Source organism: Zingiber officinale, chromosome 6A (genome assembly GCF_018446385.1).
Source record: "Zingiber officinale cultivar Zhangliang chromosome 6A, Zo_v1.1, whole genome shotgun sequence".
Classification (NCBI taxonomy): Eukaryota; Viridiplantae; Streptophyta; class Magnoliopsida; order Zingiberales; family Zingiberaceae; genus Zingiber; species Zingiber officinale.
The window spans coordinates 85942030-86014118 of record NC_055997.1 but is presented as its reverse complement, the minus strand read 5'-3'; the positions used below and the strand labels follow the sequence as shown (position 1 = coordinate 86014118).

Genomic DNA, 72089 nt, shown 5'->3' with positions numbered 1-72089 from the left:
TTTGTAACGACTCGCCTTCTATAAACTAGGTTGTAAGGCTGATCGTCACATTAATCTGTGCTAACTATTCCCTGACCATCACTAAATCTAGATGCGGAAGCTGTACTAATTAAAATTTTGCTAAGCTGTTATCATTTCTTGGTTCTATACATGCTAAGGTAGGTAAACTAACTATTCATGACATGTTTTACCTTCCGCATGGTCAAGGAACTGAACTTAAACATTTTCCCGCTGATATCAGACCTCCCAATCGATCCATTAATCGATTGGAACGTCGGATCGATCCAGTGATAGATCCAGCACGCTACTGTGCTCGGGACAATAATTTGGATCGATCGGCTGATCGATCCAGGCTGGTCAATTGATCCATTGATCAATCCCAGAGCTCTCTGTTCACGACGGAATTGGCTGGATCGATCGTCTGATCGATCCAGAAGCCTACTGTTCGCGGAACAGATTGACCAATCGATCAGCTGATCGATTGGGAACCCCCAATCGATCCACCGATCGATTGAAGTTTCTGATTTTGCAGCTAAACTCTGATTTCAGCACTGTTTCGTACCTCAATCACATTACAAGTTCTAAAAATGACGAAAAACACTCTAACAATAACAACTAACATTCTAAAATCATGAAATAGGTGTTCTAGGCATGATAGAGTGCATAGTTAATGAACTTATACCAAGTAACATACTATAGTGCAAAATAGTAAACACGGAAAAGTTCTAATGCTTAAAACAATGTGCTAAGTCCCTAAGATCTCCTTTCCAAGTTCCATCCACACACATCTTCACCGCATTGTTCCCCAGCCTCCGCTAGTCCATCTTTCCTTTACCTTTATCTGCAGTATAAGGAAAAGAAAGTATCTATAAGCTTTCGCTTAGTAAGAAACCATCTACCTCACTAAAACATGCATACGATGCACTTATGATTTTTAAAACATGCTAATAAACATATGTCAAACTTGCTAAACATGGCATACTGAAATCACTGAACATGAACACTAAAGCATGGCATACAAAGCTAATCATAAACTATCATATACAACAATGAGGAAAACTGAGTGAACATAAACTGAGCTAAACTAGAGCTGAATTCAAACTCATCTAACATAACTGATCTTTGTGAGTTTTGAAAAGCTAATAAGGTAATAGATTAAAATACATAATCATACTGCTAATGGGCTCGGCAACTGTACATGCTATGCGCGCATCCTTAACTAGACCCGGGGTTACAAGTCCCGAATTTAGTAAGGTTTACTAGGTTATCTAAACCTAGGGACCGACTATGGGAGCCCAGCCCAATGGATATCTAATCCTGTACAGTGCCCCTACTGAAAGTAAAATACTGGATCATAGCTAACTAATTTATCTTGCTTTTACTAGGTTATCTGAACCTAGAGGCGACTATGGGTGCCCATCCATTGGACCGTAGTCCCATATATGCTGTAGCAAGACTAACTAAGCTATTTTAAATGCTTCTATTGCATTTACTGAGCTATTAAAAAAAATGCCTACTGTAGCACTTTACTGAGCTAAGCATTTTATCGAACACCTAGTATGCTCCAACTCTCCTCTCTATTAGGGAGATCACCTCTAGGCAGCCGACATCGTCTAGAATCTCCAATTGGAAGGAGAAAACGTGTCTGGCCCATCTAGAGGTGCTCCACTAGATCCCTAAATCTGCGAGGAGGGTTAAATACACCCTATGCGTCGAAAAATCTACATATGGCTAAATTAGAAGCATTCAATCGTACGAAAAGCTACTTATACTGCAGGTGAGGGGTTTCTTACCTCGTACGCTAGTTTCTTTACGGTTCTAGTCGCTAGGTTTCCGGAGAAGACGATCCTTTCGATAGTCTTCTTGCGCCAACACGTTCCTCTCGCGAAGGGGAGCGTCCTTGTGTCGGAGCCACTGCCGGAAGATGTCCCTGGGGCCCTAGGCTTGGTGCACCGAGAGAGAAAGAGGAGGGAGAAGGGCGTCGGCGGTGAGGGTTGGAGAGGAGAAGTTGCCGAACTAAACAAAATAAACCAAACCCCACTTAACTTTTCTATTTATATTAAGTGGAACTTTCGGCCCAACTCTAACTTAAATAAAATTGTCTCCCTTTCCTTTCAGCACGGCCCTGCTGGGTTCGAGTGGTTTCTAGAATTATCCGTAAACCATAGGTCTCGGGTTCAATTCCCGCTTAGGCCGTTTTCGTTTTCTATTTGTTTTTGCTACTTCCGCTACTCTAAAAATTCCATAAAAATATTCTAAAATTCTAGAAAAATCGTAGAATACTTCTAAAAATAGTTTTGAGAATTTTCGGGCGTTACATTGTTAGAGTAGTTTTCTTCTTTTGTTTGTGATATTATACTGCGTGGTTGTGAAAATATATGTTCCAGCCGCCTGTGGCTGAGTATAGTTTGTTTGTATTATTGATTTGGTCACCGGTATAGGGGAGACTCTACCGAAATTTTTCGGTAGGGATTCCTCGTGGTTTTTAATTATACTTGTTAAGTAGAGTTAGTAGTTAAGTAACGGTCACTCTTAGAGAGTAGTAGTAGTAGTAAGAAGGGTGGTCATTACACCTTTCTTGTACTCTGAAGGTGCTTCTTTACCTGTGACTTATTAAATTTATTAGATTTAATGTATTTACTAAATTTTCTTACCATTAGAGTCGCTTCGTCTCCATCAATTGACTCGTCGGAGTTTGGATCGTCCATTTTTACCACTAGGGAAATGTTCTGGCTCAGTCCTTTTCTTTTTCTATACATCGAGCTTCATGTAATTCAAAATTGGAGAAAAGATTTTCTAAACTACTCACCTCAAGATCTTTGGAGATATAGTAAGAGTCTACTAACACTACAACAAAAATGTTAAAAGACAACACCATAAAGACAACGGTTTTAGAAGGAACTACTGTTAATTTGGTAAAAGACAACGGTTTTTGAAAAAACCGTTGTCTTTGAGCTCCTCCACAAAATAAAAGACAACAGTTTTGCAAAAACCGTTGTCGTTAAGCGACTTTTTGCAAAATCAACAACACCTTTTGCAATGGTTTTTTAAAACTGTTGTCTTTAAGGATTATTTGATGGATTAGGTTGCTTTATCTTGACTCTACTCATATTTTATCTATGCTTGATACTTATATGCTTGATCTTTAAGATAATCTTTTTATTGTTTATACAGTCTCATTATTTGATATTCCTACTCTATAGTGTACACACGTGTATGGTGTATACTATAGGGGTTATCATGCTGATTATGCATTATTATAGTGTGCACACATGTATAGGTGTTGCTATGTATTATATGTTGGAATGTATATTAAAAGCATAGCTTTTTGTATAAACATTTATTTAGAAATAAGAATCACATTGGTCAAATGTCTATATTTATATGCTAAGTGTAGTTGTTTAATTAATTTATATTATAGATAACATGGTGTGTGGTGTTGTCACACACAAAAGATCATGTTATTAGTTCCTTATAAGTTATAAATAGTAACTCATGACTAAGATGGATAGGAACAAACCATTGGAATAGTTGTAGTGTAATTTGGTATTAGTTTATCTTGACTATAAAATTACACTAGTACACTCTGAGTGTATTGAGTAGGACCATTTGAGGTAGTTTCTTTTTATACTGACTCTTTAAAAGAACAAGACCTCTATTATTATGGAAGTGTGTACTCTTAATCATGATATAATAACAAGCACGTATACTTAATATTTATTTCTTTAATTTATCAAAGGGTGTGATTTAGTTCGATAAATCAATAGGCCCGATAAGTTGGAAAATGATATTATTTATATGGTGTGTTGTTGATTATAGAATGAAACTGTGTCCTAGTAATCTAGGTTGATGATGTCCCAAGAGAAGTTCATAAGGATTGTCATGTAAACCCTGCAGGTGGACTTAGTCCAACATGGCAATAGGGTTGAGTGGTACTACTCTTGGAGCTAGATATTAATTAAGTGAGTTGTCAGTAACTCATTTAACTAGCGGACATTCGATATCTTAAACATAGGGAGATTAACACACTCATGATAAGAAGGAGCCCATATAGTAATATAGGATTGGTGCAGTATGTAACGACCCAATTTTCCTCATTAGGAGTTCTAAAAGTTCTTAAAAATATTTAGAAATATTTTAGAAATATTCTAGAGATTTTTAGATATTTTTAGAGTATTTTTAGGTAATTTTTGGAGGTCGTTTGGTATTTTTACTAAACGAAGGAAGTTTCGACAAAAAAATGTCCAAGCCGAGAATTGAACCCACGACCTTTGACTCGGTCAAAACCCAGCTGACCAGGTGGGAAAACAGATTTTTCTGTTTAGAAAAGATAGCGAATTTATTTAAGATAGTTAACAGAATATTGGATTATAAAAGGGATAAGTTGATCTTGGATTTGTCTGTTTAGAAAAGGTAGCGAATTTATTTAAGATAGTTAACAGAATATTATAAAATGGATAAGTTGATGTTGGATTTGTCTGTTTAGAAAAGGTAGCGAATTTATTTAAGATAGTTAGCAGAATATTTGATTATAAAAGGGATAAGTTGATGTTGGATTTGTTTGTTTAGAAAAGGTAGCGAATTTATTTAAGGAGTTAATAGAAATATTAAGTTATAAAAAGGGATAAGTTGATGCTCTGTTTTCCCGTGACTTAAACCATTCTCTCCTTCTCTTGTGCGTACAATGGCGGAGCTCGGGCAGAAAATGAAAGGGAGTTAGGGCATCATCTCCGGCGGTCGGCCAAGGTCCTAAAAGCCCTTTTTGTTCGGTTGTAAGTCCAAGAATCAAGGTAAGTGCTTCTCACCTACAGTAGGAGTAGTTTCGGACCTTTGTTCTTCTTGAATTCAAAGGCCAAGGCCTTAAGTAGATCCCAAAGTCAAGACTTTAGGGATTTTGGCACACAAGGTGCTCGTTAAAATGTCGAGGCATTATATATTAGAAGTATTAAAAGATAACAAGTATTTTACTTTTATCAGTGGCACTGTACTAGACTCTCAGTTGTCCTTGGGTTGGGCTCCCATAGTTGTCCCTAGGTTTAGATAACCTAGTATGCAGGACTCTCAGTTGTCCTTGGGTTGGGCTCCCATAGTCGTCCCTAGGTTTAGATAACCTAGTAAACCCTACTAGATTCGGGACCAGCTATCTCGGGTCTAGTTAGGGATGCGCGCATAGCAAGTACAGTTGCCGGGCCCAAGAAGAAAGTTGATTATTATTTTGAAGTATTAAAGTATAAGTTTTCAAACAAAAGTAAAATAAGCTTCACATAAATTTAAAATCCAGCAAGTTTAGTTTTCTTTTATGCTAGCGTGTTTGTTTAGATTTGCTTTACATGTTTAGCATTCCAGTATGCCTTGTTTCGTTTGCTATTAGATGAGCATTTAGTTTCTAGATTTCTTTCAGCTTACATGCATACTCGAGTTTTGTGAGTTAGATAGCGTTTACTAAGCAATTTTACTTATAGATGCATTTCCTCTTACTGCAGATAAAGGAAAGGAAAAGCTATAGTAAAGGAAGGCGACAAGGAGGTGCGGATGGATGTGTGATGCCTGGACTATAGAAGCCTTGGGATTTAGCATAAGAATTTATTAACAAAGAGTTGAGTAGAATGTATTAGATGAGTCATTTAGTCTTCCGCTGCTAGTTAATTGTATGTTTTGAGTTCTCCGAGAGTTTTAGGAATTACTATCAACATGTGTGCAATGTTAGTTAAGTAAAGTTAGTAGTCCAGTAGCGCTCCGCCCTCATAGTCCAGTAGTGAGGAGGGTGGAGTGTTACAGTTGGTATCAGAGCAATTCCTATTCTCCAACATCACACATCAGCACCAACCTTGTCGTCTTCAAGTAAGAAAGTACTTAATTTTTAATATGCTTTTCTTTATTCTTTACAGTAAAGAGAAATCCTTAGAAGTATTAGATTATATGTACAAAATAGGGAGATGTTTAGAAGTGCTTATAAAGTTAAGAATTCTGCTTAGTTTCTTTTACATAACAAGATGTGTTCTGGGATGGTGGTATGATCCGGGGACCTAAGCCCGGTGAGCGCGCCAAAATCAAACAAGATGTGTTCTGGGATGGTGGTATGATCCGGGGACCTAAGCCCGGTGAGCGCGCTAGAATCAAACAAGATATGTTCTGGGATGGTGGTATGATCTGGGGACCTAAGCCCAGTGAGTGCGCCAGAATCAAACAAGATATGTTCTGGGATGATGGTATGATCCGGGGACCTAAGCCCGGTGAGCGCGCCGGAATAAAGGGGAACTCCGGTCCTAAGTTCGGACCCCTACCAACCTAGCGCTAGGGTAGTTGTATGATCAACAACTTATGTTACGGTACTACTAAGTACAACTAGGCCACCACAATAGTATGTTTATAAGTATGCATGCAAGTATGTTCAAGTCATGTTATATTTATATTTACGTTTATGTTTAGGTCCACGTTATGTTCATGTTATGTTCTTGCCTATGCATATGGACATGCTTGTGATCGAGTCTATCATTATGTTTAGTTCATCTACCATGCTTACATTTATGTTGTCATGCTTATGTCACTGCTTATGCTTATGTTCATTGAAAGTAGGTTAGGAGGTCCTAAGATACCTTTGATGTGGTTTTCCTTAGTATATTAGATTATGGACGCTAACTAATGCATGTACAAGGTAAAGAACATGCTATAGAATTATTCTAAGTTCGAGGATGAACTTTTTATAAGGTATGGGGGATTGTAACGACCCAATTTTCCTCATTAGGAGTTCTAAAAGTTCTTAAAAATATTTAGAAATATTTTAGAAATATTCTAGAGATTTTTAGAAATTTTTAGAGTATTTTTAGGTAATTTTTGGAGGTCGTTTGGTATTTTTACTAAACGAAGGAAGTTTCGACAAAAAAATGTCCAAGCCGAGAATTGAACCCACGACCTTTGACTCGTTCAAAACCCGGCTGACCAGGTGGGAAAACAGATTTTTCTGTTTAGAAAAGATAGCGAATTTATTTAAGATAGTTAACAGAATATTGGATTATAAAAGGGATAAGTTGATCTTGGATTTGTCTGTTTAGAAAAGGTAGCGAATTTATTTAAGATAGTTAACAGAATATTATAAAAGGGATAAGTTGATGTTGGATTTGTCTGTTTAGAAAAGGTAGCGAATTTATTTAAGATAGTTAGCAGAATATTGGATTATAAAAGGGATAAGTTGATGTTGGATTTGTTTGTTTAGAAAAGGTAGCGAATTTATTTAAGGAGTTAATAGAAATATTAAGTTATAAAAAGGGATAAGTTGATGCTCTGTTTTCCCGTGACTTAAACCATTCTCTCCTTCTCTTGTGCGTACGATGGCGGAGCTCGGGCAGAAAATGAAAGGGAGTTAGGGCATCATCTCCGGCGGTCGGCCAAGGTCCTAGAAGCCCTTTTTGTTCGGTTGTGAGTCCAAGAATCAAGGTAAGTGCTTCTCACCTGCAGTAGGAGTAGTTTCGGACCTTTGTTCTTCTTGAATTCCAAGCATAAGAAGCGCTTATAGTGCAGATTTTTAATTAAGCCTATAGTGCAGATTTTAATTAAGCTTATAATGCAGATTTTTATGTAGAGCTTATATTGCAGATTTTAATTAAGCGCTTATGGTGCAGATTTTTAATTAAGCCTATAGTGCATATTTTAATTAAGCTTATAATGTAGACTTTTATGTAGAGCTTATATTGTAGATTTTAATTAAGTGCTTATAGTGCAGATTTTTAATTAAGCCTATAGTACAGATTTTAATTAAGCTTATAGTGCAGATTTTTATGTAGACTTATAGTGCAGATTTTAATTAAGCTTATAGTGCAGATTTTATGTTTGCATAGTATGCAGAAATAGTGTAGCATAGAATGCAGAATCTTGATTAGAATAGTATGCAGAATTTTGATTAGCATAGTATGCAGATTTTTGTTTATGCATTTCAAAGTTAGAATTTGTTTAAACATTTCAGTTTTTAAAGAAGCATTCTTTTATTAGAGGTATTAACAAGTATAAGAAAGATAAAGAAAAGAAAGAAAAAGGCCAAGGCCTTAAGTATATCCCAAAGTCAAGACTTTAGGGATTTTGGCACACAAGGTGCTCGTTAAAATATCGAGGCATTATATATTAGAAGTATTAAAAGATAACAAGTATTTTACTTTTATCAGTGGCACTGTACTGGACTCTCAGTTGTCCTTGGGTTAGGCTCCCATAGTCGTCCCTAGGTTTAGATAACCTAGTATGCAGGACTCTCAGTTGTCCTTGGGCTGGGCTCCCATAGTCGTCCCTAGGTTTAGATAACCTAGTAAACCCTACTAGATTCGGGACCAGCTATCTCGGGTCTAGTTAGGGATGCGTGCATAGCAAGTACAGTTGCCGGGCCCAAGAAGAAAGTTGATTATTATTTTGAAGTATTAAAGTATAAGTTTTCAAACAAAAGTAAAACAATCTTCACATAAATTTAAAATCCAGCAAGTTTAGTTTTCTTTTATGCTAGCGTGTTTGTTTAGATTTGCTTTACATGTTTAGCATTCCAGTATGCCTTGTTTTGTTTGCTATTAGATGAGCATTTAGTTTCTAGATTTCTTTCAGCTTACATGCATACTCAAGTTTTGTGAGTTAGATAGCGCTTATTAAGCAATTTTGCTTATAGATGCATTCCTCTTACTAAAGATAAAGGAAAGGAAAAGCTATAGTAAAGGAAGGCGACAAGGAGGTGCGGATGGATGTGTGATGCCTGGACTATAGAAGCCTTGGGATTTAGCATAATAATTTATTAACAAAGAGTTGAGTAGAATGTATTAGATGAGTCATTTAGTCTTCCGCTGCTAGTTAATTGTATGTTTTGAGTTCTCCGAGAGTTTTAGGAATTACTATCAACATGTGTGCAATGTTAGTTAAGTAAAGTTAGTAGTCCAGTAGCGCTCCGCCCTCACAGTCCAGTAGTGAGGAGGGTGGGGTGTTACACAGTAGGTCAATAATAACTCTTTAGTGGTATGAGTTATTATTGATAAACTCAAGTTGGGTGTTCGGGGCGAACACAGGAAGCTCAAGTTCATCGGGAAACCAAAATCAATTCCTCCTCTTGGTCCCTGTCGTAGCCTCTTTATTATAAAGTCTTATATCCACCTAAAGCCCACCTTCTTACCCATCCTTAGGTGGTCGGCCAAGCCAAGCTTGGAGCCCAAGCAAGGGCCAGCCAAACCAAGCCTTGGATGGGATTAAGATGTGGTCGGCCTAGCTTGGAGCCCAAGCTTAGGTGGTCGGCCACATAAAAAATAAAAGGGAGTTTATTTTAAAATCTTTCCTTATGTGGAAGCCATGATTTTAAAAGAGAGTTTTAAAAATTAAATCTTTCCTTTTATAGTTTCTATAAAGGATTAAGAGAAAGGTTTGATATCTTTCCTTATTTGTAGTTAAAAGGAATATTTTAATTTTTGGAGAATATTTCCTTAATTGTAATCATCCACAATAAATTAGAAGGGGATTTTAATTTTAAAATCTTTCCTTATGTGGAAGCAATGGTTTTAAAAGAGAGTTTAAAATTTTAAATCGTTCCTTTTATAGCTTTCTACAATGGATTAAGAGAAAGGTTTGATATCTTTCCGTATTTGTAGCTAAAAGGACGATTTTAATTTTGGAGAAACTTTCCTTAATTGTGACCATCCACATGTTTTAAAAGAGAGATTTTAATTTATAAAAATTTTCTTTTATAACCAACCATGAAGGGAATTTTAAAAGAGAAATTTTATTAAAATTTCTTATCGGAAACAATTAAGAAAGTTTTAATTTTTGTTTAAAACTTTCCTTGTTTGGAGGACAAGGTAGGGGTCACCCATTAAAGGTTTATAAGAAAATTTTTAATTAAATTTTCCTTCTTAGACATTGACAAGGAAAATAAGGAAATTTTAATCATGTTTTAAAACTTTCCTTATTTGCCAAGACCAAGGAATATAAAAGAGTGGGTAGAGGTGTCTCACCTAACAACACATCTATTATTCCTCTCCTCTCTTTTCTTTGGTGGTGGTCGGCCCTATTCTTTGCTCATTCTCTTCTCTTCTTCCTTGGAGGCCAATGGCATCACATCTCTTGGAGCTTTTGGCGGCCGGATCTTGCTTGAGGAAGAAGGAGAGAAAGGAGGTTTTGTTTCCTAGCATCCCTTGGAGCTTGGTTGGTGGCCAAAGTTCTTCATCTCTAGGAGATTGTTGGTGGCCGAAACTTACAAGGAGAAGAAGGAGGCTTGGGTGGATTCTCATCTCGATAGATCGTCGCCCACATGACGTCTGAGATTAGAAGAGGAATACGACAGAAGATCGTGAGGTCTATAAGCTACAAAAGGTATAACTAGTTATTAGTTTCCGCATCATAACTAGTTCATTCTTTTGTTTAGATTTTGAAATACCAAACACAAGAGGCTAACGATTCTAGGTTTCAAATTTATGATTCGATTTTGTGTTTCTTTTGTTTTTTCGATCTTGTGATTCGATTGTTCTTAGAGGTTAAACCTAGGGTTACTATAAGGAGATTAAATATTGAATTTCGTTGAAAGGCTTTGTCTAGGAAGTGGTGGATGATCTCATACCCAAGAAGGCCTAGTGTCTCACCATGTTTAACCTGGAAGTCGATCCTTGAAATAAATATTTAATCAACTTTGTAACATGGGTGGATTTGGATTAATAATATTAAGCATCGTTTGCGATCCAAGTCTAAACCTCTAAGAACAAATAAGTTGAATTTGGAATCAATAATGTTAAGTTCTGTTTTCGATTCCAAATTTAATTTCTAAAGAACACAATAGGTTATTAGGAAAGGTTCGGGACTTGTACAAACTTTTTATATAGGGGAACCAGTACGATATCCCGAGTAGCAACCAACATTATAGATGTTGTTGGTAGACACATGTTGGATCTTTTCATGCATATAGGTGTATATGATTGATGGATCATGATTCTGGATTTATCGTGTGTTGTGTGTGTGCATACATGTCAGGTGAGTATTATTGGAGGTATCTTGTCGATTATACCTTTGTTGTTATGTGTACATGTGTCCAACATGTTTAGTTGAAAATATCTTGATGATTATACCTATGTTGTGAGCATACACGTGTTTGTCATGTGTACAAGTGGTTGGTGAGTGGTATTGGAGGTATCTCATTGATTATACCTATGTTGTGGTGTGTGTACGCGTGTTTAGTGTGTATTATTGGAGATATCTAGTTGATTGTATCTACATTGAGTGTCTACACATGTTGGTATGTATTATTAGAGGTATCATGATGATTATACCTATATAGTGTGTGCACACGTATATGGTGTGTACTATTGGAGGATCATGTTGATTATATTGTACCTATGTTGAGGGAGTTGTTGCATGGATGATCATTATATCGGTATCATGGTTATTTACATCATGTTTATCGTCGCACTATATGCATGCTGACGACTATTGTTCCTTAGTGGTATGAGCTAGTTTGATGACCATTACTCCCTTTCGGTATGAACTAGCTTGATGATCATTGCTCCCATATGGTATGAGCTAGTTTGACGATCATTGCTCCCTTGCGGTATGAGCTAGTTTGATGACCATTGCTCCTTTGCGGTACGAGCTAGGTTGACAGCCATTGCTCCCATGTGGTATGAGCTAATTTGACGATCATTGCTCCCTTGTAGTCGGAGCTAGTTGACAGTGATTGTTATACATCTGGATCTGCATGTCTCTTATCGACCAGGGATCCCTCCCTTTGTAGAGTGAGATCAGAGCCAGTCAATGGTGAGTGTTGTATCCTAGGTTGCCCACGGTGATCTATGGTATAGTGATCTCACGTAGCCCGTAGCTAGATAGCTACTTCCTGTCTGTCCACAATGATCTATGGTAGAGTGATCTCGCGCAGATAGGGACCCTGACATTTCAGATTGTCCACAGTGATCTATGGTAGAGTGATCTCGTGTAGTCTCTATCTAGATAGCTTGATGTCTTCGTCACTTGTATTTCTTGTGCTGGAGCATCGCTTCCATATATGATGGTTTGCTTATGGTTTTATCCTCGAGTTATTATACCCTGGGCTGCCCATAGTAATCTATGGTAGAGTGATCTCGTGCATCCCGTAGCTAGATAGCTACTTCCTGTCTGCCCACAGTGGTTTGTGGTAAAGTGATCTCGCGCAGATAGGAAACCTGACATTTTGGACTGCCCACAGTGATATATGGTAGAGTGATCTCGCGTTGTCCCTAGCTAGATAGCTTGATATCTTGGCCACTTGCATATTGTTTGTGGTGGAGAGTTGCTCCCACATATTATGGATTGTTTATGATAGAGCATTGCTCCCACATATTACGGATTGTTTGTGGTGGAGCGTTGCTCCCACATATTGCTGATTGTTTGTGATGGAGTATTGCACCCACATATTACGGATTGTTTGTGGTGGAGCATTGCTCACACACATACTGTAGATTGCTTGTGGTGGAGTGTTGCTCCCACATATGACGGATTGCTTGTGGTGGAGCGTTGCTCTCACATATGACGTATTCTTGTGATGGAGCGATGCTCTCATTGTTATGTATATATATATATATATATATATATATATATATATAGCCCAGGTGTTATGAGCAAGTTTGTTGCTGATCTCTAGTGAGTTAATGATCATTATATTGTTTGTGTTAGACCGATACAGGTATGTATATTTGTTATGATCATGTTCTTATTTCCTACTAAGACTATATATCTTTGATCGCCTTACACTTTTGTCCATGCACAACCATGTTCTTATTACCCACTGAGTGATCCGCACTCACCACCCCTTGTACTGGTTTTTCTTTCACCAAGTAACAGGTAAATGATGGAGGAGTTGCTTGGAGGATCCTGACTACCAGTTCCATGTCACATCTAAGTTTAATTTTCCATGCTATTTCGTATTGCACTATTGATACTTTGTATTTGATTTTGGTATTACGTTATATGGATTTGTTTATGGTTTTGAGCCCTGTGGCTCATTTATTCATTTTGGATTTATATTGTGGTGTAAGTCATGCTGGCATGCAGTCAGTGTATTATCTTGCTTGGTTTGTATTTATACCAGTCGTGTAGGCTGTGTATTGTTTATTCAGTCTTCCGCTATGTTTTTAGTACATTCGTGTGGGATGCTTATTATATAACTACGTGGTTATGTTTTTTTTTGCTCCAGTCATGTGGGTTGTATATATAACTGCATGGTTGTGTATGTTTCAGCCGTGTGGACTATTTATTACTTGTGGCCTTGTATACATAATTCATTTGTCATTGATACAGAGGAGGTGTTGTTCGATTTTCGTTGGATAATCTTACCCTCGGGGCATGATACTAGTCTGATAGATTAACTATTGGTCGAAGAAGACACTTTCCAATGTAGGAAAGGCTAAGCTCATCACCTTAGTGCTATAGGGAGTAGAGTGCTTTTGGATTTCTATATTACCTCTAGAGCAATCAATTTGGGTTGGGCTCATCGAGTTTGCCCGCCCCACTAAACAATTTAAGTGGATTGAGTTTGAATTTTATCAACCCAAGCCCGCCGTGAGCCAACCCTCCTAGGCCTGTGACCTATGCTAGTCGGCACGTGATAGGCTTGGGTTAGCCCGCGAGTTGAGAAACACATAAAAACCAAGTTTTATGTCAATTTATTATCTTTTTATATTATAATTTTGAAATAAAAATAGTATTTTTCATCAAACATAAATACTTACTTCTATCCATTTACATTTAAAATATTTATTGCTAGAAACATTTGATTAATGAAACTTTTTCAAAGTAAAATGCTAAAGATATAAAACTTTTTTAAATTTTTTTTAAAAAAATGATAGGCCCACAGGTTGGTCTACCTAACCCTCAACCCGCCTTGGATTGGATTGGATTGGGGGTTTCCCAACCCGCCAAGAAGACGGGTCAACCCAACCTGCCCCGCCAAATGGCTAGCCTACCATGGGTTGGCGCACCCCGCCATGCGTTGGCCCGTATGATAGCTCTAATTACCTCTTCCTCTTGAAATTATTGACCACATTTATAGAATCTACAAGTCTTTTATATGGACGTCCAAACACCCTCCGAAGTCTTGGGCAGATATGTGTAGGCTCAAAGAGAAGGAGAATTGAGATTTTGTGACATGAAAGCTTGGAACATTGCCTTACTAGCTAAGGTATTTTAGCGTATATAGGCAAAGGTATACACTCTTTGGATCAAGTGAGTGCACTATACCTATCTTAAATGAGCTTACATATGGACTCGGGAGGAAGTGCACTTGGATTCTCCATTGATCAAGCTAGTATTACAAATCTAGAATCTCATCCTTCTGGCTACTGGGTTGATATAGGTGCTATGTAGAGGTTGGTGGATTTGCTCAAACAGGATAGAGGAGTGGTCAGGGCATATGACTTTGGTCTTATGTCTATGTAGTAGGGATATGTAAGCTCAATTTAAACTTAATTTCTACCTTTATTTGGGTTGTAATAATGCCATAAGTTTAAAATGACTAAGTAATCTACATAGGCCTTTACTAAATGAGCTTTATTTTATCCTTTTAGAATTTTTTAATCGCCCTATAGCTATAAATAAAGGGAGTGACGACTACACATGTATCTTTTGACATATTTTCAATCTAAAGCATGGTGAGGCTCTCACTTGTTGGTTCTTCATTAAACTAGAACTTATCAAGGCATTCCCTTGTGGCATTCGAAGACTTATCAACTACCATCCCAAGGTTGTGACGTCTTCTATCTTCTATATTAAGGTTCGTGCTTTCCTAAACATTGGGTCGAGGTTCATTTCAGCAATCTTATCAATTTAGACATTTCTTTCTTTCTTCTTCAATTCATTGTGGGTTCTTGAGATATCTTTCTCATTGGGTTCACATTTTATATATATATATATATATAAATGAAATATTATCCTTCAAAAATAATAAAATTTAAAAATATTGGCTTTACGTTTCATCGTATTTGATTGCTTAGGTAACTAAAAAACATTTATCATGGGATTATTATATTGGGATGTATACTAAAAGTCGAGCTTTTGTATAAACATTTATTTTGCAATAAGAATCACATTGGTCAAATGTCTGCATTTATGTTAAATACAGTTGTTCGTTTAATTTATATTGTAGATAACATGGTGTTTGGTGTCACACAGAAGATCATATTATCAGTTCCTTATAAATTATAAATAATAGCTCACGACCAAGATGGATAGGGACAAACCATTGAAACGGTCATAGTGTAATTTGGTATTAGTTTATCTTGACTATAAAATTACACTAGTACACTATGAGTGTATTGAGCGGGGGGTCATTTGAGGTTGTTTCTTTTTATACTGACTGCATAAAAGAACAAAACCTCTGTTATTATGGATGTGTGTACTCTTAACCCCGATATAATAACAAGCATATATACTTAGTATTTATTTCTTTAATTTATCAATGGGTGAGATTTAGTTCGTTAAATCAATAGGCCCGATAAGTTAAGAAATGATATTATTTATATGGTGGATTGGTGATTATAGAAGGAAATTGTGTCCTACTAATCTATGTTGATGATGTCCCCTTGAGGAGCTCATAAGGATTGTCATGTAAACCCTGCAGGTGGACTTAGTCTAACATGACAATAAAGTTGAGTGGTACTACTCTTGGAGCTAGATATTAATTAAGTGAGTTGTTAGTAACTCATTTAATTAATGAGCATTCGATATCTTAAACATAGGGAGATTAATGCACTCATGATAAGGAACCCATAATGTAATTTAGGATTGGTGCGGTAGTTCAATAATAACTCTTTAGTGATATGAGTTATTATTGAAGAACTTGAGTTGGGTGTTCGGGGCGAACACAGGAAGCTCAAGCTCATCGGGAGACCAAAACCAATTTCTTCTCTCGGCCCCTGTTGTAGCCTCTATAAAGCCTTGTATCCACTCTAAGCCCATCTTCTAGTCCATGTTGTGGCCAGTCAAGCACATCTTGGTGTCCAAGATGTGGCCGGCCAAGCCCTTCATAGAGCCCAAGTAGGGGCCAGCTAAGTCATGCTTGGTGACCAAGCATGGGGTCGACCAAAGTAAAAGGAAAAAGAAGTTTTTGATTAAAAATAAAATTTTGTTAAAATCTTTCCTTATTTGTAGTTATCTACAATGGTTAAAAAAGAGATTTTATCTTTGTTAAAATCTTTTCTTTTTTGTAGTTATCTACAATGGTTAAAAGAAAGATTTTAATTTTGTTAAAAACATTCCTTATATAGCCATCCATATGGTTTTAAAAGAGAGTTTTAAATTTTTAAAATCTTTCCTTTTATAGCTATCTACAAAGGATTAAAGAAAGATTTTAATTTTGTTAAAATCTTTCCTTATTTGTAGTTTAAAAGAGAGATTTTAGTTTTTGATAAAACTTTCCTTTTTTGTAACCATGATTTAAAAGAGAAGTTTTAATTTTAATCTTTTCTTTTTGTAGATGTCTACATGATTTAAAAGAGAGAGATTAATTTTAAAACTTTCCTTTTGTTGCCATGTACAATAGGAAATTTAAAAAGAGAGATTTTAATTGTTGTTAAAATTTTCTTTTTTAAAGGGAGGCCACAAATAAGGAAGTTTTAATTATGTTTAAAACTTTTCTTTTTTTTGCCATGACCAAGGATTATAAAAGAGAGGGATAGGGTGCCTCATGTAAGAGACAACCTAAGCCTTTCCTCCTCTTCTATTGTGGTCGAAACCCTCTTCTTCTAATCCTTGGTGGTCGACCCTTGCTTCTTTTCTTTCTCCTTATTTTCTTTCTCTCAAGGCCGGTGGCACATCAAAGAAGTTTCATATCCTTGGTAGTCGGTTGCTTGGAGGAGAAGAAGAGGAAGAAAGTTTCCTATTTTGGCATCCCTTGGTGGCTCGAGAGTCTTGGAGGAGAAGAAGTGGTTTGGGTGGATCCATCTTGGTAGATCGTTGCCCACACTACGTCTAAGAGGAGGAGAGAAATACAATAGAAGATCAAGAGGTCTTTAGCTACAAAGAAAGGTATAACTAATTAATGGTTTCCGCTTTGAATTAATTAGTTAGTTTTCTTTGCATGGATTCTAAAACACTAACACAAGATGCTAGCGATTTTATGTTTCGATTTCGTGTTATCGATTTTGTATTTTGATTTTGCATTTTGATCTTGTGTTTCTATTGTGATCTCTATAGTTAAACCTAGGGTTACTGTAAGAAGTTAAATATCCAATTTCTTTGAAAGGCTTTGTCTAGGAAGTGGTGGATGATCTCATAACCAAGAAGGCCTAGTGCCTCGTCATGTTTAACCTGGAAGCTAATCTTTGAAATCGATATTTAATCAACTTCTGTAATATGGTTTAACTTAAAAAGATCACATCGGTTAAACTTGGAGTAAAAATGTTATGTATCATTTCCAATCCAAGTTTAACTTCGGAAGAGCAACTTGGATTAATGATGTTAAGCATCGTTTGCAATCCAAGTTTAACTTCAGTAGAGCACATAGGTAGCTAGGTTAAGATCTATGCTTGTACAATTTTTTATACAGGGGAAACAGAACGGAATCCAGGTGTAGCAACCAACATATTAGAGTGGTTTGAGCATGATCCATATAGTTAGCATGTTGGGCAACTTGTTGTTCTCTTTCTTTGACTCCATCATTCCCCCGTTCCCCAAAAGGATTTGTCCTTGAATCTTAATCACCTACATCAAAGGGAGAAAGATCATAAACATTAAATGTAGCACTCACATTATACTCACCTGGTAAGTTAAGCTTGTATGTATTATCATTGATTCGAGCAATGACTTAAAATGGACCATCTACTCGTGGATGTAACTTAGTACGATGTTTAGTAGGGACTCTTTCCTCCCTCATATGAACCCAAATCCAATCTCTAGGTTCAAAGATCACTTTCTTTCGTCCCTTGTTGACTTGCGTAGTATATTGTTCAGTCCTCTTTTCAATTTGCAATTGAACTTTCTCATGCAATTGCCTCACAAACTTAGCTTTTCTGGTACAATCAAAATGGGCACGCTCAGAGATAGGCAAAGGTGATAAATTTAGAGTTAAAGGGTTGAACCCATATATCACTTCAAAAGTAAAAAATTAGTAGTAGAATGCACAGATCTATTATAAGCAAATTCAACATGTGGTAAACAATCTTCCTAACCTTTTAAATTCTTTTGAATGATAGCTCTCAATAAAGTAGATAAAGTTTGATTTACTACCTCAGTTTGTCCATTTGCTTGTGGATGACAAGTTGTAGAAAATAAAAGCTTTGTTCCCAACTTTCCCCATAGTGTCTTCCAAAAATAGCTTAGGAATTTTGCATCACGATCTGAAACTATGCTCCTCGATACTCCATGAAGCCACACAATCTCCCTAAAAAATAGATCAGCAATATGGTTAACATTATCTATTTTCCTACAAGGAATAAAATGAGTCATTTTAGAAAATCTGTCCACAACCACAAAAATAGAATCCATACCTCGTTTTGACCTTGGTAGTCCTACAACAAAGTCTATGGAAATTTCAACTCAAGGTTCACTAGGAATTGGTAAAGGTGTATACAATCCATGAGGTAAAGATCTAGAATTTACTTGCCTACATGTAAATACATTTCTCACAAAACTTGACCACATCTTGTTTCATGTGTGGCCAAAAGAAATACTCTACCAATATTTCTAGAGTTTTTCTTATTCCAAAATGTCCCATTAGTCTTCCACCATGAGCTTCTTGGATTAATAATTCCCTCAATAAACAATTAGGCACACACAACTTATTCACTTTAAAAAGAAATCCCTCATTCCAATAAAACTTTCCAAATGCAGCATGTTCACAAACTTCAAACATATTTCTAAAGTCAGGATCATTAGAATATAGATCTTTAATGTGTTCAAATCCTAACAATTTAGTGTTCAAAGTAGAGATCAAGGTATACTTTCGAGACAAAGCATCTGCAATAATATTTTCCATACTTTGTTTATACTTGATCACATAAGGGAATGATTCAATGAACTTCGCCCATTTTGCATGATTTCTATTCAACTTACTTTGACTCTTTAAATGCTTCAACGATTCATGATCAGCGTGAATGACAAACTCTTTGGGCCACAAGTAATCCTACCAAGTCTCTAAAGCCCACACCAATGTATACATCTCCTTGTCATAAGTTGGATAATCAAAACTGCTCTGCTAGGTTTCGCACTAAAATAAGCAAGAGGTCTACCTTCTTGTATTAGCACAGCTCCAATACCTATTCCTGATGCATGTAATGACCCAATTTTCCCTATTTCGAGTTCTAAATGTCCTTAAAAATATTTGAAAATGCTTTGAAAATATTCTAGAGATTTTTAGAAATTTTTAGAGTATTTTTATGCAATTTTTGGAGATCGTTTGGTATTTTTACTAAACGAAAGAAGTTTCGACAAAAAAATATTCAAGCTGAGATTCGAACCATGGACTTCAGACCTGAACCGAGCCTTAATCGAATCCAGCCAGCCAACTGGTCCACAACCTTTTTGTGAACAACTAGGAACTCAATTGATCTTAAGTCAAAATTAACCTTAAGCCATAAAAGGAAACGGAAATACCAAAATAAGGGGCTGAGGCAAGATTCAAACTAACGATCTCCGACTCAACCAAGCCTTTATCTACCAAGGCCGACCAAGTGAGCGAGCAATTGTTTCTTGAAGAAAACCGAAACCAATAGTAGTTAAGCGGTATTTTAGAAACCGAAAATAAACTTTGGAATAAAACGCTCAGTTGAGGATTCGAAACCACAACCTTTGACTTGGCCAAATCGTGGTTGACCAAGTGTGCTAGCGGGCGTTTCTTATTAAAGAAGGAGAAATATTCTATTTAAGCAGTAGTTAATGAATAGGGAATAAATAGGAAGAAAAAAAGGTTGCAGTCGAGACTCGAACCCGCTAGCTGCGCCTTAAGCAGAATGCAGCCAACCAATTGTGCCAGCAGTTATGTTAATTAAGGAAAGAATGGATTATATTTAAGGTATAGTTAATAATAAAAACCCTAGTTATAAGAAAAGGTTTAAGTTTTTTTCCCCCAAACCCTAATCCTGATTTCTATTCTCCTCTCACGCAGGCGCGGCGCGGCGATTTTCTCCTCTCGGGCAGAAATGCAGCGAACCTAGGGCACGCCTCCGGCGCCGGTGAAGGGCTTTTCTGGCCAGTCTTCACCGTGTGTGACCACCTCGATGAGGGGAGCTCGGAAACATGAAGAAGCCGCCGATATTCGAAGTTCTCCGAACCCTAACAACTTCTTTTTCCTCCTTCGGTTGTAAGTCCAAGAAGTCGCAGTAAGTACTACTCACCTGTGGTAGGAGTTGCTCCGAACTTTCGGTTTTCGTTTTCCTTACTTTTGAAAATTGTTGTGCCAAATTTATTGTGCTAGGGATTTAGGTCCCTCTTGGTTAAGATCAAGTTGTATAGGGCTTATTGTACCATGGTTGTTTCGGATTATAGTGTATAGAATTGGGATAGTCCAGGAATTTAAGAGTAGCATGCGTCCTTGGGCTTTTCCTCTTAAGTTCTGCTGTAGCAAAAATTCAAGATCATGTTGCTCTATAAAAGTATAAGAATTGTAGTCATTTTAGCTTGTTTTCTGTTGCTGTTGCTGAACATCGGATCTGTTTTAGAAGGGAATCACAATTTATGCTGGGTTTCGAGAATTTGAAAGGATAGGAAGGTTGTTAAGAGTTTAATAGGAGTCTTTCTTTTAATTGCTAGAGAAATTATAGGTTTCACATGCCATTTGTATTGCCGGATTTGATTTAGTTGCCCTTTCCTATTAGCAAGTGCAGAACCGGGTTATGCCTTTTCCTATTAGTAAGTGCAAATTTAGTTTAGCTTCTTTAAGCATGTGCAGAATTTCCCTTTACTGTCAGTAGAAGCAACCTTTTCTTACACTTTGCATAGTTGGAAATAATTCAACATGGGTAGATTTAGTGATGCATGCTTTATATCACATGTAGATGCTTGATAGCAGCAGTAACCTTCTTATATTTTGGTTTCCATGAAAGTTGCTTATTTCCAATTATGTTAATGATTTTATTTGATTCTATAGTTCTGTGAAGGTTGGGAATTGTATAGCTTGAAAGGTTGGTTGGGTTCTTTGCATTTCAGTTGTTTAGTTTCCTTTGCATTTCAACATGCAATTCAGTTTTAGAATTTCACAGCTTTGCTCTATTTTATAGCATGCTTAGAGAGTTCAGACTTGCTTTCCTTTGATTTATGTCTATTGTAGCATGCTTAGAGAGTTCAGATTCGCTTTCTTTGATTTATGTTTATTGTAGCATGCTTAGAGAGTTCAGACTTGTTTTCCTTTTATTTAGTTAGAATGAGTTTAGCATTTTCCTTGCAACTCAAAGGGCAAGAACAACCCTTTCTTTAATTAGAATGGATTTAGCATTTTCCTTGCTACTCAAAAAGCTAAGAACAGCCTTTATCTAAAGTATGCAGTGTTAGTTTCTTGGTTTTCTTGATCATGAACAGTTTCTTTTGTTTTCCTGTTTACAAGCATGAGAAATTCATAAGCAGTATTAGTTCTTAATTCAGTTTCTAGTTTCTTGTTTTGATACATATGCATATATGTGTTAGTTACCTTTTAATAGCTCTTTAATCTGAAGCATATAGTTAGTTGTTTTTGCTATTTTAATAAGATGAATAGCCATGTATTTTAGTGGAATAATTATGTGCCCTATAAAACCTTTTGAGGATTATGGGTAATTACAAGTAAGAAAAAGACCAAGGTCTAGTTAGAAAAGATAACAAGTAAATTAAAGTAAGAGGCTAGTACCCGACTTCCGAGGTTGTCGTTAAACAAATCCAGGTGACCAATTCCGAGGTCTTGGCCCTGGTAAGACCAAGGTCTTTATCCTCATAGGACTGGAGGCTCGCTACCATAGTCACTATTAGAGAGCGCGCATAAGATGGTACTAAGCCTGGGCCCAAGAAAGAAAAGAAGAAAGTTAAACCTTAATATCAAGTATAAGGCTATAAGTAAATGAAACAAGTATCACCTATGTTTAGAACTAGCAAAGTTCAGCTCTTATAATGCTAAGCATGCAGTATTAGTTTTCATTTACTTTCCTTATGAGTTTATTGAGCATGATTAGCTTAATTTTGAGTATGCAGATTTATTCTTATATCATGAGTATGCAGATTTATTCTTATATCATGAGAATGCAGATTATTTTAGTGCTTTGTTGTAGATGAGCATGTGTAGCTTTTATTTTTAGCATTTCTGTTTCAGTATCTTTTGCATCTTATGCACTCTTGAGTTTTTGTGAGATAGATTAGTACTTACTAAGAGTTTCGCTTATAGATTTATTTTTTTCCTCCTACTGCAGATAAACGAAAAGCTAAAGTATACGAAGGAAGACGACAAAGAAATGCATGAGGGGCATGTGATGTCTGGACTATGGGAGAGATCTAGGAACATTATTAAGTTATTTTGAGTTTTGGTGAAAACATTTGAGACTGTATCATTTATTTTAGGTCCTTGAGATTATCTTAGGTTCTAGATTGCATGCTATAATGTAATTGTTAGTAAGTTAGTACTTTGATGCTTTCTTGAGTTATAGTTTTGATATGTTTCTGTTAGTATAGTTATGTTATAAATGCATGTGATGTATGTATTGGATTTTAGTCCGCTGAACAGCAGATACTCTGCTGAAATTTTAAGTTTTTTAGAAACATTTAGTACAGCTTACTACACTAGTTATTTTTAAAATTACTGCGTGAGTTGTTTGATATATGTTCCAGCCGCCTGTGGCTGATGTATATAGTGTTTGTATCTCAGTTTAAGGTTACCGATACAGGTGAGACTCTGTCAAAATTTTTCGATAGGGATTCCTTGTGGTTTCGATCACACCGATTAAGTAGAGTTAGTAGTTAAGTAACGGTCATCCTTAGAGTGTAGTAGTAGTAAGAAGGGTGGTCATTACAGTTGGTATCAGAGCAGGTCTCATTCTTCAGCATCACACACATCAGCATCATCCTTGTCGTCTTCAAGTAAGAAAGTATTTAAGTTCTTTCTTTATTGCTTTCCTTTATTATTATTTGTAGTATAGAGTAATTATTTATAAGTACTTAAGTCAGATAAGAGTTTTTGCTGTTTTCTTTATTCATATACAAATATGTATGTTTAGAAAGGGTAGAGAAGATACCAAGTCTTTTTTCTCTATATAACTAGATGTCAAGAAGAGGACATCCCCGTACCGTTCGTACTGAGAACCAAGATCAAGAGAACGAAGAGCTTAGATCAACTGAGTCCAATCTCTCTGAAGTTGTTGCCCAACTCCAGAGACAAGTGGTAGAGCAGCAACAAGTGATTGCCAACTTGATGACCAATCAACAGCCAGTTCCTCCCACTTCCCCAACCATCAATGTGGAGACCCCAGTGGTGACTGAAGTGCCATCAGTTGCCCTGGAAGTCGCCACAACACCTAGAAGACAAGAAGCATCCCTGATACAGTGGCTGAAGTTGAAGCCAGAAAGTTTCTCAGGCACGACTGACCCTGGGATGCCCAGGCTTGGTTCAAGACATTGGAGAGCACAATGGAGCTTCTTGACTGACCAGAAGTCGAGAAGGTTAAGTGAGTCTCCTTCTGCCTATCTGGAGATGCTCGTATGTGGTGGGAGCGAGTTAAGAGTAGGAGAGTAGTCAACCAGATGAGCTGGGCTGACTTTGAGATAGAGTTTTATGAAGAGTTCTTCCGCCAACGGATCACCAATAAACATTATGAGGAGTTTATAGAATTTAGACCAGGTGACCTACCAGTAGAAGAAGCGGTCAAAAGATTCAACAGACTAGCTCGTCTTTGCCTAGAGTTAGTAAGTACAGAGAAAGAACTAGTCAGACTGATGCTCCGAAGGCTGAGACCAGAAATAACACTTAATGTGAGTAATGAAACTCACCGACCACAGATTGATGAAGAGCTGGTCAGCAGGGTATTAGTGAGCACTATCTGAACAGCATCAAGACACAACAAACGCAACACAAGTCAGTCAAGATCGAGGACAAGACAGTGGGGAAACAGGGACCCCAGTCAAGTAATCAGAACTGGAAGGACATTTATTTTGAAATGAGCAGCAACAAGTTATTTTTGTATGAACATTTATTTTGAAATGAGAATCACATTGGTCAAATGTCTGCATTTAGTAAAATGCAGTTGCCCATTTAATTTATATTGTAGATAACATGGTGTATGGTGTCACACAGAAGATCATGTTATCAATTCCTTATAAATTATAAATAGTAGCTCACAACCAAGATGGATTAGGAGAAACCATTGTAATGGCTGTAGTGTAATTTGGTACTAGTTTATCTTGACTATAAAATTACACTAGTACACTATGTGTGTATTGAGCATGACTATTTGAGGTTGTTCTTTTTATACTGACTGTATAAAAGAATAGGACCTCTGTTATTATGAAAATGTATGCTCTTAATCCCGATATAATAACAAGCACATAAACTTAGTATTTATTTCTTTAATTTATCAATGGGTGAGATTTATTCAGTTGGATCAAAAGGTCCGATAAGTTAGGAAATAATATTATTTATATGGTGTGTTGTTGATTATAGAAGGATTGTCATGTAAACCCTACAGGTGGACTTAGTCTGGCATGACAATAAAGTTGAGTGGTACTACTGTTGGAGCTAGATATTAATTAAGTGAGTTTTCAGTAACTCATTTAATTAGTGGACATTTGATATCTTAAACACAGGGAGATTAATGCACTCATGATAAGAAGGAGCCCATAATATAATTTGGGATTGGTGAGATAGTTCAATAATAACTCTTTAGTGGTATGAGTTATTATTGATGAACATGAGTTGGGTGTTTGGGGCAAACACAAAAGCTTAAGCTCATCGGGAGACCAAAACCAATTTCTCCTCTCAGTCCCTGTTGTAGCCTCTATAAAGCCTTGTATCCACCAAGTCCACTTCTTACTCAAGTAATGAGTTGGCTACATCCTTGCTTGGAGCAAAGGGGGTCAACCAAGCATTAGCTTGGAGCCCAAGAGGTGGTCAGCCAAGCCATGCTTGGTGTCCAAGCATGGGGTCGGCCACACCATTAGAACTAAAGGGAGATTTTATTTTTTTGTTAAAATCTTTCCTTTTGTAGCCATTCATGAAGGGATTTAAAAGAGAAATTTTAATTTTAAAATTTCCTTTTATAGCCATCCTCATGGCTTTAAAAGAGAGTTTTAAAATTTTAAAATATTTTCTTTTATAGCTATCTACAAAAGATTAAAGAGAGATTTTAATTTTGTTAAATCTTTCCTTATTTGTAGTTATCTATAATGTTTAAAAGAGAGATTTTAATTTTTGATAAAACTTTTCTTTTTTGTAACCATGATTTAAAAAGAGAAGTTTTAGTTAATCTTTCCTTTTTGTAGTTGTCTTCATGTTTTAAAAGAAATAAATTAATTTTAAAACTTTCCTTTATTGCCATGTACAATTGGAAATTTAGAAAAGAGAGATTTTAATTGTTGTTAAATTTTCCTTTTTAATGGGAGGTCATAAATAAGGAAGTTTTAATTATATTTAAAACTTTCCTTTTTTGCTATAACCAAAGATTATAAAAGAGAAGGAGAGGGTGCCTCATAAACAATACACATAACCTTAAGCCTTCTCTCTTTTCCTTGGTGAGGCTGGCCCCTTCCCTTCTCCCTTTCTCTTAGGTCGGCGCCCCACTTATCTCCTCTTTTGCTTCCTTAGGGCCGATGGTATCAAGGATTGAAAAGTCCTTATGGTCAGTTGCTTGGAGAGGAAGAAGAAAAAGAGGAGAAGCACTTAGCGCCCGGTTGCTTGGAGGAGAAGAAGAGGAAGAAAGTTTCCTATTTTGGCATCCCTTGGTGGCTCGAGAGTCATGGAAGAGAAGAAGTGGTTCAGGTGGATTCCATCTTGGTAGATCGTTGCCCACACAACGTCCAAGAGGAGAAGAGAAATACAACTGAAGATCAAGAGGTCTTTAGCTACAAAGAAATGTATAACTAATTAATGGGTTCTGCTTCGAATTAATTAGTTAGTTTTCTTTGCATGGATTCTGAAATACCAACACAAGAGGTTAGCAATTTTATTATTCGATTTCGTGCTATCGATTTTGTATTTCAATTTTGCGTTTCGATCTTGTGTTTCTATTGTGGTCTCTGCAGTTAAACCTAGGGTTACTGTAAGAAGTTAAATATCCAATTTTTTTTTAAAGACTTTGTCTAGAAAGTGATGGATGATTCCTTTTTGTAGTTGTCTACATTTTAAAAGAAATAGATTAATTTTAAAATTTTCCTTTATTGTCATGTACAATAGGAAATTTAGAAAAGAGAGATTTTAATTGTTGTTAAAATTTCCTTTTTAATGGGAGACCACAAATAAGGAAGTTTTAATTATGTTTAAAACTTTCCTTTTTTGCCATGACCAAGAATTATAAAAGAGAAGGAGAGGGTGCCTCATAAACAATACACATAACCTTAAGCCTTCTCTCTTTTCCTTGGTGTGGCCGACCCCTTCCCAACTCCCTTTCTCTTAGGTCGGCACCCCACTTATCTCCTCTTTTGCTTCCTTAGGGCCTGTGGTATCAAGGATTGAAAAGTCCTTGTGGCTGGTTGCTTGGAGAGGAAGAAGAAGAAGAGGAGAAGCACTTGGTGCCCGGTTGCTTGGAGGAGAAGAAGAGGAAGAAAGTTTCCTATTTTGGCATCCCTTGGTGGCTCGAGAGTCTTGGAGGAGAAGTGGTTCAGGTGGATTCCATCTTAGTAGATCGTTGCCCACACAACGTCCAAGAGGAGGAGAGAAATACAATAGAAGATCAAGAGGTCTTTAGCTACAAAGAAATGTATAACTAATTAATGGTTTCTGCTTCGAATTAATTAGTTAGTTTTCTTTGCATAGATTCTGAAACACCAACACAAGAGGTTAGCAATTTTATGTTTCGATTTCGTGCTATCGATTTTGTATTTCAATTTTGCGTTTCGATCTTGTGTTTCTATTGTGGTCTTTGTAGTTAAACCTAGGGTTACTGTAAGAAGTTAAATATCCAATTTCTTTGAAAGGCTTTATCTAGGAAGTGGTGGATGATCACATAACCAAGAAAGTCTAGTTCCTCTCCATGTTTAACCTGGAAGCCCATCTTTGAAATAAATATTTAATCAACTTCTGTAATATGGTTTAACTTAGGAAGATCACATCGGTTAAATTTGAAGTAAAAATGTTAAGTATCATTTCCAATCCAAGTTTAACTTCTGAAGAGTAACTTGGATTAATAATGTTAAGCATCATTTGCAATCTAAATTTAACTTCAGTAGAGCACATGGGTAGCTAGGTTAAGTTCTGTGCTTGTACAAATTTTTGTACAGGGTAAATAGAACGGAATCCAGGTGTAGCAACCAACAATTGGTATCAGAGCTAGGTTTATGCCTCTGTGTGTCTGGTTTTCAGTTAAATTATGCACTTTTCATACACATATTTAGGCGGGATAATAGTAGGATGTGCAAATAGATTAACTCTGTGGTTGCAGGCATCCTAGTTCTAATTATTATGGCCATATTCTGTTTGTGTGTGATTGAGCCCTCGGACATGTCGAGGGCAATTTATGTGTGTGCATGATTGTAATTATTAAATACCGCAGGAGTTGTATTAGTTATTAGGATTTTACATTCTGTTCGATCTAGATTACATGTACATTCCTTCATGGAATATAGAATCGATAAATGTAAAATTTTATTTTTTGTCGTGGATCGTATCCTTGCAAGGCGTGGTGCTATTTAAGGACCTGAGGTACAGCAGAAAAAAGGAAGAAAGATAGACGCGATGACATGACCCATTGGTGGCGGCTAGGGTTGGTGGCACACGGAGGACAGCTATGGATGAGGCCTTAATAGTTGGAAAATTAGTTTTCATATTTATTGCCTTTTATGTTGTGATGTGCTGTGTTTGTGTGCTTGTGTGCATGTTAAAATTCCTCGTTTCTAAATAACTAAGTGGCACAGGAATTAATTAAATTCCACGGTCTCCATTACTGGTTTGTAAGTGATGCATTCAAACTTGCGCGTTGGTTCTGAGTGCCTTCCTCTACATCAGATGAGTTTATTTGTGGATCACTAGATTAAATTTCCTTAATAGATGATTATAGGAAATTATTTAGGAGCGTGTAATCTTCTCCATCTGAAGGGACACAATCCTATTTAATGGACTTAGTATCAAGTAATGGTATACACTTAGGCGCATTTAATAGTATCCTCCCCATCGGAGTCACTGCTATTATTTGTGTGACCAAAGAAAAACCAACTATTAATTTTATTGTCATAAAGTTAGGTTGGCAAGATAATAAAATTAATGGGTAAAACCTCCTCTTATAAATATTTAAATTTGTATACGTCCACACTATCGTGGCATACAAAATTCACGATGTTTGAGGTATTGGTGAATTTAAATGATATTGTTTGAGGAATCAATATTATTTTAAATTCTAAAGTATTAACCAAATATTTTGTGATTCTTAGGATTTCAAATGGCCTTCAAACCTCCTGCTGTTATATTAGAGAATATACTTACTAGTCCCAATTATAATGATTGGAAACAAAACTTAGACACTAAGGTGGACTATCCTCTCAAAAATGAGAACAATAAAGATGTATCTTATTCATTAGTTGTTGAAATATGTTTAGTGGTGTTATCTACCGGTACCTGGTGTGTAGATACGGGAGCCACTGATCATGTCTGCAATTCATTGCAGGGGTTCCAGGAAACCCGACAACTACATGAAGGGGAAATCACCGTTTACATGGGCAATGCTACGAAAGTGGCGGTTGTTACAGTGGGAGATGTTTATTTATCCTTTGATAGGAATAAAACATTGATTTTGAGAAATTGCCTTTATGTACCAAGTTTTAGAAAGAATTTGATTTTAGTTTCTAAAATTATGGATGGATATTCTATTTCTTTTGGTAAAGAAAATAGAGTAGTTATCTATTCTAGTATGTTGGCTGAAAATTTATATACTCTAAATCCAATAACTCCCACGATATAACAAAATTCATTTTAGGGATATGCTCTGAAAACGGCAGTGTACATTCTGAACTTGGTACTTCTAAGTCAGTACCCTTTACTCCCACAGAATTATGGAATGACCGTAAGCCTAGTCTGAAATATATTCGGATCTAGAGTAGTCCAGCACATGTGCTGAAGGGAGACACTAATAAGTTGGAATCACGTACAGAAGTTCGCTTTTTGTGGGTTATCCTAAAGGAATAAAAGGTGGTTTATTTTATAGTCCTAAAGATCAGAAGGTCATTGTTAGCACCAATGCTCAATTTTTAGAATAAGACTATGTAATGAACCACAAGCTCATGAGTAAAATTATTCTTGGGGAAATTAGAGAAGGCACGTCTAATTTAATACCAACTGTACAAGATGAGATACCACAAGAAACTACAACAGGTGTCACAAATGATGCACAATTACAAGTAGTGTCTCGTCATAGTGGGAGGGTTGTTAGGCAACCTGATAGATACATATTTTTGGGAGAGTCTTCGGACTTGATCCCTGGTGAACATGAACCTGATCCCCGGACATATGATGAGGCACTCCAAGATAAAGATGCAGCATCTTGGCAAAGTATAATGAACTATGAAGTAGAATCTATGTATTCTAATCAGGTCTGGAAGTTTGTAGAGCCACCAAATGGTGTAAAAGTCATTGGATGTAAATGGGTCTACAAAAGAAAAAGAGGGACATACGGGAAGGTGGAAACCTTCAAAGCAAGACTTGTTGCAAAAGGGTATACTCAGAAAGAGGGAATCGATTATGAGGAAACCTTTTCGCCGGTAGCCATACATAAGTCTATCCAGATTATTTTATCTATTGCTGCTCATATGGATTATGAGATTTAGAAAATGGATGTCAAGAGAGCTTTCCTTAATGGAAGTCTTGAAGAAAACATCCATATGAAGCAACCAGAGGGATTCATTGCGAAAGGCAAAGAGCATCTTGTATGTAAGCTCAACCGGTCTATTTATGGACTAAAGCAAGCTTCGAGATCTTGGAACATCCGGTTTAATGAAGTGATCCAGTCTTTTGGATTCATTCAATGTCTGGATGGGTCTTGTGTATACAAGAAGAGTGACGAAAACATGGTGGTATTTCTTGTACTATACGTAGATGATATTTTGCTCATTGGCAACAATGTCAAAGTGATTGTCAGACATAAGGGTATGGTTAACCAAGTGTTTTGATATGAAGGACTTGGGAGAATGTGGACATATTCTTGGGATCAAAGTAATAAGGGATCGCAAGAAAAGGATATTGTCCTTATCCCAAGCTTCATACATCAATAATATCCTTGCTCGTTTTAGTGTGCAAAATTTCAAGAAAGGTTTCTTACCTTTTCGGCATGGAGTACCTTTATCTAAAGAGATATCTCCTAAAATATCAAAGGAAATAGAGGACATGAAAGAAGTTCCTTATGCCTCGCCTGTAGGAAGCCTAATGTATGCGATGCTATGTACGAGACCAGATATCTGTTTTGCCGTGGGCATAGTTAGGAGATATCAAAGTAACCCAGGACCGAGACATTGGACTGCCGTAAAAGCATATAAGGACTAAAGATTATATGCTAGTTTACAATGCAGATAATTTGCTCCCTATGCGTTACACGGATTCGGACTGAATGGGGCAATAGTAAGTCAACCTCGGGGTTTTGTGTTTACTTTAACAGGTGGAGCCATAACAATGGAGGAGTGTTAAGTAGAAATGCGTTTTGGACTTCACCATGGAAGCTGAGTATGTGGCAGCCTCTAAGGCAGCCATAGAAGTTGTATGGCTTAGAAACTTCATAATGGACTTAGATGTGATTCCTAGTTTGCCCAACTATTACAATTTATTGTGATAATAGTGGTGCAGTAGCAAACTCGAAGGAACCATGAGTCCATAAGGCAAGTAAACACATAGAGCGCAAGTACCACCTAATACGAGGAGAGGTTGTTGATGCCAAGATTGCATCAGAAGATAAACTGGTAGATCCTTTCACTAAGGCCCTTCCGGCGAGAGCTTTTGATCGACATGTTGAGGGGATGGGAATCAGATGTATGGCAGCACATATGGCAGCATAGTCTTTTAGTATAAGTGGGATATTGTTAGGATGTATATTAAAAGCCTAGCTTTTTGTATAAACATTTATTTTGAAATAAGAATCACATTGGTCAAATATCTATATTTAGTAAAATGTAGTTGTCCATTTAATTTATATTGTAGATAACATGGTGTGTGGTGTCACACAGAAAATCATGTTATCAGTTCCTTATAAATTATAAACAGTAGCTCACAACCAAGATGGATTAGGAGAAACCATTGTAATGGTTGTAGTGTAATTTGGTACTAGTTTATCTTGACTATAAAATTATACTAGTACACTATGTGTGTATTGAGTAAGACCATTTGAGGTTGTTCTTTTTATACTGACTGCATAAAAGAACAGGACCTCTATTATTATGAAAGTGTGTGTTCTTAATCTCGATATAATAACAAGTACATATACTTAGTATTTATTTCTTTAATTTATCAATGAGTGAGATTTATTCAGTTGGATCAATAGACCCGATAAGTTGGAAAATAATATTATTTATATGGTGTGTTGTTGATTATAGAAGGAAACTGTATCCTATTTATCTAGGTTGATGATGTCCCCTTGAGGAGCTCATAAGGATTGTCATGCAAATCCTGCAGGTAGATTTAGTTCGGCATGACAATAAAGTTGAGTGGTACTACTCTTGGAGCTAGATATTAATTAAGTGAGTTGTCAGTAACTCATTTAATTAGCGGGCATTCGATATCTTAAATACAAGGAGATTAACACACTCATGATAAGGAGCCCATAATGTAATTTGGGATTGGTGCGGTAGTTCAATTATAACTCTTTAGTGGTATGAGTTATTATTGATAAACTTGAGTTGGGTATTCGGAGCGAACACAGGAAGCTCAAGCTCATCGGGATACCAAAACCAATTTCTCCTCTCGGTCCCTGTTGTAGCCTCTATAAAGCTTGTATCCACCAAGTCCACTTCTCACTCAAGTAATGAGCCGGCCACATCCTTGCTTGGAGCAAAGGGCGACGGCCAAGCATTAGCTTGGAGCCCAAGAGGTGGTCGGCCAAGCCATGCTTGGTGTCCAAGCATGGGGTCGGCCACACCATTAGAACTAAAGGGAGATTTTATTTTTTGTTAAAATATTTTCTTTTGTAGCCATTCATGAAGGGATTTAAAAGAGAAATTTTAATATTAAAATTTTCTTTTATAGACATACTCATGGTTTTAAAATAGAGTTTTAAAATTTTAAAATCTTTCCTTTTATAGCTATCTACAAAAGATTAAAGAGAGATTTTAGTTTTGCTAAAATCTTTCCTTATTTGTAGTTATCTATAATGTTTAAAAGAGAGATTTTAATTTTTGATAAAACTTTTCTTTTTTGTAACCATGATTTAAAAAGAAAAGTTTTAATTAATCTTTCCTTTTTGTAGTTGTCTACATTTTAAAAGAAATAGATTAATTTTAAAACTTTCCTTTATTGCCATGTACAATAGGAAATTTAGAAAAGAGATTTTAATTGTTGTTAAAATTTCCTTTTTAATGGGAGGCCACAAATAAGGAAGTTTTAATTATGTTTAAAACTTTCCTTTTTTGCCATGACCAAGAATTATAAAAGAGAAAGAGAGGGTGCCTCATAAACAATACACATAACCTTAAGCCTTCTCTCTTTTCCTTGGTGTGGCCGACCCCTTCCCTTCTCCCTTTCTCTTAGGTCGGCACCCCACTTATCTCCTCTTTTGCTTCCTTAGGGCCTGTGGTACAAGGATTGAAAAGGCCTTGTGGCTGGTTGCTTGGAGAGGAAGAAGAAGAGGAGGAGAAGCACTTGATGCCCGGTTGCTTGGAGGAGAAGAAGAGGAAGAAAGTTTCCTATTTTGGCATCCCTTGGTGGCTCGAGAGTCTTGGAGGAGAAGTGGTTCAGGTGGATTCCATCTTGGTAGATCGTTGCCCACACAATGTCCAAGAGGAGGAGAGAAATACAATAGAAGATCAAGAGGTCTTTAGCTACAAAGAAATGTATAACTAATTAATGGTTTCTGCTTCGAATTAATTAGTTAGTTTTCTTTGCATAGATTCTGAAACACCAACACAAGAGGTTAGCAATTTTATGTTTCGATTTCGTGCTATCGATTTTGTATTTCAATTTTGTGTTTCGATCTTGTGTTTCTATTGTGGTCTCTGTAGTTAAACCTAGGGTTACTGTAAGAAGTTAAATATCCAATTTCTTTGAAAGCTTTGTCTAGAAAGTGGTGGATGATCCCATAACCAAGAAGGTCTAGTTCCTCTCCTTGTTTAACCTGGAAGCCCATCTTTGAAATAGATATTTAATCAACTTCTGTAATATGGTTTAACTTAGGAAGATCACATCGGTTAAACTTGGAGTAAAAATGTTAAGTATCGTTTCCAATCCAAGTTTAACTTCAGAAGAGCAACTTGGATTAATAATGTTAAGCATCGTTTGCAATCCAAGTTTAACTTCAGTAGAGCACATGGGTAGCTAGGTTAAGTTATATGCTTGTACAAATTTTTGTATAGGGGAAACAGAATGGAATCCAGGTGTAGCAACCAACAGTATGCAAATTTGATGATAGCCAGACTTCAAATCAATTTAAGAGAAAATGCAAGACCAAATGTAGTTCATCTAGCATATCATCTAATCTAGGAATAGGATGATGATATTTTACCATAATCTTGTTGATAGCCTTACAATCAACACACATTCTCCAAGTTTCATCCTTCTTGCGCGACTGTGCACGCACAAGACCTCAACATCATTTTTTTATTAATTTTTTATTTTTTATTTTAATATTAAATTTAAAAAATAACATTTCCGCCTATAGATCCCAAATATATTAATATATCTCATAAACGTATTACTATACTCCGTAAACACTTAAATTTTTTTCATTTTTAATTTTTCTTTTAACTGAATACTATAACTCAATTAAAAGCCTAAACCCTAGAGGTAAAATCTTAAAAAAATTTAGCTTGAACACTATAACCCAATTGGGAAGCGTAAACCCTAGGATACGTCTAATTTTTCTTTTGTTTTTAATTTTTTTTTAACTAAATACTATAATCCAATTGAGAAGTCTGAACCTTGAAGGTAAATCTTTAAATTTTTTTAGCTTGAACACTATAATTCAATTGGGAAATCTAAACCCTAAGGGTATGTCTAAATTTTTTTTCATTTGTAATTAGATTATAGTGTTCAAACTTATATATATATATATCTATATATATATATATATATATACACACACACAATTGACAGCTTATACACATTTTTAATGAGAAAATGTAATACTTTCTTTAATATTTGTATTTCCTTATTTAGAATATAAATGCTATAAATGACCTTGTAATTACACTACCTTGCAAAAATAAGCAACTAAGCAAGAGATAGCTACTAATTACTTGGCGATGATGATTTTGGTTATTGTTAGTCTTTTCTTTGAACAAATGTAAGTCAATATAATTTGATGCGTGTTTAGATAATTTACAGGTGCATATCTTCAGCGGCATTGATCTTATATTTTATTACTTATTTTGCACATATAGCTCGCGATATCACAACTATGAAATATAAACAAATGGATCATGCAATGCAATGATAGAAGTTTATAATTGTGCCAATTCGACATACCCAGGTGGTTCTACTTGCTTTTGCTGTTCAATCATGATACCAAGTAAGTGTTGGGACACAATCAACTTGTGTGTTAAAATTGTCCTCAATGCGATCCTGAATGTCCTCAGTCTTTAGATTAGCGTGCATACATGAACAAACACAAATAAATCACATTTGGGATACCATATTATTAAAATTGTAGAATAAAGTTATATATGATTTAGATTTAAATTTCAATGTCCTGAGTCTTATATATATATATATATATATAGATATAGATATAGATATATATATATATATATATATATACTTGTATGTTTTTAATTTTCTAGTTTGTATGTTTTCTTATAGTATTTGTATGGCAGTTTAATATATATAAAAAAAGGTTATGTTTTCATCTCTTGTCTTCAAAAGTTAGGAACTGTCTCATGGGTTCAGCTCGTAAAATCTATGCTGACAAAATTGGATAGAAAGAGCTACTAAAAACTTATTACAAGTAGAGTTGTCAGACAGATCAATTCATGGTGAGGTGGGTCGGTTCGTGGTAGACCGACCATTTGGCGGGGCGGGGTGGGTCGACCCGTCAACTTGGCAGGTTAGGAAATTTCCAACCCAACTCAATTTCAGGAGGATTACAGATTTGACAGGTCAATCCGTGGATCCATCAAAATTTTTTAAAAAACCCTAGGGGTATGGGCAGGTACTACAAGCCTATCTGTTGTGCCTCTACCTCTATTTGACTTCCAATTAACTCTAGATGAGTTCCACTTCCCTAGATGACTTCCAATTCATTCTTGTCTTGGCTCCTTACGGCATCGAAGGCAATTCCCATGCCATTCCTTTGCTTCCCATGCCATTCCTTTGCTTTGGTAGTCACAATCATTAGGTGTCGAAAGAAGGAAAAACCCGTCGTTACCTCGGGCCTTCTATTCCTAACTGATACTGAATCTCATCCGAACTGATACTGAATCTCAAACCCCTTCAACTGTGACTTGAATTGGATAGGAAAACAAAAGCACTCCTACATAGATTGGGTAGGCTACTACTGCTTATGGGAAGTATCCAAATATGGGGGGACGAGAAGTATTCAAATATGGAGGGACGTGGCCGATAGCCATGTTAGACCTGGTGCAGCGACGTGAACCTTTCTTCAACAGAAACGTGAACCTTTCTTCAATAAGAAATCAAAGCGCTTCTGCTGCTACACTTGCTGGCCTGGAAGTTGCAATTACCATAGTCATTCTGCTTAGCCCCCCTATCGGCCTCTGCAATTATCATTACCATAGTCTAACTTCACTTAAGTTCTGCTTAGCGCTATCGGCCTCATTAGCTTATGCTTATCTGCTTGCTTAAGGGACTGAAACACGGAAACTATACATATGAACTACAGTCAACGTAAACGTTGGAACTGGACTTGAGGACGAAGGTAAATGTAAGGGGCTGGCCCGCTACTCCAACTGTAACTGAATGTCCAAGCAACTGTAACTGAATGCCCAAGATAACTGAATGGGAATGCTTTCTAACAATATGAAGCTGGAACTTTCCCTATCACAATATGAAGCTGGAACCCTCTCTTTAGCACCAAGTCGTTTATGGCATGTTGGGCAGTATTATGAACTCTAACCCCAGCTAGCACCAAGTCGTTTCACTCGTACCTATCCTATTTTGACTGCTTTTTCAGCTATATTCATTCATTTTGAGTGGTTTTGCCCCCACTTTGACTACCCCTAAAAACGCATCAGCAGTATTTTGCATAACGAGATCAAAAAATAGCAAAAAATCACACCATTGTGTAGGCGCACTACTTTTGCCTATGGTGAGATCAACTTTCTTGCTTTTTTGAGTGCTTTTCCCTTATGCACTACTTTTGCCTATGGTGAGATCAACTTTTCGCAAAAAAGAAGACCATCGTGTAGGGGAACTACTTTTGCCCATGGTGAGCATCAAAATGGAAGCTATATGAGCATCAATTTCTTGCTTTGAAGAGTTGCCCCTGACGGTCTCTGACTCTGTAGTCGCTTCACAAGGTTGTTCATATGAGACTAATATTCACTCTACCGTTCGTCTAACTCACTTCGTTCGGCTTCAGTCGAGCACTTTTGTCCCTCTCGCGAACAAAAGATCAAAGGTACTAGATCACGGGCACCAACTTCTTAATATATTCTAAATATAAGTGCATGCTCGTCTGCTTTCCTAGAACTTGATCTTTGCTTTGTAGCTGAAATTGTAGCTGAAATCTCTTATCAAAGTAGCATAGCATATAATACCGCTCCGAACTCCCGAATAGTCATATATTAATGAGGCCCCGAAGCGGTTGCGTTAAGAGTGGACTCAGTTCCCTCCGCTTTTTTAGTAGTACCTGTTGAAAGCTGTCCTGGGCGTGAGCTCTCCGATCTTTCTTATATCAGAGTACTTTTTTGATATTAGAGTACTTTTTTCCCATGGGTAGATTAAGAGGAGTACGCGTGCACACTAGAAACTCATATTAATATTAGCGCTTGTGCCCGTGCCCGTGCCCTGTAGAGTACTGATTGATAATAAGAAGATAGGCACATAAGGCAAGGAAGAGGTTCACTCTGGCAGGCGGGTTTAAAGCACCGAAGTGCTGGGCATCTCTTTCTTTCCTAGTCTGGGTATCTATTTAAGTCCGTTGCAACCACTCGGCCTTTATTTAAGTGATTGTCAAAGTGCCTTGCCTTTCTTTATCACTCATTCCCTATCCCTATCTCTGGACTCTCCTGGCACCCCTACGAGTTCAGGTTAAGGTTCCGGTTCTGGAGAGCCCAGCAACAGTCTAATATGGACTTGCATACCTACATCGTGAATGGCTTATTCAAATTCTATCTTTTCACGAGTACTTATAGGAAGAGGGCACCCGCTTATAAAAGTTTGTATTAAGTCCCGACCGAAGATGCTTTGGAAGAAGGACCCTTTCCCGCAGGTGGAGTTACTCTTTTCAGTCGAGCTATTCATACTTCTTTACATTCACTCTAATGTCTGAGTACGGTTAATTCAAAAGCTGGTACCCGTAACGTTCTTCAGCTGACCTAACTGCTCTTTCTCCTCTTCCCGCTCCAGCCTAGGGTAAAGAAACCCTATCCGAAACCTTACATAAGTGCCTATAGCGTATTCATACTGATTGTCATTCCCGGCTATATAAGCATATGTTGCTGTTCGGAGCGCAATGCCTAGAAGAGTAGAGGCTAGAATGTTTATTCCCGACCGAAAGACCTTTCCATCAGCAGTATTTTGTCGAGTAGTTTTGAATAGTTCTAGGCTTTGGGCCATTCACGACTATTATTCTCTTTTGCAATGCCATTCAGATATTCGACTGTTGGGGAGGGAACGAAAGGAATCCCGAACTAAAACATATCACGTATAATAACCGTTGAACATCCGTTCTTTCTAATGCAATTGAAGGTTAGCTCGGGTTCAGTTATCTAAACCATACCTCTGCATGACTACAGGGCACGGGACTCAACAGCAGCTAATATAAGGCGTACGCTCCGTGGGGTGAGAGGAATTCCTTCGGTTCCGGAGAGGGCGAGGTAGGGTTCGGGACATGAAATAAGGCGGAGCACCAAGAGGTGAACAGAAGTACGGGACGAAGACCTCCTTATTAAATGAAGCTGCTGCTGCTGCCGAAAGAAGATGAATGGCATCATGCCCTTTTCAGCCTTCCCAACGCCGTGTTATATTCATAGCTTATCGTGAATGGTGAAAGTCAATAGTACTCGTTCTGCACTAATTCCTGTTGAAAGAGAGTTCGTAGTATTAGGTATGAGTTCATTCTCCACACCTTAAGTGAGAAGTTCTAGGTTCGACGTTCTTTATTAAAGGACTCGGGGGGCAACCAAAGCAACTACTTTCTCGGGCTCTAAAGGGAAAGGAGTTCTAACTAATATGCCGACGTTGGAAGGGTTTATGCCGCCGCCCCCAGCTTCAACATGTCATGAGTGCCCAAAAGTCGTGAACTTCCTTCCCGCTACAGTCGAATGGCCCATCAGCTGTATTTTGTCGTAAATGGGCCAATAAAAAAAGTGTTTTCTTTCGTAGTTTTGAATCACTATAGTTCATGGCCCAAAGCCATTCACGACTATTATTCTCTTTTGCAAGTCCATTCAGATAAGAGACTCTTGCTGATAATGAATAATGTATACTATACATGAATTCAATATAAAGAATATGGACGAGCGACGTGGCATCACTCACTTATCTTTGCATTAACTCTAACCATGAATTATGTCTCTTTCCATGAACTGCTGCAGAAAGATATGAGTAGGCTACCCTTTGTCTTCCGGTCGGGGTCCCAGGTACGCCGGCGAACTGACACCAGATATTGAAACTGGAATGAACTCACCCTAGAACCCTAAAAGAGCTTATAAACTGCTTCCTTTCACTCGTCCCATCCTGACGTCAGACGTCACTATGTTCGTCGCTTCCTCTTATGAATACGTCGTTTCACTCGTCCCATTCACTATAACCCTACTATAACCCTAAAAGAGCTTATAAACTGCTGCTGCTGCCTTTCACTCCTTTTAGTCCAGCTCCTGAGTCAGTTCTAGTTGCTTATGGTCTAGCTCCTTTCCTTAAGGTACTCGGCATAGCACTTTCTCCAAGAGGTCTAACATAATATTCACTCTTTGGTCTAACATAATATTCACTCTTTCGTTATCACTCCCACTCGTTCTTCTTGGCCCAAGAGGCTCATAACCTGTTGAAGCGCTTCGGGGCTCCATATATAACTCCTCGGGGTGCCCCATATATATGTATATGACTCTCATTCTCCATTCTTTTATTCGACTAAGGTTAGCGTACGCCGGCGAACTCTACTCTCACAAGTCAGTCTAACCTATCTGAACCTCTACTGGGGACCAGCTCATAAAGCACTTTGATACCCTTTCTTTTGAACTCGAACCCAATTGAACCTCCTAAAGACCATTCTTAAGTGACAAGACCCCTTTTCCAGGACCAAAGAGTGAATAGTGAATTCCAAACCACTCTTGCCGTCTCGTACCTCGGAGAAAAGAACTGGGTCACTGAACCCGTCCGGAAGTGACTTAACTTTTTTGAGCGTATCTCGAACGATCTTAGCCGGAGTTCGCAGTCGATTCAACTGCAAGGCATCACTCCCTAAGTGTTTCCGTCGACGTCGCCCCGTCTTAGTAGCTGTCGCTCTTACCTCAACTTGAGTCACACTATAAGCTGTCGCCAGCTAGCACCAGTGCAGAATATTTTTCTTATATTCACTTCTACAATGTGTACATTTACGTACCACTCTTTACCCACTCTTGGTCCTCACTCTGACTCTTGGAATAGTAGTTCGACGGCTCCGCCTCAAACTGGAGCGCGTATTCTCATTCACAGAAGTAGCCAACAAGAACTGGCAAAGAAACTCTTAAAGCAACCTACACTGATTCAACCACTGAGCCGGAAACAAGAACCTGAATTCAAGGATAGGAACACTGGGATTAGAATTAATATATTATATATAGTAAGATAAGATCTTATATATAGTAAGATAAGATGTCCCGATAAAGCGAACAAGGGACGGAAGAGACGAGTCGTGAATGCGGCATATGACTATGACTCTTAAGAGAAGAGAGCATCTAGATAAAGAAGGCAAACATTTCAAGCACTATAAAAAAGGCTTCAGCATACTGATCACTTAAACCGGAAGCTCCTTAGTCCCGTACGTACTCAAAAGCTAGAACTGAATAGGAATGAACTGAAAATGCCATGAACCACTAAAGAGGAATTAACTGAAAACTCACATGCCATGAACCAGTCCGAGTTCATAGCTATCGGCCATCGGTTCCATTCACTACTCTTATTGTTGCTTATCACTACTGCTTAGAATAATAATAGTAGAGTGAATCCCAATAAGTTCATTCACTCAGGCACCAATGTCTCAGAACCCTATATAGATTAGAACACGAACAGAACAAACATTCAATATGTTTGAATTTGGGAGTTCAGAGAAGAAGTATATAATGAGAAAGTTCAAGTCTCTTCTGATCCACTGTCTTATCTATTCTTCTGATCCACTATCTTATCTATAGTCTAAGTCTATATAAAGAGTAAGATCAACTACACTATATATTATATAGTAGAATAGTTCGATCCACCCCCAAAATTGCAATATTAATATCTACCCAAAAAAGAGCAATATTAATATTCATATACCCAATAATGAATTGACCTACTTTCTGTACCAAACATAAGTTCTCTCTACGCAAAATCTTCATATTCCCCTTTGTATGAATATTCTAATTAGCAGTAGGAGAACCCCAGGGGTAGCTGGATAGAAAGTTCGTGGCTCAATTTCCGAATGGTCAATATAGACGAACATCAATCAAAATAAGCTACACTTATCTTCTTCACTCTATAAATATATAACTCAATATGGATACGCGTAGATACAGAATCTCACTCTGACCAAGGCAACAACCAAAATATGAACTAAGTTCATTCAAATAAAAGATATCTTAAGAGTACCATGCGGATAGCAATTCACTAGGTGCGGCCCGTACTCAGTAAAGCTACTGCGTATATTTCTTCTGCTCTACTTGAAAACTGTCTGGGCATATAACTTGAAGGGTCTTAGATCCCATTGCTCTACTTGACTTTACAGGGCACAAATTCACTACTCAAAGTTATGATTTTACTTATAACTTATCTTTGTCCAAAGTTCTTCTTTAACTTCTCTTTGTCTTCTGGGCAAAAGGAGTTCATGTGCCGACTTGGTGCTTGTAAATGTTCCATTGTAGACCAATGAGTGAATTACTTGTAATGAACGACCAGTAGAGTAAATGCATTGTAGACTGGTGCTTGTGATAGTTCCTAGAACGACCTGGAGCTAGGTCTTAGGTGCCAGGTCTTAGCTATGGGCTAGGTGTTAGGACAGAAAAGATTTTAAACGAATAGATCAAGCGAAAAGGGTTTCTGACTTCCTCCTTTTGTATGCTTCGATGTGGGTTTCTTACTTGAATTGAATTTCCGAACATAAAGAAACTTATGAACTTCACTCTATAAATATATATTTAGATAAATATAGATGGATCCTTTCTTTATATCGAACGGTTCTGAGTCTCACGAAGTTCCATGTCGCCAAGGTTCTGCCACTGACCCCAGGATTGGGATTGTTTCACGAAAGCACAAAACGTGATTGGAAAGGAGAAAGCGATTAATGGTTATTAATGGAGCTACTTTCTTTATAGCTCTCCATCAAATGATGGTCCTCTCTACTTCTTCCCGCTGCTTCGGTATTAGGTACCAGACCCTCACTGGTGTACCGCGTAGCACCTGTAGGTGAACCCTGCTCTAATAGAATAGTTCATGGTCGACCGGCACTCATTCTATTTTTAAGCCAGCACCAGTCACTATAGTAGTTCCGCATGAGTACGAAGGTAGACCGAAGCCTGAGCCTACCGACTCTGAGCGCTCACCTGGGTCCAAAGAGTCCCGAAGCGCTTTCCAGACCTCGACGCATAAAGTGAATCTTATGGGGCAGCTAAGACAGACGAACGACTCCAGAGATTCATTCAATAAAATATCCGCTTTCAAGTAGAGCGCATATATAGATCTTTCAGTTCCACTTTCCCTCTCCCCCCGTATGGTCGAGCCTCTCTTATGATCCCTCAAATATTTTGCTTTATAGTCGAGCCTATTATTATACCCTGACAGTCCCAGGACAATGCATGGGGAATATATTCGTGGTCAAAGTTCAATGAAGATTTTGGGTAGAGCAGAAGAAAAGAAATATACGCAGTAGCTGTCAATGTATGGTAATGAGTTCCTTTTCCCGAACCCAAACATTCTATTACTTGTTCTCATATTAAATAATAGCATTTACTTGTTCTCATATTAAATAATAGCATTTCCGAAAATAGCATTTCGCTCTATTCAGTATATAGAGAAGTTCAGAATTCAGTATATATAGAGATCAGAATAGTCAGAATTCAGTATCATAAGAATGCAAGTCTTCTTTTGGGTAGAGAAAGATCCACTATCTATAGCTCTATAGCTTACGCTTTAGCCCCTCAGTCGGCCTTGCTGAGAGTTCAAATTCAAATAGTAATGCCATTCACGAACAGTAGAGTTGTCATGTATGGTAATGCCTGGTGCTGGAGTTAATTCCTTAAGGTGCAAAGAAGGTAGGGAAGCCCGCCGCTAGCTCACGAGTATCCATTCAGTGACCCGATACGAGGAATTCATACTTAATAGTTCGCTTTCTCACTCGACTGAGAGGATAGGAAGGGCTCATAATCTCTTTGTATTGTCGCTCCACCTAATTGACTTCCCCCAAGCATAAGCAGAGTTCTAATCCCGCAAGTTTCATCCCCAAGCAAGAGTTCTAAGTATGGGTTCGGGAAAGAGCTAGATCTAAGTACGGGTTCGGGAGAGAAGTTGAGTTCTTTTGTTTTTTCTAGGTTCATTTGCCTCTTCATCCTCTGCCGACGGGTTGTCATCTGTCCCGGGCCGTGCCACACGTGAAGATTGTAAACTATTTGAACTCCGCCTTCAAACAAAGTTAGGGAAACTCCTTCAAAGTTGGGTACTATATTTATTTCATTTTCCGAACGATAGAAACGACGAACGAGTGGGGTAGGAGTTCATAACTAGTTATTCACGACTTGGCGCCGTGGATACATGACTTGGTGCGTCAGTTCAAATTGTAATAATATAGCCACCCTCGTAAGTTATAAAATAACATATACATGTAATACCCCAGTTTATGATTTGAATTAATATTCATCCGGGAATAACTATTTGAATTTAACTCGACGGGCGTAGAGTGAATGGACACGCAACGCAATGTGATAATAGACCTGGAACGAGTCAATTACATTTACGACTTGTTGCGATTCACTCTGACGCTTGCTAGCCAGCTAGCTCCAGGTCTCACATATGATACTATACCTCTTTCCAAGTCTAACATGGCAATTGAGAACTACTCTAGATATCTGATATCTCCTACTCGGCCCACGCTCGAGCCTCTCTTTGATATCCTATTTGATCCCTTGCCTTCTCCTTACCTATCTGAGTTCTCACTCGAGCACGTCGCTTTTCTCCTTTCTTTTTCTCGCGGTGGTTCGGGACTGAAAAAATCTTTGTATCCCTTCTGAATGTTCCCTGTGGACTTGATCCCGGTGCCCTTCTCCCGTCTTCAGTTCTTATCCTAGAGTTTCATTGTTTTCTTATCCTAGAGTTTCATTGTTCTACTTGCATGTCTTAAGCCACCTTCCTGGGACTCAATTAAAGAAATTAAAGAAGACTTACCGTTGACCGGCTTCTAGGGACCTATGTGCACTCATGGCCTTGCTCTTTCTTTGGGCGGATCCTTAACATGAGTTTTCCGGAGGATCCAAAGATAATAAATAAAAGATGCATTCTTACCGTTCATAGAATTTCTTTATATCCTGAAGAGCCTGAACGACGCACCATAAGATAAGTGTGCCAGCCTGAGTTGTCAATGTATGATAATTAATGAAGGACCTCTTGCTAAGTGCTCAAAGATTCTTCACGTAGAAAGAGTCTCACGCAAAAAGTCAATAATTCACGACTGGTGCTGGCGACGTGGATTCCATTCCCGTACGAGTGCCGTCCGCTTGCTTAGTGAGTGGAATATGTTCCCCCTACGCTTTTTGAGTTTCCCATTGCGAATTGCTTCCTTATAGTATTCTGTCCGGTTAAAGAGGGAAGTACGAACGAGGTAAACTAAGTGATTCCCGTACGAGTGTCTTAGGTGTTCACTGTCTGAGTTCAAAGAGTTAATTCCTTTAAATTCTGTTCGGTAGCAATAAAGATGACCCCTTTAAAAAGAGTGAATGGAAAGCGGCAAGGGCTAACTCATCTTTTTTCTCAGTTCGCGTTCGGGCGGATGCCCCAGCTGAATCTACAGTTTTATAAGAGCTAACTTGAAAAAACCACTTACAATCCTAGAAAGGGTCAGGAGTCCGATCCGGGTCCACTCAGCGTAAACTTCTTTTATTTGTTCCGCTTTCTCGGCACTTGGGCCAGAGAGATCGAAAGAAAGTGAGGGGCGAAGAGCTGAACGTAAGGGAAGGGGCGAAAGAGCTGAACGAAGGGAAGGGGAAGATCTTTCGTAGTTTTGAATCCATTCACGCTGTAAAATACCTGATGAGGGTTAGATCTTTCTACGTTTTGAATCCATGAACTATATTACTCTAATCTGCTTGGGTAGTAAACTGGCTGGCCTTCAGTACTTTAGAACAGGGTAATCCAATAATAAGCATCCCAACTATTGATTACTCTTGATCGGGCCCTGGCCTGTCTTACATCTGTCCAAACCAGGCTACTTTTCACTCGAACCGGGACTGGCACAACGAAAGAGGATTGAATCCGCCTCTATTCCGGCGTACTATCCTTTCCATCGGAAAGAGGCTTTGGCCATACATAGGAGCGAAGCGAGAAGGTAGAAGACAACAGGAGCACTTGCACCCCCTATCTAATCGTTTCAAGCATCGACCCTATGAGTTGGCTTGAAAGAGGTTTGAGAACAGGGATTGAAAAGATTGTCTTTTGGACTTATACACTCTTCTTCTCTTATTGATGAGGGGTGCGGGTTTCCCCTAACAATTCGAATTCCATGATTGAAAGATGATGTATGTATTTCCCCCTCTCCGTCCCATCCTCCCACTTCCTACTTTAATTTAAGTAGTACAATTCCCATTCCGAGAGATTAAGATAGTGATCAGGCTCTGCACCGAAAGATCGGATCAAAAGAACCGGACAAGACTTCATTCTATTTAAGGCAGGTGCCCAATCACACCAGCTCAACGCATTACGTTCAGGCCTCGTGAATGGCTAATCACTCTGATCCCTATGGTCGCCTGGTTCCATAATTCCAAGAGCAGCAAGGCTACCCTTCCCTTTCAGCAGCCGAAGTAGAGGGACACCATAAGTTAATGCTTTTGAGTACGCGAGATCATTAATTATCCTCCTTCTGCACTATTAACTAAAATCGCCATCCGAGTGAATGGAATTTGCCAAGAGCCGGGAATGTGCGAAAGAGAATGGAGGGAAAAGCACATCATGTGCGAGACTCCCGAGAGAGAGGACTGGTGCGATAGAAAACAAAAGAAAAGCACCGAAAGTGTGTAATTATGACGATAATGTGCTATCTTCTTTCCATATTATTGTGCTGTTGAGTGGTGCAAGTGAAATAAGAGTTCCAAAAGCACATCATGTGCGAGTATAATTAGGAACTCCGTTCGATAGGGTCAAGCAGTGCGATCTTGTGCGACAAGAATCTTTCTAAAAGCACGGAAAGTGAGGTGCGAGCACGATAAAAGAAAAGCACAGAAGAGAATGTGCGAGTGAGTATAATGAGGAACTCCGTTCGCAAGTTCTAGTGCGAGTTCTCAATTCATATATTCTTCGTCGCTACTATTGAGTATATTCGTATAATTCAGTGAAAGGGCGGAGAGAGAGAAAAAGACACAATTAGGGTAGGGTAGTGGGATTCTATAATTAATATATTTGATAGTAGCACTTTTCTTTGCTTTTGGTGTGCACACAATAAAGAAAGTCTATTTCTCGAAGGCGATATCGGTGAATGGCATTGCCCCGTCGTTCTAGTTCTCACTCGGCCCTCTCCAACGTCAGTCGAGCCTATCTAAAGATACCCTCTCGCTGAACCGCTCCGTGGGCTCGGAAGTAATCTGCTGCCATTCTATTAGACTCTCTTTTTATCTCGTAAGGTCGTGCATAACGAGTGGTTAACTCCTCTCCGTAGCATCTCTCACACATGGAATTCAGTCCTGATTTTTCCATATGCCCTTTACGAATCAAGATCAATAATTGGAAGAGAAAGAGCAAAGCAGAACCTTCACTCTAGAGTAATGGGGCAGAGGAGCAGGGCTACTGAAGAAGGGCCCTAGCTTCTATTTGAATGTTGATTGTCCGGTCGGGACTGAAGCACTTCCGCTCAACCTCACTCGGACGGTTATATAAGGCATATAGCTCACCTTTCCGAATCAAGATCAAGAGTTGGACGGAAAGCACTCATTTCTAATGGAGCAAAAAATATTTTCTATCTTCAACGTTTTACTTCGGAATGATTTCATCAATCAAATGTATATATAAACATGTATTTAAATATAAATGGACATAAACTAATACTTATATTAGATGAAAATACTATTTTTATTTCAAAATTATAATAAAGAAAAAGATAATAAATTATCATAAAACTTAGATTAGATGTGTTTCTCAACCCACGGGTCAACCCAAGCCCGTCGCGGGCCGACCCGCGCGAGTCGCAGGCATAGGCGGGTCGGCCCACGGTGGGCTTAGATTGATAAAATTCTAATCGAACTCATTTAAATTATTTGGTGGGGTGGATCAACTCGACGAGCTCAGCCCAAATTGACAACTATAATTACAAGCCCTACAGAAGTAAGAGTAAAACTTGAACAGTAAAACAAAACTGGTAAGAAATTATTATTTTTTTTTTACAATTAGAGTTTAAGATTACTCTTCATAATAACTATTTTGACTGTTCATAATTACTATCTTTAATTGTTGTTCACTTTTGACCCTTCATACTTACTATTCCCAAACTCTATTAGACTATTCACAAATCCTAAAATTTCTTAAAAATATAACTTTGACACAAAGTACCTAAAAATCACAAAACTTCAACACCAACACATAAAAATCCAGTATATATATATATATATAAAAGTTTTGTTCTGCCGCACATCTTACACCGCACATCCAGTGAGCACCTCAAATTTTTTTTTCGATTTAAAATTTTTTTATGTTTAATATTATAATTTAACCCCTAAACCTTAAAGATGAAATCTTATTAACATAATCGAAAGTAAAAAAAATAAACAAAAAAGAGAAATTAAAAATAAAAAAACACACAAAATGCTTATGGATATATATATATAAAGGGTAACATTTTTTTTTCTTTATTTTCTTAGTGCTTAGGTTTTAAGCTAAAGATTTTTTTAAAAAAATTACACATGGTTCTTGTGCACCATAAAGTAAGTGTGTGTGTATATATATACTGCAATTGTATTTAATGTTGTGTTGCCCTTGGGCTACCAGCTCAAGTAATTTTCCAAGTACTCACAGTTTGAATACCAACTATAATACTGTGAGATATTTTTTTCCTAGTGGGATGAAAAATCTAGAATATTAACTGTTGAATGAGGAGTCTCTTGTGGTTCCGAATTTATCTTAGCGGTTGGTAAGAAAGTTCCATGAGGCTAGACTGGCCACCTCTAGGATTAATCAGATTGTAAAACTAGACCGATCACCTCTAGGCAGGGGAGGATTTACATGAGTACAAGGGCCATAGCCCTCCTAGTCCACTCATAAATCCTTCCTTGATCATGTGTTCACGTCAATTCAATCTTGTTTTCTTTGTTTATGACTTCTTGATTGGTGCAATCAACCCCTAGTCAAGGTTGATCATGATGACCAATTGCTCGAGTTGACTTGAGTTGGAGTTTCAATATTTGATCAATATGTTAGTTGGTTGAGACGTCAAGGTTGATTGGATAGTTGATAGTTGATAAATATGTTAAGTTAATTGAGTGAAAAGTCACATAGATCAAGGTTTACTGAATACTTAACAAGTTATAAAAGTACAACTAGTTCATAGTTGATCGTATACTTGGCGAACAAAAGTCCAACATGGAGTCGGCACAAGCCAAAAGTCAAAGTGGGTCATGGTTGATCGAACATTTAATGATCGGATGTCCAATAAGTAATTGGCAAGAAAAAAGTCTAAGTGGGTCACCGGTCACGATTTACCAAACACTTGGTGGTCGAAAGTCCAAAATGGAGTTGACACGAGATGGAAAGTCCAAGTGTGTCAAGGTTAACCGGACACTTAGTGATTGAAAGTCCAATAGAATCTTAACACGAGAAGGAAAGTCCAAGTGGGTCATGGACGACTGGACACATGGCATGAGATAAAAAGTCCAAGTGGATCATGGAAGACTGAACACTTTTTGATGAATGAAGTCTTGGCAGGTCAAGGTTAACTAGATGTCGGGCAAAAGGAAATCCTGGTAGATTAATGTCAACTGGATACCAAGTAGAATAAACTTCCGAAGGTCTTAACTTTTAACTCGGATATCAAAATAAGATGATTTTTTATGTGAAACAGAGTGTTAGATCGAAAGCACTAGAGGGGAATAACACAGACAAGTTTTTTACTTGATTCAGAGTCTATGGCGACTCCTACTCTAAGGCCTACACTTGAGAGTACTTTCGTTCGACAATTCACTATCAATTCAAATAAGTACAAGTAGAGAATTACAATATTTAAAGAATAGTATATCGACAACTACAAATTTGAAGATTCATGCTTTTGGTCGTCGGAGCAGTGTTTCGGCATCGTAGAGTCATTTCCAAAGTAGAGCGCAAGAGAGAAAGTTGTTCGAATTGATGTAATCAAGTTGTTGGTCGAATCTTCCTTTAATAGCCCTCTCTGGGTGGTTGGACTCGTCCTCGGACACCCCCATAGGTCTGACGTGGCGTGCTCTCGCCGAAACTTTATCCGACAAGCTTTATCCATCTTCGGGTGCTAGAACCCTTCCAAGTGCCTAGACTATGACGTGTGTTAGCCAACCAGCATGCACCACCTCAGCTCCCGAGGTTGCCTAGATTCTACCCACTCCAGGCGTCTGGACCAAGTCCGGACACTGGGCATCCAAGCGACTGAACCCAATCTAGGCGCCTGGATTGCCTTTTTCTATCGTTTGATCTCCTATAATATAGAGTTAGTCTAATAAGTAATAATATGTAAAGTGGAGTAATATTTGACAGTCTCTGGACTATCCGGCCTTGACTTTGAGTTCCGCTAAAACTCTAGGTCAGACTGACACCTACCGTTCCCTCTACGGGGAACACGTCCTCACCTACTCCTCTTAGGAGAGTTTACTTTTTGTCAAATCAGTCCATTAGACCATTTAAACTTTTGCTCAGCATTTGAGACTTCAGGACTTTTCGCTGGATGTTTGATCCCCAACCCGTCTAGTCTTCTGCTTGGTGTCCATGATCTCCCTGACTTCCACCTAGTGTCCTCGACCCTAGGATTTTTACCCAACGTCCTCGACCTACCAAGACTTCACCTAGTTCCATGGACCAGGACTTTCTTACTTAGCCATAACTAGGACTTTCCACCTGCCTAGTGTCCACTAGGACTTCTATGCCTAGCCTCAACTAAGACTTTCACCTTGTTTAGGATCACTTAAGACTTTCCTGCATATTCAGTCAAACTTGTTAGAACAACAATAAACCTTAACTTTAAACCCTTTGTCATTATCAAAACTTAGGTCGATCATCTGATGCTCCTTGCACCAACATGGAGATCATTCAAAGATCTATATAAAACTAGGTCATTAGTCAACTGATGGGTTTGATCATTCAACTAGTAGCTTTAGGAACCGAACAAAAGCATATCAATTCGATTGGGAAACTCGACTAATGAAGTAAATCAGTCGACTGATATAGTTAAATAGGTCAAACAAAAAGAATCATTGTGTAGACTTCAACGGTCAAATTCATCAGATCAATCGAACGATAGATAAAATCAGCCAACTGATAGGTAGAAATTAGCCTGTGCAGCAACCTTTAAAAGGTGATTTCGAAGAGGTTTGAAGGTGTCGATTCTTAGGTTAGAGGTGAAGTGCTGCAGCATTTCCAATCATCAAGAGGCATTCTAAAGCAATAAAGAAACAAGGAAAACAAAGTGTTCATTGTAAAGTTGTTTTACTCTTCAATTGTATTTCTATTTTATATTTGCTTATTGTGTTCTTGTAACAAGGTGTAAGAGGATTGTCCATCTCTGGAAGGTTTTCGAAAAGGAGAAGTTCATAGTGGGGGGAGATAACTAGAGGTAGGCCTTGGATTAGTTGCCTAAGAGGTGGATACTAAATAAAATCCTAGAGTTATGCATATGGAGTCAACTTTGAATCAAGGTTTCTATTGCATTTTCAAACAATGAGCACACGAACAAGACAGAGTAATTGGAGCTATTCACCCCCTCCCCTCTAACTCGTACGAGTCCTAACATTCTCTACTTGATATCAATCCAGCAGCAAACTTAATAATTTGAATGTGCTATTTTCAATTTAATCTTGTTACTACAATGATGCAGGGAGGTGCAATGGAGTAATAAAAAATCTAAAATTCCCTTTTAAGCAATCCCTTTTAACCAATTCCTTAATTAAATTAATCTTTTAATTTTTACATTTTTTACAAAATATATTTTAAAAAAATTAAATCGATAACTAGTCACTTCAAAGTGGTATGCTTGACACTAACTTGGAGATAGATTGAGCTGGAGAGAAGACAATCTATTTGTTTTTTGTTTAAATAAAATAATAAGAATATATATAAAAAAAATTATTATAAAATTAAAATTATACAATTTATTATTTTTTATAAAACAATTAGATTTAAAATTTTAATTTATATATTTTATTATTTGAGCAAAAGTTTGACAAGTAGATTATTTTGGGCTGATGCTCACATTAGGACCAAATCATTGTCATCATTACTTGCCAATTAGTAGTTTTCATATGCCATTAATTTAAATATGTAATCAAAATAGGAAAGCAATTATGTACTATTTTTAATATATTATTTTAATTTATAATCTTAATGACAATTATGCATTATCATATACATATATGATAAATAAATAATTATACGATAAATGCTTTTTAGTTACCTATGAAATCAAATATGATGAATTATTAAGTTAATATTTTATTATTTTGAAGCATAATATTTCTTATAAAACTTTGTGTGTGTGTATATATATAACATCATCAATATATAATAAATAAATTCTCTTCCTTATAAAAATTATTTTTAAAATTATTAAAATAAATAAATATACTATTGACAGCTTATACACAATTGGACCATAGCTTTAAACTATTTCTTTAATTAGAAACTTTAATAATTTCTTTAATGCTTGTATTTCTTTATTTAGAATAAAAAGGGCTATAAATAGCCTTGTAAATCCTCTAGCTTGCAAAAAAAACACAAGCAAGCAAAAGATGGCTACTAAATGCTGGGTGATGATGCTTTTGGTTCTTGCTAGTCTTTTCACTTTAAATCAATGTAAGTACATATATATATTTGATGCATGTTTAGATAATTTACAAGTGCATATCTTTAGCGGCATTGATCTTATATTTTATTACTTATTTTGCACATATAGCTCGCGATATCACAACAATGGAATATGAGCAAATGGATGAGAAGATACAAGTTCCGTGTATCAAGTCGACATGCTCCGGTTCTACTTGTTATTGCTGCGCAATCACAAGCAAGTGTTGGGAATCAGTCAAGTTGTGTGATGACAATTGTCCTGCATGCGATCCTTCATGTACTCAGTCTTTACATTAGCCTGCCCACACGCACAAACCAAAATAAATCACATTTGTGATACACTGTTATTAAAATTGTTCAAATAAAACTAAAATTTAGATTTAAATTTCAATGTTCCAAGTGTATATATATATATATATGCACCTCAGGTATACAGTAATTTTTTAAAAAAAAATTAACTCCAGATTAAGACATCCAAATTTAATTTAATTTAATTTATTTTTTAAAAAATAATTAAATATTAAATTGATTTAATTGTAAAAAATAATTAGGATTGAATAGGGGTAATACGGTAAATGTTAAATTAGATTATACATTGACTATGATTTTTTGTCCCATTATTATGATTGAATCAAACAACATTAAATTATATTTTATTCCTCATAATCTTAGTTATGTGATTATCAAATGATCCTGTCTTGAAATCTTCAAGATTGACTCCCCAATAGACAGGCAAGGAAATACCCTCAAGAGATGGCGGAAGCAGTAGCATTGTTGAAGAAGCAGTAGAAGTGGTAGGAAAAAAATTGAGAAAAGGGAAAAAAAAAAAAACCTTGTTTCCTCTTTTCTTAATACAGTCTTTTTATAAATTTTCTCTGCACCTTTCATCTTCCTCATTATTGAGGTTGCATTTATTATAAAATGAGAGAGTAATGAACATGCATGAATCTCAAGAATCTTCGTTAAATGAATAAGAATATTAATTTACTTCTTCCACTTGTTACCCTTCCCATGTTTTTATTAGCTCATATATATTATAGGCAGTGCTCGGTATTTAATGCATCGGATTAATTTGATGATTTTCCTGATCGGTAACTCGATAACTTGCTTACCTGAGCGGTGCCCAAGTTAAGGCACGATCCCTCGAGACTTGTAAAGGTACTCGAGCGGCCAGTCAGATGTTTGTCCAAGCAGGAGCTGAAACTCCACTTTAAAACCTGCTCGAGAAGGCTTGGAAATCATAAGATCTTATCCTGGTGACTGAGTTGTTTGCTCTCGATTGGCTTGGTCTTCACCCAAGCAATGTATCTCCCTTCTCCAACCCTAATTTTGACTGACGTCCCACTTGCTATGTTGACCCTTAGATGCCACATGACACCTTCTATGAACTATCACATTACAAGCCTCTTCCTTTGGTTCAATCGAAGAAAATGCCAAATTGATTGACTGGAGGTGTGACTGAGTGAAATGTTGATTATTGCTGCCATGTGGTGAGAAAGTGTTAGAGTGTATACTAAAAGTCTAGCTTTTGATATAAACATTTATCTAGAAATAAGAATCACATTGGTCAAATGTCTACATTTATGATAAATGTAGTTGTTCAATTAATTTATATTGTAGATAACATGGTGTGTGGTGTCACACACAGAAGATTATATTATCGGTTTCCTTATAAATTATAAATAGTAGCTCACGACTAAGATGGAAAGGAACAAATCATTGGAAAGTCGTAGTGTAATTAGGTATTAGTTTATCTTAACTATATAATTACACTAATACACTTAGAGTGTATTGAGTAGGACCATTTGAGGTCGTTTCTTTTATACTGACTTTATAAAGAAACAAAGACCTCGGTTATTATGGAAGTATGTGCTCTTAATCCTGATATAATAACAAGCATATATATTTGATATTTATTTCTTTAATTTATCAATGGGTGAGATTTAGTTCGATGAATCAATAAGCCCGATAAGTTGAGAAATGGTATCACTTATAGTGTGTGTTGTTGATTATAAAAGGAAACTGTGTCCTAGAGATACTAGGTTGATAATGTCCTCAAGAGGAGCTCATAAGGATTGTCATGTTAAACCCTGCAGGTGGACTTAGTCCGACATGATAATAAGGTTGAGTGGTACTACTCTTGGACTAAGATATTAATTAAATAAGTTGTCAGTAACTCACTTAATTAGTGGACATTCGATATCTTAAACACAAGGAGACTAACACACTCATAATAAGAAGGAGCCCAAAAAAATGTAATTTGGGATTGGTGCGGTAGTTCAATAATAGTTCTCTAGTGGAATGAATTATTATTGATAAAATTAAGTTGTGTGTTCGGGGCGAGCACGGGATGCTTAATTTTATCGGGAGACCAAAACCAATTCCTCCTCTCGGTCCCTATCGTAGCCTCTTAATTATAGAGTACTATACCCACCTATACCCACCTTCTTACCCATCCTATAGGGGCCGGCCAAGCTAGCTTGGAGACCAAGCTAGGGCCGGCCATGGGTATGTTCATGGGTGAATTCATGTGGCCGACCCTATTAAATAAAAAGGAATTTTAATTTTAAAATTTTTCTTATGTGGATAATATAATTTAAAAGAGAGTTTAAAAATTTAAATCCTTCCTTTTATAAGATTCTACAAAAGATTAAGAGAAGAGTTAAAATCTCTTTCCTTATTTGTAAATTAAAAGATTGATTTTAATTTTGGTAAAAACTTTCCTTTTAATTATATTCATGATTTAAAAGAAAGTTTAAAAATTAAAAATTCTCTTTTATTAGTTTCTACAAAAGATTAAGAAAAGATTTAATATCTTTCCTTATTTGTAGATTGAAAGGAGATTTTAATTTTTAGAGATAACTTTCCTTTTTGGAAATTATCCACATGTTTAAAAGAAAGATTTTAATTTATAAAATTTCTTTTTATTAACCAATCATGAAGGGATTAAAATTATTGGAGAAATTTTTATAAATTTCTATAAACAAATTAGGAAGTTTTAATTTTTGTTTTAATTAAAACTCTCCTTGCTTTGTGGAGAAGGGTGGCCGGCCATTATAATTTGAAAAGAGAAAAATATTTTAATTAAATAAATTTTCCTTTTCAATGACAAAAGAATTAAGGAAGTTTTTATTAAATTTTCCTTATTTGCCAAGACCAAGGATTATAAAAGAGGGGGTAGAGGAGGCTTCAAGGCTAACCACTCTATTCTATTTTTCCTCTCTTTTCTCCTTGGGTGTGGCCGGCCCTTTCTTTCCTCTCCTCTCCTTTGTGTGGCCGAAACCTTCTCATGGTGGAGATAGCTTTGGTGGCCGGATCTAAGAAGGAGAAAAATGAGAGAAAAGAAGCCTCTTTTCTAGCATCCCTTGGAGCATGGTGGTGGTGGCCGAACCTCTTCATCCTAGGAGAAGTTTTGATGGCCGAAACTTGTAAGGAAGAAGAAAGTGTTTGGTGGTTCTCATCTCGGAAGATCGTTGCCCACACAACGTCCGAGGTTAGAAGAGGAATACGGTAGAAGATCAAGAGGTCTTTCTAGAAGGTATAACTAGTAGTTTTTCCTTTTCCGCATCATACTAGTTATTTATGGAAATAATACCAAATACAAGAGGCTTACGATTCTAGTATTTCGAATATGTTTTTCGATGTTGTGTTCTTTTGTTTTTTTTTCCCTTGTGATTTGATTGTTCTTTTCGGTTAACCTAAAGTTATTTTAGGAAATTAAATATTATCTTTCCATAAAAGGTTTTGTCTAGTCGGTGGTGGTTGCTCCCATATCCAAGAAGGTCGTGTGCCTCACCACGTCAGTACTGGGAACCAATTATGGAAATTAATATTTAATGGAATTAATAACTTAAGGTGATTTGGGTCGAACGTATTAAGTTCCGCAGGAGACCCAAGTCAAAACCTAAAAGAACAAATAGATTAAGTTTTGGATCAAACGTGTAAAGTTCCGCAGGCGATCCAAAATTTAATTTAAAAGAACACATGATAGCTAGGAAAAGGTTCAGACCTTTGTACAAAATTTTTGTACAGTGGAACCTCTAGGCTTTCCGAGTAGCAACCAACAGAGAGAGAGAGAGAGAAATCTCTAGAATAACCCGAGAGATTTGTTCATTTATGAGTTATGACGCTCATTAATAATGCATGCCATGATTGATGACGTGTTCCTATCATTGGACTAATAACATAACGAATCGCCTCATAGTGAGTTAAGGTCATATCGTTGTTACATCAAGCGATGTGACCAACTACTGTGCATGCCTCTTGATGGTCGTACTGAATCCGACGACCTAAACTAAATCCCACCTTATAACATCTTAGATTTGACGGCTATTATAGAGGAATCGAAGGTATAATAGGGTTTCCCCTTTTCGTCCGACGCCTATCTTTGCCTGTCTTTATCCATATTTCCTTCGCGTTCATTTCCTCTTTGTCTTCTGTGTTCCCTCCCTCTTGTGAAGTCCTCCCTTTTTATTTGCACTTTTCCCATCTTTACCTATCCTTATCCGCATTTCCATTGAGCTCATTTCCTCTTCGTCTTCTGCGTTCCCTCCCTCTTGTGTAAGTCCTCCCTTTTTATTTTAACTTTTCTACCTTCCTTCTAGTATTGAGATTCCTCCTCAGCCCCCGTTGAAGGAATTATAATTGAAATTTACTGTATAAAATAATAAATCATACCTTATTATGGAGAAATCTAGAGAAGAAAAAATCGTTGGATGGAGGAAGTCGCCTTTCCGTCTGCTAGAAGGTTACGGTAACAAACACTTCTCAATGATTCCACAAACCAAATCCCGTAGCCTCGGATGTTCTTCTTCCTCTCTTTCTTCTACACCTTTGTGAACCACCCTTGGATGCATCCATTATATGGGAATTATCCTAGGGGTAAAAGGGACTTTTTCCCTTAAGAGTAGTGGGCAATGTGGACTTCCCCACATTCCCATTTCCTACATCTCCCACTAGTCCAAGGTAAGTCACTAAGACTAGTTCATCCAAGTGAGTCATTAAGACTAGTTAGTCACAAAGACTAAATAACTCACATAGGCTATATCAGTGTTTAGTCACAAAGACTATATTAGAACATCTAATCCATACTTGGAGAAAATGGTTCATGTGACAGCAAGCACACTAAGCTATACTTGCTAAGAAGATTGTTACATATTACATAACCGCTCTTCCAAATAAATTAGAGGCATACTCATAATAGCACATAGCCTCTCTCTCCTGGTGGCACATAGCCTTTATCCAGGATTCATCCGATCTCCTAGTGGCACACTGATAACTAGCATTTTTTGTGCATTATTTTATCTCTTATTATTGACATTTTTACCTTCTCACATATTTAATTTGGTGTTTATACTATGTGTTATAAGTAGGAACTTATTTTGGACTTAAATGTAAATTTTCTATAATTATGGAATTTAATCGCATGTTTTTATTGTGGATTTGTAGGAAATTCAAAGAGTCATGGATTAAAGTCGAGTCAGATCGAATTTGTCCTGATTTGAAGGTCAAACGGAGGAGATCAAGTTGAATCAGTGTGAACCGTTGATCCAGATCAGGAGAAATCTTGCCCCTTCAGTCAGATCAAGTGATCTAGCCTTCCATCCTGATTTAAAGTGATCTGGATCATCCATAGAAATCATCCTCATCCAAAGAAGTAGAGCTCCAATTCAAACTCAATCCAAAAGCCCAATTCATCAACCCAATTTCAATCCTATTGGTTAGTGGATCCGGATCTTTTCCCTTAACCCAAAACCTCAACTCCACAACCTGATCCACTAAGAAACCTAAACTCCCCTTTTCTCATGCGCGACGAACAGATCCCCTCTTCTCTCACGACTTTCTTCCTCGCGCAGCTAGGGCTCACGACTCCTCCCACTTTCCACAACACCTCCTTCTTTTCTTCTCCGTTCTTTCTCCGGGCGACGGCTTCTTCCCTTACCCTTACTACCGCCGACCAGCCAGCCCTTTCTACCTTCTTCTTCTCAATTCGAGCGGCGATGGCAGCAGCATTTTCAGCGGGGCAGCGAGCGATGGCGATGATCCGGACCATATTCACCTCACCAGAGTGGTTCTCCGGTGTGTCCTCCATCTTCCGTTATCCTTCATACCTCTCCTCTTCTTCTGAGGTTCAGACGGACAAGGGACGAAGAGGGTGACGACAACCATCTCTATTTCCGGTCAACTTCCAACGAGGGGGGTTCTTCGGTTGAAGATTCATCTCATCCTCATCATGTCGAAGCTAGCAGCAAGTCCGGTAGTGAGATGTTGTCCACTGGTTTGGGGGGCTCTGGAGCTGGGTCCTCGTGTGATGGCGAAGGGTAGTCCTTGGTAATTGAGAGCTAATGGGTGAATTGTGGTTGGGTTAGCTTAGTTTTATTCATATTAATGTTTGCTAATTTTGTCAATTTGCTTGTGTTGATACTTTTGATTGAATGCTTTATCAAACTTAATTCCCCATGTTTAAATTGCACATATTATGCTAAATTAGTTTCATGCACGCAACGTGTTCCATCAATTTCTTCAACCATTAGTTAGGTTTAATTTGATGCATTTTAGTTTGTTTAATTCTTGCTTTGACTTGTTCTTTCAATTTCTTTAAGTTCTAGCTTTGATTTAATGCGATTAGGTTAGGTTAAATTAGATTTCTTTAATGCTTTAGGGTTCATTAAATGCTTTGCTTTACTTTACTTCATGTTACCATTTATTTTCTACAATTGTAGTTAGGTTAGACTTAGCTTTTAATACTTCCATTGTCTTACATTTACTAGATTAGTTTTCATTTAATGCTTTGTAATTTCATTTCTTAGTTTAATTGTGTTGATGGTTAAACCATAACGTAGAGTGACAATGCATTATGGATTAATTGTTGACACTTAGTTAGATTTCATTCTAGCATTAGATTAGTTTCCTACTTGTTTTGTTTTTCATTTGTTTGCTTTAGAATTAAAATCCAAAACCCCCATTTTCATATTAAAACCCCCAAAAATAGGAATAACATACCATCCTAAGTTTATCACTTACCGTTACATTTGTTGGCGGATGACCCGAGTCATTTATATGCTACATTAGCGTAGGAGGGGTTTGGTACTTCATTGTTTGATGCTCATTTCACAACAAAATTGGGTCATAATCAAATTGGTGTCGTTGATGGGGATGAGTAACAGTGTTTGGTAATCTTAGGATTATTTTTCCATTTTCTCTCTTTTCTTGTTTCTATTTTTTGTGGATGCAAAAATTCAAAGACATTATTAGGGCTTAATTATTTCATATCTTGTATGCATGTGTGTTATCTTGTATATTTTCCTGTGTCTTTTGATGGTATTTGTTAGGACCTTCGGATGCGGCTAGAGAGGGGGGGGTGAATAGCCGACCTCAAATTATCGTTTCTTCCTACAATTTAGGTTAGCGCAGCGGATATACAATATAGAAACGAAAGTGGAGAAGATCAAACCTCAAACACGATGATGTAACGAGGTTCGGAGATGATACTCCTACTCCTCGGCGTGTCCGTAAGGTGGACGAATCCTCTCAATCCGTCGGTGGATGAGACCCCGAAAAATCGGCTAATAAACACTCCTTCTGGGTGGAGAAACCTCGCCACAAAGTTCTTGCAACAGCAAGATAGGAGTACAAAGATACAGCACAATACAAAGGCAGTAAGAATGTAAAAACACAACTTGCCTTCTCGTCGACTGGATGTAGCAGCAACTTCATGAAAACCTACAACAGCAGGAACCAGCCGAAGGAAGCTTCCACGAAGCTTCAGGAAAATGAGAGCTCAGCAAAGCTCTGATTGCAGTAACTTTAGAAAGAAAAGAGAGGCCCCCCCCCTTATACTGTAGAGGCACTCGACCCCTTTATATCCCTGAACCTGCAAACCTGAAGAGGCGAAGACACGGAAATCTGGCGTTGTGACTCAGCGGCTGAAGCTGAACCGATCGAGCTTCACCGATTGGTCGGACCTTCTCGATCGGTCTTGGGGACCGATCAGACCTATCTGATCGATCCCGGACCGATCAGCACGCTTCTGAGTCGCCAACTCTCGATCGGTGCATGGACCGATCGGGACTCAGTGGATCGGTCCGCGACCGATCCCTCTTTCTTCTCCCAATCTTCTTCGCTTCTTCTTGATCGGTCACCGGACCGATCGGGACCCTCTGAATCGCTGGCACACCCTGATCGGCCACCGGACCGATCATCAACCAACGTATCACTAGATCGGTCACGGACCGATTGAGTTAGAGCTCCCCCTAAACCCTACGGTCCTAAGAACGAGCTACCGAGCCCTCTCGATCTAGTCAGGAGGCGAGCTACCGAGCCCTCTCCGACTTCGTCCGATCCAGAGAACGAGCTACCGAGCCCTCTCTGACCTAGTCCGGAGAACGAGCTACCGAGCCCTCTCCGACTCCATCCGGTCCAGAGAACGAGCTACCGATCCCTCTCTGACCATAGTTCGGAGAACGAGCTCCCAAGCCCTCTCCGACTTCCCATGCCAAGTTTCCATACTTGGATTTTTCCCGTGCCAAGCTCCCTGCTTGGACTTTTCACCAGATGTCTGGTCAACCTTGACCTATCTGGATTTCCCTTGCCTGACTTCACTCACCAGGACTTTCCAACTGCCTAGCTTCACTTACCAAGACTTTCCCTTGCCTGGCTTCACTCACCAGGACTTTCACCTGGCTTCACTCACCAGGATTTCCCGAATCAGGTCGACACTCACCTTGGGTCAACCAGGTCAACCTTGACCAAAGATTGCACCCACTATCTCCCAAGTTTGTATTTTGTCAAAAATCAGAATACAACTTTTCTACTCTCGTCAAACATCAGAATAGAACTTTTCTATTCTCGTCAAACATCAAAATACAACTCGAGTCAGGTCAACCAGGTCAACCTTGACCTAAGGTTGCACCAACAATCTCCCCCTTTTTGATGTTTGACAAAAATCATAATCAAGTTAGGTTAACCCGATAACCTAACTTAGGTTTTCCAATGTTCTTCCTTGAACATTCTCTGGACATTCTCCCATTCTCCCCCTTTTTGACACACATCAAAAAGAGTGAATCAAGGTCAAGAGTTTCTTCCTAATAAAAGTCTCATACCTTTCATTGAAACCCTTAATTTCCCCCTTGATACTAAAGTCAACAATCAACTTAGTGATAATCTCATATCACTCAAGTCTTTAGAGTAAAAACTCCCCTAAAAGTCAACTCCCTCTTGACTAATAGGTAAAACTCCCCCTTGACCATTGCAGCACCAATCTCTTGGAGAGTTTCAAACCTTTAGAAATCCCCAATCTAATCAGCTGAAATTTCAGAAATTTCAGAAATTTCAGACAGCACATTTCAGAAATTTCAGACAGAATTTGGCACGCCCGATCGGTCACCAGGAGCTCCCTGGATCGGTCCAGTGACCGATCCAGCATCCCCTGGACTGATCAAGGAACCTCCTGATCGGTCACACATGTCTGATTTCTGATTTCTGAATTTCTTCCTCCCGAAATTCAGAAACCCCTACAAAATTACAGAAAATCCCAAAAATTATAAAATTTTGAGGATACATTCCTCATAACATATACTATCATGGAAAAATAGTTTTCTATGAAAATAACTTTCATTTTTAAATTTTGATACAAAGTTTAAAAACTTTGAAATAGTTCAAGTTTACCTTAACTTTGTATCAACTTGCTCAATGATGAATGCTATCATTAGAAAAGCTTCATCAAGGTTTTTCAAATCAATTTTGAAATGATTTTAAACCATTTAATTTAGGACCACAATCTTAGGGCTAAGTGTACATGACTTGTACGCAAGCTTTCCCTATGATCCTCAATTTCGAATTAGGCTCATCTAGGTACAAGAACTATGCACCTTGATCCTAACTCATAATCCTAATATCTCACACACATCTAAGGTGTATCAAACACATCCAAGTCAATTTTGATGTGAGATATGGGTTTAGGTCATCTTAAGCTAAGTTCTCATGCATTTTCTAGATAACAATTTGATTTCCATATCAAATTGAGATTTTATCCTTAAATCAATTTAATTGATCATACATGCAAGAGATGATGACATGATATAAAATAATATCATAAGTGAAAACATGTGCCAATGTCATGATGTCATGGCATAAAGTATGAAACTTAAATAAAACATGACATTCAACTAACCTAAGCATTATCATGACATTTCAAATGATAATAAATTAAATATGATGTCATGACATGGCATATGGCAAACAATATATGGCAAATAACATGTAAAGGTATAGAGGATACCTAATTCTAGCCTTAGTTGCCATTTTTGATAGTTTTGATCATTTTGCCATAGGTTCTATATTCCTAAGTGTAATAAACCTAAAATCATATACCAAAGATTTTTAGATCACTATGTGCCAATTAGATTGACTCTAGAAAACTCCTCAAATGTGATTGGCACATCCTAATCACCTTAGAAATAACTTTCCATTTCATTTTCAAGGCTTGATTACACCTTGAAAATTCCTAAAGTGCCACCTTTTGCCATGATTAGGTTAACTACCTATTCAAGTAAGGTTGGCACACCCTAAACCATCTAGCGTGATGGAATCACGCTCTTAGGAACCCAATACCTATTGGAGCTCATTGGGTTCACTAAATATTCACTAGGGATGACTTCCCTAGCAACCCTCCTAATGACCCTCCTAGGCTTTAAAGCCTTGGTCATTTGGGACTCATCAAGATCAACTCTAGGGGTGACTCCCCTTGTGACCTTGGTGATGGTCTTTCTAGCCCTAGGTCTTGTTCCATAATCGAATGGAACATTATGATAAGTGGGCTTGACCACTTGAGTCTTAGGTTTGTGACCCAAACCTCTCATGTTCTTGGGCTTTGATTTTTGACCCTTAGACCCTTGAGTTGACTTCTCTAAATTCTTAAGGGCCTTTTCTAAATTGTCAAGTCTTGACCTCAAGACTTGATTTTCCTTTTCTAATACCTCAAGTTGTAATTTGTCGTTTTTCTTTGAGGTATACCTAGGCATATGTCTAGTTGTTTTGGGATTCCTACCTAGGTTTTCCTTAACCTTAGATGAGTTAATTCTAGGGTTGGTTTCTCTAGTATTGTCCTTATCTAGGCTAACATGTTTGGCACCTAAGCACGTGTATCGGTTACTATAGTTATCATACTTATTATTATTGACAATAACAATAAGGCTACTAGCATGCATCCTACTAGAATTGCAAGAATGTGCCTTAGAGATTACCTTAGGGTTTGCCTTAGCTCCCCCTATAGACATGCACGGTCTCTTGTCCTTGTGAGATTGTCTCCCCCTCGGACATTGGCTCCTATAGTGTCCCCTTCGCTTGCATTGGAAGCACACCACGTGCTCCTTACCCTTGCGTATCGGGACTCCGGCTTTCTTGACCTTTGGCGCCGGTGGAGTCTTCCTAATCCTCCTTGGACACTTACTCTTGTAATGTCCATATTCCCTACACTCAAAGCACATTTTATGTAATTTACTTGAAATTAAGTTGCTTGAGGTACCTAGGGTTGAGGATGGATATAAGCTCTCTCCTTCATCCCTTCCGGAGGTAGAGACTTCTTCTTGCTCCAATCTTGAAGAAGAACTCTTCTCCTCTTCTTCCTTAGATGTTGAGTAGCTCTCAACTTCTAATTCCATACCTCCATGATGTGAGCTACTTGGCTCACTTGACTCCTCTTCATGAATTGAATTTGAGCTCTCCTCATGGAACTTAGTCAAGTTGTTCCACAACTCCTTGGCATCGTTGTATCCACCTATCTTACACAAGATATCATTAGGTAATGAAAATTCAAAGATTTTCGTTACCTCGTCATTGACTATGGATCGGTGGATCTGTTCCTTCGTCCACTTCTTCTTCTCGAGAGGTTCTCCTTCTTTATCCACCGGAGGAATAAAACCTACTTGTACACAGTTCTAATTTACTAGGTTAGTCATAAGAAAATACTTCATTCTTACCTTCCAATACGCGAAGTCATCGCGATCGTAGAAGGGTGGAATCGTGATGTCTTCTCCAAGTCGATCCATTCTCTAGCTTGTGCTCCCCCGGGTGTTAATCCGACGAAGAGCGACCTGGCTCTGATACCACTTGTTAGGACCTTCGGATGCGGCTAGAGAGGGGGTGTGAATAGCCGACCTCAAATTATCGTTTCTTCCTACAATTTAGGTTAGCGCAGCGGATATACAATGTAGAAACGAAAGTGGAGAAGATCAAACCTCAAACACGATGATGTAACGAGGTTCGGAGATGATACTCCTACTCCTCGGCGTGTCCGTAAGGTGGACGAATCCTCTCAATCCATCGGTGGATGAGACCCCGGAAAACTGGTTAATAAACACTCCTTCTGGGTGGAGAAACCTCGCCACAAAGTTCTTGCAACAGCAAGATAGGAGTACAAAGATACAGCACAATACAAAGGCAGTAAGAATGTAAAAACACAGCTTGCCTTCTCGTCGACTGGATGTAGCAGCAACTTCACGAAAACCTACAACAGCAGGAACCAGCCGAAGGAAGCTTCCACGAAGCTTCAGGAAAATGAGAGCTCAGCAAAGCTCTGATTGCAGTAACTTTAGAAATAAAAGAGAGGCCCCCCCTTATACTGTAGAAGCACTCGACCCCTTTATATCCCTGAACCTGCAAACCTGTGAAGAGGGCAGAAGACACAGCAGAAATCTAGCCGTTGTGACTCAACGGCTAGAGCTGGACCGATCAGGCTTCACCCTGATTGGTCCAGACCTTCTCTGATCGGTCTTGGGGACCGATCAGGACCTATGCTGATCGATCCCCAGACCGATCAGCACGCTTCACAGAGAGTCGCCCAACTCTCTGATCGGTCTGTGGACCGATCAGGACTCAGGTGGGTTGGTCCACAGACCGATCCCCTCTTTCTTCTCCCGATCTTCTTCACTTCTGTATGATTACTGATCGGTCACCAGACCGATCAGGTAATTCACATAAACACACTGTTTGGTTACTGATCGGCCACCAGACCGATCAGTCAACTAGCGTATCACTAGATCGGTCACCAGACCGATCTAGGTTTAGAGCTCCCAGCCCTAAACCCTACCGGGTCCAGAGAACGAGCTACCGAGCCCTCTCTGATCTAGTTCGGAGAACGAGCTACCAAGCCCTCTCCGACTTCGTCCGGTCCAGAGAACGAGCTACCGAGCCCTCTCTGACCTAGTCCGGAGAACGAGCTACCGAGCCCTCTCCGACTCCATCCGGTCCAAAGAACGAGCTACCGAGCCCTCTCTGACCATAGTTCGGAGAACGAGCTCCCAAGCCCTCTCCGACTTCCCATGCCAAGTTTCCATACTTGGATTTTTCCTGTGCCAAGCTCCCTGCTTGGACTTTTCACCATATGTCTGGTCAACCTTGACCAATCTGGATTTCCCTTGCCTGGCTTCACTCACCAGGACTTTCCAACTGCCTAGCTTCACTCACCAGGACTTTCCCTTACCTGGCTTCACTCACCAGGACTTTCACCTGGCTTCACTCACCAGGATTTCCCGAATCAGGTCGACACTCACCTTGGGTCAACCAGGTCAACCTTGACCAAATATTGCACCCACAATCTCCCAATTTTGTATTCTGTCAAACATCAGAATACAACTTTTCTACTCTCGTCAAACATCAGAATAGAACTTTTCTATTCTCGTCAAACATCAAAATATAACTCGAGTCAGGTCAACTCGAGTCAGGTCAACTCGAGTCAGGTCAACCAGGTCAACCTTGACCTAAGGTTGCACCAATAGTATTTTCATGAGTGTTTCAGGTAAGACTAGGAAATTTCTTCTATATCATTAGCAGTTTCAAAGTTTCAGTGTGATCAGAACCTCAGATTTGATGAGTAAAATGGAGAACACTGAAAAGACTCTCAGAGAGCTTTGGGCACCAGATTTGTCAGTTGATTCATTCTACATTCATTATTCTGATTTAGAGGCAGACTTCGAGTTATGGACTATTGTACATTTTTTACCGAAGTTTCATGGACTTTCTGGTGAAGATCCCAACAGACATCTGCAAGAAATAGATATGGTTTGCTCTTCATGGAACCCACTTGGCATACCAGGAGATGATGTTAGACTTAGAGCATTTCCATTTTCATTGGTGGATTCAGCAAAAGATTGGTTGTATTATCTCCCACCAACTCTATCACCAACTGGATCGAGATGAAGAAATTGTTTCTGGCGAGGTTCTTTCCTGCTTCTAGGATTGCAGCTATTTGGAGGAGTATTTGTGAAATCCAACAATTCACAGGAGAACTATTTCAAGAATATTGGGGGAAATTTAAAGGACTTGTTGTAGTTGCCCTCAACATCAGAAAAGAGATCAACTATTAATTATGTACTTCTATGAGGGATTGTGTCCCATGGACAGAAGTATGGTTGATGCAGCTCGTGAAGGGGCTCTAGTTAACAAGACATCTACTCAGGCTAGAGAACTTATTGAGATTATAGCTACAAATTATCAACAGTATGGGACTAGACCAATGATTGCTAAAGATGTTCATTCTTTTGCCAATATACTCCCTACCAGGATCCAGTATTATCAGCCTGATCCTCAGTATTATTATATTCATCAGCAGGATAGGTATAATTTCATTGCAGGATTCGAGTATAGGAACATACAACAAGGGAATTCTGAGTGGTTCTAGTATTACCAGCCTTACTTTGAGCACCATCAGCCTGAGCAGGATCTTAGGGAGTAGTCACAACTATTTTGGCAAACACAATTCCAGGAAGGAACACATTCATCGACACAGTTATAGTTGTTATCAGATCAACCTACTGCATCAATTCCTGAGGAGATGGATCGTAGAGTTTGTGATATTCCTAACTTTAATTCTGCTACTTTACATGACTCTTCTAGTTTTTATATCATGATATTGTACTTGATTCTGATATTATTTTTGTTGATGATATTGTTGTTCTAGATAATCTTAATGTTGCAAATATAGGAGATAATGATAGAAATGTAGGGGAGACCCAAGAATCACTTCCTTTGACTATTTTACCATTTGATCTAGTTGAGCCTGCTATTTTACTTAGTAACGATGAAAGTGTAGGGGAAACTTAAGAATCATTTCCATTGATTGTACCTGATCCAAAGTAAGATCCTTCACCTGATCAAGATAATGTCGCATTCACTGTTTTAGAACCTCCAGGTACCTTTCAGAATGATAAAGTTGATAACTTTTTTTATGAATTCTTAGAAAATTCCATGGAGGTAGTTTAGTTTGATTGTAATAGATGAGACACTTCTATATTTATGCTTTGTTTATATTGATATTGTTTATAGTCCATCTCACATTACATACGTGCAGGAAATGCATCCTTTTCTTTTTAGTGCATAGGAATTTTTCAGACATTTCATTCGCAGTCAATCACGCAAGGATGCATTCTACCAATTGAAGAAAACCCTAACACTTTATGCAATAATGAAGCTTCTGGAGTCGACACTCCAACTGAACTGTCTTATGCCACCGGAGAAAATTTTTGAGGAGCCAAAGATGGAGGGAGCGATTCTCACTTCATCTACATTCATCCCACTTCCAGAATGGCTTCTGAAACTGAATTGGCTCTGACCATCAGAATTTCAAGGGAGTCTGTTCCATCTCACTTTTATTTTTTCTTTCTGCTTGTATATATTTTTTACTTTGTTTGCTTTGTTTGCTCTTACTTGATATCTCATTTTTAGTATGCTTTATCGGTTTTCATAATAAATTCTCTATGCGTTCTTTTTATCATTTTAGAAATTGTGAAAGCTAGTTCAATTTGATTATCAAGTTTGATAATTTATTGTTATGATTAGATTCGTGGATTACATGTGATTACAACTTGATGATGGATTTCATGTTGGTAGATTTAGATGATAATTTTTGATATACCTATTGAGGATATTTTTAAGCCTATTATTCCTATTGATGTGTTATGCACTTGTGGTTAATGCTACTCTAGAACTTGCTTAATTCTTTCGAGATCACATTATCATAGGTTTGCATGATTTTTATGAAGGCTATCCCATTTGCTTTTATTCATTGCTTTTGTTATCACATATTTCTTGAATAAAATCCATATCATCCATCATATCAATCTTTTCTCTCTTCCATCATGTTCATTTATTTCACTCTCTATTTCATTTTTGGATGTGGATATTTTTGGATATTCTATGATGAGTGTTTTACCCGAGACGGATAATAATTTAAGTGTGGGGAGAGAGAAATACCTTAGTTGAATTTAGGGGAAGCATAGGTAAACCATGCTTGATCACCATAGGCAAACTATGCTATTTGTCTTTTTATTTGAACTATTGATAATGTTGTATAGTGATGCACAACACACACAACCACTATCTTGGAGATATCCATGTCATGCTATTTACCCAAATTAAATAATTTTCATTTACATCAATATGAACATCTCTAATTCCTTATAATAACTATTATGTTAAGAGCATGTTCCATATTCAATATTCACAATGATTTCTATATATAACAGAAATGGGTCGACCAATGAATAACATCAAAGATATAAATATATTTAATCCTCTTTTTTAGTTAAAATCTATTCATTCCTATCAGTCACTTTCTTAGTTGTGCTCCATAGACCGAATTATACATAGAGTCATATGATACACGCTAAAGTAGCAAACACTGATTAAAAATTCAAGTAAATAGCTAAATAGTCACTAAAGGTAAAAACTGAGATTAACTTATAATATCAAAGGTCTCACATAGTAGAGAAACATGGATCCATTCTCCTACTACCTTTATTGTCGCAATAGCACATGTGGTATAAATCACATGCTACGGTGTTATTCTCTTTATTAAAAAGAGAGCATATTTTCCTCAAATTTAACATCATACAGATTTTGATCTAGACATACCTAATGTCTAATCCTGAATTCAACATATGAATTCCAATCTGACCTTCAACAGGTAAAGTAAATGGTGTGTTCATTTACTTCGATCATTATTAACACATTAATGATCTCAACTTGATACAATTATCAAGGCGACCTTAACTTATGAATCTGTCTCTATTCATAGCTATGTAAGTTGTCCCATAAGCAACAGTTTTACGTCTATTTATAACTCAACAAACAGATATGATTATCCATGTGAGTGAACCAATTTCAACCTGAAAACATGCTCATCGAGATCTTATATGAATGTAACGAAATCATATGCATTGAATAAATTATGACAAATTATACAATCAAATCACAATATCTAATTGTAATTATAATGTTGTTACATTCTACAAAATCCCAAAGATTTTACATTTTCTTTAAATGACTCTTTAGTCATTGGTTTAGTAAAAGGATCTACAAGCATAGCACGTGTAGGGACATACTCAAGAATTACTTTTCTTTTGGCCACAATATCCCTTACAAAGTTATATTTTATAGCTATATATTTACCTTTGCTAGACTCAAATAGAGGGTATGGGAATAAGTGGCATGGGCATTAACCTCTATCACTTGCTCATTCAGCGATACCTCTAGACTTTTAGAGCTGCATTAACATCTGTCACTTGCTCATTCAGCTTGGTGAGTGTGGCATGGGTCTTTTCCAGTGTTTGAAGGGCAACCTTCAACTCCCTCATTGCTTGATCCCACTAAGGATTCGCTGGTGTTCAAGAACTTGACAAGATGTTCGGAGGCATAGAGGGGGACGAGTCTTCCCAAGACCCCATAAAAGTGTTAGAACTTGAATCATTGAGCACTATCAAGGAACTAAAAGAAGGCCTTGCTTTTAAGTAATTCAAACGTGCCATGATTTGCAAAGAGTCTTGCTCCATGATTTGAAGGTGAAGGGTTAACATATGCTAGGATATATAGTTAGTGTCAGTCCTGAGAGTCAATCATGAGTTGATTGACTTAGGATATATTGTATCATATTTATAATAGACAATGATTTATTTGCTATATTTACTTCATGTTTGTACTGGATGAGTAAATATAATGCCCTAGAATAGTATATATATATATATATACTCTTAATTATTCCTAGTCGAGTATTAATATACAAGGGTAATATTAATACGTTGAGACAAACATATAGGTCAACTGATAACTTATTCTTACAAGTCATGGATATAAGATATCAAGTTGACATATGAGTATATATTAGAGAATATGTACTAAATCGACCCACTATGAGAAGTTTCATGGATTGTTATATGAGTGTCATAAAAATTCTCATAATGACTATTAGTATAAATAGTTCTTAGACCTGAATACACTATGATTTTCTACATAAGGAGTTGTGTACTTTGATATCAACAAATGTCACTTGTAACAAGGTGGACTATAAATTCGTTCACTAGGTATGTAATGAGCTATGCTGAGGGATGTGAGTGATGTAAATGAGATTTGTACCTTCTATATAATAGAAGAGATATTTGTGGGCCAGTTGATTAAGTAAGGCTACTGAAATACATGATTATACTCAAATAGGTCAATATACGATATTAAACATATTTAGTTAAGTGAGTCTACTTCGAGATCAAGAAACACATAGATTAATGAGAGGATGATACAGTCTATGTCTCATGAATCAATCTAGATATTAAGGATAAAAGAACTAAGTTATACAAGATAATGGTCATAGACGGGTTAGGTCGGATCTTGACATTCTCAACACTTAGGTAGCAATGTTGCTAGATACCACTTATTGCTTGTGTATCTAAAAATAGTATTAGAAACACTATCAATGTTACATGAACCTATTGGTTCACACACAAAGAGCAGGTTAATTTAGAGATTGGTTCATTTTAGGTTGACTAAAATAGTGTGGGTCTAAGCCTTAAGTCTAAAATTGGTTTTGGACATTAAACTTATTGATTTAATGAGTTAATTCAATATTCTTTCTTTTTCTTTTAAGGCCCAACCCAACTATAGAGCTTGTTAAAAGAAACACTAATATCCATCTCTTTAAAGAGGATGGAGAAGGTGAAGAGTTGGTATTCTTTTTGTCATCTTAAATAGTCATATCTTTAAAGAGGGTGGATAAGGTGAAGAGTTAGCTTTTTATTTGATTGTCACCTTAAATAGTCATCTCTAGCAAGAAAGTAAGTGGCGTGAGACTATCCAATTCCTGAGTTCATGAGATAAAGGAAGGGAAGTGCTTGTGTGAATATTGTAGAGGCGTGGACCTTCTGATCATGCTCAAATCGACCGAATTGGAAGACTTTTGAGGGTTGTTCATGCATCAAAGGTAACAATCATATTCGGTAGAATAGTTGCAAGAGTAGTTCTGCATTCACATGAATCTCTGGAGAGATCGATTTCTGCTACATTTTGGTTTGTTTTTCGCAAACAGATCCCAACATATAATCTTTATAATGGTATGAATCTCATCAATTCCAGAGTTATAGCCCATTAAATAAGAGAGATGAGTTGATGAAATTTAATTCAGGAAGTTCCAGAGTTATATCCCATTAAATGCAAGGGAGGAATTGGTTAAATTTAATAAATCAAGACCACGTTATAGCAGCTACAGACTCTTAGCTGTTATAACATGATTGAATAAATTATGATCATGTTGTAGCAGCTACGATTCTATAGCTACTACAACACAAACTTAACGTTATAATGACTACGGACTCATAACTGCTACAGCGTGATTGAACAAATCATGATCACGTTTTAGCAGCTATGGTTTCGTAGTTTCTACAACACAGACTTAACGTTGTAGTAACTACGAGTTCATAGCTACTACAATATGATTGAACAAATCATAACGACATTGTAGCAGCTATAGTTCTATGGCTGCTACAATATGAACTTAACAGTGTACCAACTACGGACTCATAGCTACTATAACGTGATTGAATAAATCATGACCACGTTGTAGCAGCTACAATTTCATAGCTACTACAACATAGATTTAATGTTGCAGTAGCTATGAGTTCCTAACTGTTATAACATGATTGAATAAACCATGACCACGTTGTAGCAACTACAATTCTATAGTTATTACAACACAAATTTAATGTTGTAGCAACTACGGACTCATAACTGTAATAATGTGATTGAATAAATCACGACCATGTTGTAGCAGCAAAGGTTCTGTAGTTTCTACAACACAGACTTAATATTATAGCAGCTACAAACTCATAGTTGCTACAACATGATTGAATAAATCATGATCACATTGTAACAATTACGGTTCCGTAGCTATTACAACACAAACTTAACATTATAGCAGCTACGGTTCCATCGCTACGACAATACAGACTTAATGTTG

General features: G+C 37.6%; 1 long non-coding RNA gene across 1 annotated transcript; it reads left to right on the top strand.

Moving 5' to 3' along the window:
• The first annotated feature begins 36641 nt into the window (after nt 1-36641).
• Nucleotides 36642-52199, top strand: LOC121996799. The gene is made up of 2 exons (XR_006116155.1): nt 36642-36830; nt 51924-52199. It is a non-coding gene; the product is annotated as an uncharacterized LOC121996799 (long non-coding RNA).
• Nucleotides 52200-72089: the final 19890 nt, after the last annotated feature.